This window comes from Pseudomyrmex gracilis, unplaced genomic scaffold (genome assembly GCF_002006095.1).
Source record: "Pseudomyrmex gracilis isolate BER0280 unplaced genomic scaffold, ASM200609v1 scaffold_22, whole genome shotgun sequence".
Classification (NCBI taxonomy): domain Eukaryota; kingdom Metazoa; phylum Arthropoda; class Insecta; order Hymenoptera; family Formicidae; genus Pseudomyrmex; species Pseudomyrmex gracilis.
The window spans coordinates 1140139-1211389 of record NW_018020606.1 but is presented as its reverse complement, the minus strand read 5'-3'; the positions used below and the strand labels follow the sequence as shown (position 1 = coordinate 1211389).

At 32.2% G+C, this 71251-nt stretch overlaps 8 protein-coding genes across 29 annotated transcripts in view; 7 read left to right on the top strand and 1 right to left on the bottom strand.

Annotated features, from left to right (window-relative positions):
* The window catches only part of LOC109851895 (rab-like protein 3), a 2811-nt gene extending 2597 nt beyond the window's left edge, over positions 1-214 (top strand). Inside the window, exon 6 of the mRNA XM_020422460.1 lies at positions 196-214. The gene's annotated coding sequence lies outside the window, so the exon portion shown is untranslated. The remainder of the gene's footprint in view (positions 1-195) is intronic.
* Positions 1-2645, top strand: part of LOC109851892 (putative ATPase N2B) — a 3767-nt gene extending 1122 nt beyond the window's left edge. For 4 of the 6 annotated variants that reach the window (XM_020422450.1, XM_020422449.1, XM_020422448.1 and 1 more), the window contains exons 2-8: positions 196-580; positions 969-1154; positions 1224-1465; positions 1576-1744; positions 1830-1970; positions 2173-2292; positions 2365-2644. In XM_020422450.1, the coding sequence (XP_020278039.1) occupies positions 212-580; positions 969-1154; positions 1224-1465; positions 1576-1744; positions 1830-1970; positions 2173-2292; positions 2365-2487 (1350 nt within the window). In that variant the 5' untranslated portion in view covers positions 196-211 and the 3' untranslated portion in view covers positions 2488-2644. Of the gene's footprint in view, positions 581-968; positions 1155-1223; positions 1466-1575; positions 1745-1829; positions 1971-2172; positions 2293-2364 lie in introns of all 6 variants that reach the window. The other 2 variants (XM_020422446.1, XM_020422451.1) reach the window with 2 other exon arrangements.
* A 527-nt stretch (positions 2646-3172) lies between these two features.
* On the top strand, positions 3173-6199 carry LOC109851893 (deoxyribose-phosphate aldolase). 4 transcript variants are annotated; one of them, XM_020422453.1, is made up of 6 exons: positions 3173-3384; positions 3863-3907; positions 4044-4219; positions 4281-4425; positions 4489-4886; positions 4950-6199. In XM_020422453.1, exons 1-6 carry the CDS (start codon positions 3198-3200, stop codon positions 5151-5153), a joined length of 1155 nt encoding a protein of 384 aa, XP_020278042.1. In that variant the 5' UTR covers positions 3173-3197; the 3' UTR covers positions 5154-6199. The 4 variants fall into 4 exon arrangements, with proteins under 4 accessions (XP_020278042.1, XP_020278041.1, XP_020278043.1 ...); XM_020422452.1 differs by having other exon boundaries at positions 3173-3411; XM_020422455.1 differs by having other exon boundaries at positions 3369-3687; positions 4950-6198.
* Positions 6200-6697: 498 nt separating this feature from the next.
* LOC109851966 lies at positions 6698-18484 on the top strand. Its single transcript, XM_020422617.1, has 12 exons — positions 6698-6934; positions 8058-8168; positions 8634-8785; positions 9590-9656; positions 10249-10511; positions 10718-13043; positions 14677-15130; positions 15615-15953; positions 16770-16828; positions 17249-17421; positions 17574-17736; positions 18035-18484. Exons 2-12 carry the CDS (start codon positions 8070-8072, stop codon positions 18089-18091), a joined length of 4152 nt encoding a protein of 1383 aa, XP_020278206.1. The 5' UTR covers positions 6698-6934; positions 8058-8069; the 3' UTR covers positions 18092-18484.
* Positions 18485-20606: 2122 nt separating this feature from the next.
* On the top strand, positions 20607-51225 carry LOC109851959 (PDZ and LIM domain protein Zasp). 5 transcript variants are annotated; one of them, XM_020422602.1, is made up of 16 exons: positions 20607-20983; positions 34386-34537; positions 34901-35072; positions 35208-35341; positions 35620-35720; positions 36782-37034; positions 38602-38787; positions 39031-39130; positions 39718-39861; positions 41300-41432; positions 41888-41932; positions 47349-47499; positions 48713-48899; positions 48972-49092; positions 49288-49403; positions 49756-51225. In XM_020422602.1, the coding sequence occupies exons 1-16, from the start codon at positions 20879-20881 to the stop codon at positions 49831-49833; spliced, it is 2178 nt and encodes a 725-aa protein (XP_020278191.1). In that variant the 5' UTR covers positions 20607-20878; the 3' UTR covers positions 49834-51225. The 5 variants fall into 5 exon arrangements, with proteins under 5 accessions (XP_020278191.1, XP_020278193.1, XP_020278195.1 ...); XM_020422604.1 differs by lacking the exon at positions 36782-37034 and adding an exon at positions 36184-36343; XM_020422606.1 differs by lacking the exons at positions 39718-39861; positions 41888-41932 and adding exons at positions 36184-36343; positions 43851-46814 and having other exon boundaries at positions 36792-37034; positions 47352-47499.
* Positions 51226-54810: 3585 nt separating this feature from the next.
* LOC109851905 (probable tubulin polyglutamylase TTLL2) lies at positions 54811-61841 on the top strand. Of its 3 annotated transcripts, XM_020422483.1 has the most exons (11): positions 54811-54948; positions 55205-55260; positions 55721-55910; positions 58301-58426; positions 58734-58837; positions 59014-59146; positions 59303-59579; positions 59652-59854; positions 59932-60189; positions 60336-60625; positions 61551-61841. In XM_020422483.1, the coding sequence occupies exons 3-11, from the start codon at positions 55833-55835 to the stop codon at positions 61669-61671; spliced, it is 1590 nt and encodes a 529-aa protein (XP_020278072.1). In that variant the 5' UTR covers positions 54811-54948; positions 55205-55260; positions 55721-55832; the 3' UTR covers positions 61672-61841. The 3 variants fall into 3 exon arrangements, with proteins under 3 accessions (XP_020278072.1, XP_020278073.1, XP_020278074.1); XM_020422484.1 differs by lacking the exons at positions 54811-54948; positions 55205-55260; positions 55721-55910 and having other exon boundaries at positions 58298-58426; positions 58682-58837; XM_020422485.1 differs by lacking the exons at positions 54811-54948; positions 55205-55260; positions 55721-55910; positions 58301-58426 and having other exon boundaries at positions 58782-58837; positions 59022-59146.
* Positions 61842-62002: 161 nt separating this feature from the next.
* On the bottom strand, positions 62003-64746 carry LOC109851880 (40S ribosomal protein S4). The gene is made up of 6 exons (XM_020422410.1): positions 64642-64746; positions 63677-63935; positions 63330-63427; positions 63035-63206; positions 62802-62931; positions 62003-62179 (listed from the first exon to the last, which is right to left on the bottom strand). The coding sequence occupies exons 1-6, from the start codon at positions 64642-64644 to the stop codon at positions 62053-62055; spliced, it is 789 nt and encodes a 262-aa protein (XP_020277999.1). The 5' UTR covers positions 64645-64746; the 3' UTR covers positions 62003-62052.
* A 794-nt stretch (positions 64747-65540) lies between these two features.
* LOC109851913 (2-oxoglutarate dehydrogenase, mitochondrial) overlaps positions 65541-71251 on the top strand; it is a 14728-nt gene continuing 9017 nt past the window's right edge. For 4 of the 8 annotated variants that reach the window (XM_020422511.1, XM_020422507.1, XM_020422508.1 and 1 more), the window contains exons 1-4: positions 65541-65645; positions 66652-66902; positions 67082-67291; positions 71161-71251. The exon at positions 71161-71251 is cut by the window's right edge and continues 12 nt beyond it. In XM_020422511.1, coding sequence (XP_020278100.1) covers positions 66657-66902; positions 67082-67291; positions 71161-71251 — 547 coding nt within the window. In that variant the 5' untranslated portion in view covers positions 65541-65645; positions 66652-66656. Of the gene's footprint in view, positions 65646-66651; positions 66903-67081; positions 67292-68847; positions 68969-71160 lie in introns of those variants that run through there. The other 4 variants (XM_020422509.1, XM_020422506.1, XM_020422505.1 and 1 more) reach the window with 3 other exon arrangements.

Sequence of the window (71251 nt, the reverse complement as noted above, 5' to 3'; positions counted from 1 at the left end):
TATCGTATCTATATCATTAATAGCACTCTGATCACATTAATAATTATCCGTATCTAATTTCTCGTTAATTAATATTAATTATTATATTTTTACTTTAGCTTAAGTTCTTACAATAAAAATGTTCAAGTATAAATTGTAAGATATGTGATGTGACAGATGTATCTCGGCAATTATCAAATGGTTTTTTGTTTGCAGATAATATTTTACAATCATGACGTATTGTTTCATAAAGAAGTACATTAGTATATGTTATTTCCCTCATCTTCTGATGCGTGCTCAACCTATAATTGGCAATCAAAGATGTGGTTATGTACACGATGTAGATATAAATGGACCTGTCAGTATTTTGAAGCAGAAAATAGCCAGGGGTGAATTAATAAATGACATGCATCAAATGAAGGTGACACATACTCTAGAAAGAATTTATCAAGAAGTGCAAAATTACAAGCCGCAACAGTTGAATCTGTTGGAGAAATGGTTTGGTGCCAAGAAGAAGAAAGTACCAAAAGGATTGTACATTTATGGAGCAGTAGGTGGAGGTAAAACAATGTTGATGGACCTATTTTACAATTGCTGCCAGGTACCTCTCAGATTGCTGTCTGCACGAGTATTGTGCATGGAAAAAAACTATTGAATATATCATAAACTCTTGATATATATATATATATATATATACATATGTGTATGTCTTCTATCTGAAAAGCTGAATCTGAAAGATAATAAACTATAAAGATGGAAAAAGATATTTTTTGTGAAGAAATGTTACAAGAAGAATTCGTGATATTAATATGAAAAAAATATAAGTAGTTGATTGAAATAACTAAATAAAATCGAAATAAATATAAAAGAAATAATTAAATTGAAACAAATTCAAATATAAATGATTTTCCATGTACAGTATAGGGTAAAAATTGTAAAAATTTTTTACAAAGTATATTATATCTCCAAGTAAGGATATTTTATTTCAGATTGAAAACAAGAAGAGAGTTCACTTTCACTCCTTCATGTTAGATGTACATAATAGAATACATGAAGTGAAAAAAACCATTGTACGAGATGTTAATAGCACAAAGTTGCAACCTTTTGACCCGATACCTCCAGTTGCAGCTAATATTGCGGAAGAAGCTTGGCTGCTGTGCTTTGATGAATTTCAGGTAACACGATTTTTATTATCTCGAAGACAAGCGGTAGCTGTATCGTACATCAAACTAAACAAATTTTAGGTGACAGACATCGCGGATGCTATGATATTGAAACGATTGTTCACAAAGCTGTTTGATAATGGAGTAATAGTAGTTGCAACTAGTAACAGATCGCCAGACGATTTGTACAAGAATGGATTACAGAGAGGAAACTTCGTGCCGTTTATAAAAGTATTAAAGGATCGTTGCCTGGTTAGCAATTTAGATTCCGGAGTTGATTACAGATTGAAATTGGGATCTGGAAACAAAAAGATATACTTTATGTATGTAGAAACTGAAGCGTCGTTTTAACTTTTTAAACGTTAAACGTTTTTAACGTTTTAAATTTTTTATCTGTGTTGTCACTCTAACAAGTTATTATAAATTACATAAGAAAAGGCAAAGACGCTACAAATGATGTGGATAAAGTTTTCAAATATTTGTGCTCGATGGAGAATGATGTGGTACGATCGCGAACAATTTCTATAAGGGGACGCAACGTTACTTTTCGAAAGACATGTGGACAGGTGCTGGATACCACATTTGAGGAATTGTGCGATAGAGTAAGAGTTATATATAAAGATTATATAAAGGATTTATCTGTCAAGATGCGTATTAAAGCTAAACAAACCAATGATTTTCGAACAGCCTCTCGGAGCAAGCGACTATTTGCAATTGAGTCAAGTATTTCATACAGTTATAATAAGAGATGTGCCACAATTAGATCTGCGTTTTAAATCTCAAGCAAGACGATTTATTACTCTGATTGATACGTTATACGATAACAGGGTAAAATATTCTCCATACATAAACTGTAGCCTTAGAATCTGGATACTAGTGGGGAAAAATCTAAAGAAAGATTGGAGTATAAACATTTCTTATAAAATAATTTAATATAAAATGTGTTTTGGTTTCCGCGAAAAGATAAAATGATGTATTATATAATAAATTATTAATTAATTAATTAAATAATATATAATAAATTTTATAGGTGCGTGTAGTTATGTCGGCAGCTGTACCACACACACAATTATTTCTACCCGAAGGCGAGTCTGAGTACACAGATGAGAAAAGACTATTGATGGATGATTTAAAAATTTCTCATGGCTCGGTAAATATAGATTCTGCAAAGAACAAGTCAAATAATTTTATGAAAAAACGATGATTATTTTATTATTCTCAGGACGATCACAAGGCAAATATCTTTACTGGAGAAGAGGAACTCTTTGCGTTTGATCGAACTGTGTCACGTCTAGCTGAGATGCAGACTTTGCAATATTGGGAACAATGGGAACATCATAGATAATGATTGCGTTAAATAGAGCTGAAGATATATATGGTTCTATAGGAATTTATTTACTTTTAAAAGTACAAGTATTACTAATGCGACTTATCAGTGGATCTCATGAGCAAAGTTACTTAACTAGTTATTTATTTATATTTTTTGTTAATTAATATTTGGTGGTTAATTAATAATTTACAAAATACTTTTTATGATACAAAATTTTAATAACGTATATATTGAAATACATAATATTTTTTACACATATTGTTTGCTCGTTACAACCTACTGTTATATTCAATTTGTGAGCTATATTTATATTCGAAAATATGAGAAGTCTGACAAAAAATCGTATGTATATAATTGATTGCAAATGTAAGGGATTTATTAATTTTTTTTAACATAATTCTTGGTCCACAAAAGCGGAATAAAAACGTGTTATGGAGGAGGAGGCAATCAATTAGAGTAATTTCGTTCTGCAAAATTGTGTAACATGTCGATGTGACTGGAAAAGCGCTAAAAATCAGAACGGAATAGCTTGTTTATTAATGATTGGGTGATTTCCTAATATAAATCTTTTCCGTTTTGATCTTTTGATTTGAATGTGACCGTATTCTAAAAGAGAAACGCCAATAGAATTACGTAACTGTCGCATTGGCCGATTTGCTGGACATAACTAATGCGATTGGACAAATCTAGATGTAGCCTATACTCGCGATCGTCGCGAACGCCAAATGGAACTTACTTCCATAGACTTATATAATAGACGGAGCATTCGTATAAGAGGAGCTGAAGACTTCGTTAAAAGAGATAGAAATAGTCGTGGAGCAGTTCTCTTCTTTTCTAGCAGTGAGTTGATTGGTGGTTGCGGCAGGTCAAGGAAGGTTTGGTGCAGTTGTGGCTCAGTGGACTATACAGGCAGTACAGAAGATATAATTATTTCAAGCAGTTAGGATGAAGATTTATTATTATTTTCATTGATGAAATTTTGTTAACAAGTCGTCAAAGAAAACATTGCATCAAAGATTTGAAGATCTGCAAATTTATGAATTGTTGTTTTGATTGAACTTTTTTAATAAACTTTTTCAATAAAAAAATCGCACTCAGTGCGCACTAGTGCAGGCTATCGAATTCGTAGTTAGAGCGCGTTGGGGCATGCGACGCGAACAAACTTTATAAATGCACCGAACCACTTGTTGAGTTATATCAGCGGATATATATTTTGTGTGTACTACGTGTTGTATATAATATATAAATCTTAGTTTATGTTTGTATCATTCAGTGATTTATTTTTCTTATTTTTGAATAAACTTAATACATAGTTTCACTACTTGGAGCAGATAATTTTTATATAGTTTTTCTACATATTATTTTCACTTCTCTCTCTCTCTCTTTTAAGTTATGCCTATTTCTGCCGAACTGCAGTTGCTCACTGCTATTGGAGGTAAGATTTTAACGTAACAATTATGTTTTATATTTTTGAATGTAACCGATTTTTTTTCTGTTTGTATATTCTTCTATATATAGTCTTATTTATGTACACGTAGTTATACACTTTGTAACTTGTATATAATGTTTAGAAGTACACGTTAATGAGCCAGTGATAAATAAATGTAAGCGACAGATAGAATATCTTGCGACAACAATAACAGGAGAGAACAAAACAGCATGGCTATTGAAGGCAATAAACTTTATTGATTTAACCACTCTAAGTGGTGATGATACAGAGAATAATATAGAAGACCTGTGCAAAAAGGTATATTAAAATTAAAGAACAATTGTTTTTTGAGATAAATAATTATTTGCTTTAATTATAGGCTACAAAACCCATGAATGATATTCCAATCGATTGGGATAAACCACTACATACAGCAGCTGTTTGTGTTTATCCATCTAGAGTGCCAGATGTAATAAATGCGTTAAAAAAATTAGAAAAAACAAATATGATCAAAGTGGCTAGTGGTAAGAAAAAAAGATTGTTTCTTCTCATTTGATATGAATGTCTAATTGCAATGTTTTTGAAAGTGGCTGCTGGATTTCCTTCTGGACAATATCCTTTGGAGACTCGATTACAGGAAGTACGTTATGCCATGCAATATGGAGCACAGGAAATAGATATCGTGATCAACCGATCGTTAGCCTTAAAGCATGATTGGTTAAATCTTTATCGCGAGCTGCAACTTATTCGTAATACTTGTGACGAAGGAATTGAGAGAGAAGGAAAAATATGTTTGAAAGTTATATTATCGACAGGAGAATTGTTTAGCTTAAAAGATGTGTATAAAGCATCTTTGGTAGCTATGTTTGCTGGCGCTGATTTTATCAAAACATCTACAGGAAAAGAGACTGTTAATGCAACTCTTCCTGTGGGTATTGTCATGTGCAGAGCAATTAAAGAATTTCAAAGACTAACTGGTTTAAAGGTACTGTAATTTATTAAAATACTAGTAGTTTTCTCATATCGAGTCAAATTTTACAATTTACAGATTGGCTTTAAACCTGCTGGTGGTATTAAGACCACACGAGATGTTCTACAATGGATGGTCTTAATAAAGGAAGAATTAGGAAACGAATGGCTGTGCGACAATCGTTATTTTAGGATCGGTGCATCTAGTTTGCTCGACAATATTATTTGTGAAATTTGTAATACCAATAAGCTGGGTTCAAATCTCGCCGTTGGAAAAGAGTAACAAACTGCGAGTCGGCAAGAATGACGAGAAATTGTTAAGGAGAATATATTTATTTTAAGGAATCTACTGACAAATTTATTTTAAAGGAAATATATTTTTTAATAATTAGATTGTTATGACATTTTTTCGATTAAAATGCCACCAAAAACACTTTTATATAAAATTAAATTTCTTATAAAAAACGCCTCTAACAGAAAAATAAATTTCGTTTCACCGAGTGATCTGAAATAAAAATAAACTTTTTAATATGTATAAGTTCGTGACAAGAAATGTGCTACTAATGTTATACACCGAATATCGAAAATAGCGGCCTTTCAAATATGAAAATGTGATTTTTGGCGGAGATTTTTCTTGTTCTTTAATAAAAACAATTCTGTTGCAAATATTGCTTCGTAGCTCATGCCATAAAGAGACATGATTTTTACACGCGTGTAAGATTTTAGAACAATATCTTTAATTCTAGTTTCTACGGAATTTGTTCTGTTACTTTGAAAGATGTGATTTCGAGAAAAACGCGTTTAAAATTGATGGATTCCGCTTATGTTACTTGCGTATCGCTTTGCTTTACGGTCTGTAACTTTGTCAATTCTTCTACTTTCGACTTGAAATTGTGCAAATATATTTCTCAAGGCTTTCTGATTTTTGAAATATTGAAACACAAAAACCGACTTGATCGGAATACTCATTCAGACCAATGTACAATAAAAGATATGTTTCCATTTTTACACAAGAGTTGTAATAATTTTTTATAATAGTGTGTGTTGGAAGAAGTGCAATAAATAACGATTAATTTCAAACTAAAAAATTGCAATTTTATACGTTTGTTAAACTTTACAGCGTATTGTAACATAGCAATACGGCCACTTAAAATATATATTTATAAACTTTATTATTTTATAAGAAATTACAAGAACATCATGTAGAATTCATTAAAGTAGTCGTGATATCTGTGTCTAAATATATCAATCAGTAAATAGATCCTGCGTACACAAACGACATAGTATATAGATGTGTATATAGATATAGTTTGCCATTGCAACATGCAAATATAAAACTTAAGGTCTCAAGTATTTTCCTTAAAATTAATGAAAGTTTATATTGAGTTAAATTTTTTAGTTCTTTTTGTTCTAATATATATATATATATATATATATATATAATAATAATAATAATAATAATAATAAAGATATCATAAAACACGTAAATTGTAAAAAGTTATAATAATCGAAAGTATCATTCTTATTAGTGGAATAAAATTGTTTTCTACGAATTTTTAAGTGCATTTTGGAATCAATGTACATATATTTAACATGTATAATGCGCTTTACTTCTTTTTTCTATGATTATTATTTCTTTTTCTTAATCCTTTTAGCTTATTTAGTTTGCAAATTTGTCACCGGAAATCGAGGCTCAAATCCAATATAGATCGATCAGTAAATAGATTTTGAGCCGGCGACCAACAGCCGGCCGCTGGTAGTATTTGCAGCTTGCAAGCTCGCTGCATCTCTTGCGCCTTCTGGCAAAGCTTATCGTGACACCGTTTCGGGCGCATTGCACCGGGCAACGGCCGGGTCGGACCTGATGTGTGTGTCTATCCTTCCGTCGTCTATTTTATTCCGCTTTAGTCGGCTCGTCGGCCGATTCCAGCGGCTGTCTCTTCACGCAATACAGCAGCGAATGCCATTACGCTTGTTTGCACCCTCTCTGCGTCACGCGCCGTAGCCAATCAGCAACCTTCTGACTTGCTTGGAAACTTATATCTTCGCCAAAAGCGCGACTCGGCAAGTAATACATACGATACCATCAGAAGAGTTACCTACTTCATCAAACACTATATTTGAAAATCGCCGCTTCCGGGTACACATCATATAGATTCATTGCTGGCCGATGATACACGACGGTCGTTGGCCAAAGCCACAAGAAGAAATCGCGAACCGAAAAAATCGCAATGGGAATTTCACAAAACTCTAAAACTCTGAAAACCTTATAAACTTTCAGTAAATGATTTTACATTGATACAATTCGCATATCCATTGAAATTTTGTTACACATATACACAAAAATAATCGAGTTGTTACACATGTATATATAAGTAATTGAAGTTTTACTTACATATATGTATGTAAGTAATTGAAGTTTTTTAAGCCATATTATATAGTCGCACACGTAACATTTTATATAAACTTTTATTAGATGTTCATTAGACGTCACATGGATCGTTGTGCACTTCTATTAGACGTCTAGTGAATGCTATGTTTGTGTGACTAGATATACATTTAAAACATTTTATATACATTTGATAAATATATAATTATTTTTTAAAGCTTATCTAGTAGTTTTGGTTAATTTATCCCATAAAAATAAAAAAATTGATTGAAAAACACATTTTAAAGGAAGAAAATTATAATTGGCTAAAACTCGCGATAGCGTCGTTTTATTATGACGGTCGATACAAATATTGTTGTTTACTTGATAATGATGTTTGCTTCTGTCACATGTTTCTTGTTTACCAAAAAGTTTATTTATTGACTTAAAATCTATGTACTATTTGTGATTATTTATTTATAAATCTACTTTGGCATTGTGAGAAAGAACAGAAATCGTTGACCTCTCTTTCTAAATGACGAATATTTTTATCATCGGGATGATATATTTACTCTTTCCTGCCGCACACTTGCGTAAACACTAAAATAGCGTTAGGAGTTGCAAAAAATCATATCTGATATTTATGTTGACGTCTCACTTTGCCAAAATTTCGGTTTATTCACGAATCTTGTATAATTAGTCACAACCAAACTTGAGATATTTAATTAAATACAACGTCATACAAGCTAAGATTATTTATAATAATTAAAAAATGCTTATGAAGACAATCTTGATTAGTTTGCACATATATAATTTTAGATGTAGACCATCATGGCAATCAACATAAAATTTACCAAGTTTGATAACACACCGTGGGGCTTTCGACTAGCAGGCGGTAGCGATTTTCCACAGCCGCTTACTGTCATCAGAGTGAGTTTGATTTTTTTTATCTTATAAAACATAAATAATCATCAAGAATGTTAAAATAATCATTTATGTATGTATTAAATACTAAACTATAGTTTTTTTTTCATCAAAAAAGGATTAAAAACAATAAAATATTGAGACACTTTGTGAAAAATATAAAAGAAATTATTACAGTAACAACATTCGCGACCGGTAACGTAGTCAAAGTTCTACGTCATTTCAAAATCTGTAACCTGAGGTTTGGCAATGTAGTTCTACGTTATTTTAAAATCTATGTTTATTTAGTTAATAAACATATAGTGTACTATGATGAAGCAATATATTTTTTATATTCACAACCATTTAAATAGCAGAACCTTGCGGTCTTTGCGGTAATGTCTCACTTTAAAATCGCCGGTCGCGAATGTGTTAAAGGTTTTAAAAGAATGTCATATAATGTATGAAATATGTGCGGGAATAATCTAACAGGTCAATGAAGGTAGTCTAGCCGAATGCATGGGTTTAAAAGTAGGCGATATTGTAGTAAGACTAAACGATCAGCCGATTAGCAGTTTGACTCATGGACAAGTGCACGAAGCACTTAAGCACGCTGGTAACAACTTTATTCTAGGTATACAGAGGTAAGACAAAACTATGATATATTGTAGACACACACACACACTCACATATATATATATATATATATATATATATATATAATTAATATTATTTGAAAGATTATTGAAAACAAACAAAAAGAATGTCGAGGCTGGCAGATTCCTTTTCAATTGCCTTTTATCTTAATTTGGATTTAATTTGAGAGCGATAGGATACATTTGCTTTGAGCATCAGCTTATCTTTGTTCTACATTTAATGAACAATAAAAATAGGCGCTTAAGGTGCACAAGCGCCCAAAGCGAACGCACCTATAGTTGAAGAAAGCTGTAATTGAGTTTAATGAGTCCTCAAGGATCTCACTAATTGTAACGAAATGCAACAAGCTGCGCGGCGTATTATTCATCGCCTGTATGTACATATATATGTACATATACTTATAGTCCCGATAATAACTCGGCAACGGCAAGAATATGTCCTAGCATATGAGAGCTATATAAGTGGCAATGTATTGCGACACCTATAAATAGGTGACCCAGAATGAGAGATCTGTTTATCATTGGTCGGCGTTTTTATTGCGCTGGTCTCTCGGTTGCGTCCTATTTCTTGTCGCATTCGCGGGACCTGCCGCATCGGAGGTAGAGAGCAAAAGGGAGAAAGAGAGAAATAGCAAGCGAAATCCGCGCGGGGATACAACATTTGGTGCATATTCGCGTCCGCGATTGCATTAATCCGCGAGCACACGACATATGAGTCGGCGATACATATTCACCGCGAACAAGTTGAAGAGAGTATATTTTCTTGATTTGGTGCGTTTGTTGTCTGAGCAGAGAGGAGGAGACACGAAAGGCTGCTGAAGTGATATCGGAAGATAACATCGTTTCGTATAAGATCGCCGTGAGTATATTGTGCGAGATGAAAGGCTGAACAACATCTCTGCGCGTTTCTTACTTGCAATGTAAGAGGGGATAACGCAAACATTTCCCGAAGCATTCGAAGTTCTTATCTGCAAGACTTTCTCACGTTCATGTTTCTCGAAACTCAACAAGTTTTTATATGTTGAAAGAAAAAAAAATACTATTCATAAATGTAACAAATTTCAAAAACCAGCTGCGCAACATTAGCAGAAAAGTTATTGAAATAATATACTTTAGTAAATTCCAAGAATTGCCTTCTTAGATGACGTGTGTCACTATTGGCCACATTCTTCTTGTCAAAGTTGCTAAATCGCTAAATTTTGCGCTTTGTAAAATGCATAAATCATTATAACGAATCAAAACAGAAAGAGATGTGCAATATATAATAAGATTGTAATTCCTATTTCTCTAATAAGAACTTCGATTGAAACAATGTTTTCTCTCTACTGGAAATTAAGTATTCTCAATGAAGAAAATCTTTGAAAATCTTGAATTGATCTGACATTTAGAAAAAGATACGATATAGCGGAGAAAGCAACGGCAATATAATGACGTCGAGTTTGCTTTATTAGCTTGCGGACTTACCGCCAGTCTTCCCAGAGGAGATCTTGAAAGAGGAAACAGTAATCGAGCGGTACGAAGAAGAGAAGAACGTCGAGCGCACAGAGCAGTTGTCCGTCGAAGAAGAGGTCAAACGAGAAGAAGTAAAACTTGCGGAAGAGAAACCGGTGGACGCCAACAGCGAAATCGTGTCTAACAAAAATCTTACAGATGACGAGATCGCGCAGCTGATTCTTGAGGAGGAGGAGCTCTTGTCCGATCAAGGATTATTAGGGTAGATATATTTTTACGATTGTCGTTAAAATTATATAGAGTGGCACATATACAATAACTCATCTATCAAATGTGTATTAATTTATGTCATTCTTTAAATGATAAGAAAAACTGCACTTAATTTTTTTCTACTGTCAATTCTCTTTGTTATAGTTTGCTAATACAATTGAACATGTTCCGATTTACGTTTTTATATATGATCGCTAGAGTTAACTTCAAGAAGCTGCGACCGCGAGTCTCGATTCTAAAAGGTTCGAAAGTTTTGGAAGAGCTGCAGAACATCGCGACAGCCGAACCTAAACAGGTACGAGAATTGAAACGCACTTCCACTTTCCTGCAGAAGCCACAGCGACCGGTTCCAAAGCCGAAGTGCGAGGTGGAAAAGGTGGAAGAAGACGACGGTGAGATATACAAGGTCGTAATTAAAAAACAGGACAAGAAGACGGTAATCGCGCGTCTCGTGGAGAAGGGCCTGCTGCCGCCGGGGTCGGAGGTGACTTTCGCCAGGACACCGGAACCGTCGGAACTTTCCGAGGTAAAGATGCATGAAACGGAGAACAGTCCGGGAGATCGTCTCCCCCTCGTTTCGGATTCGAATTCCTCGTGTTCAATTTCCCCTTTCGATAGCATTGATGATGCAATGTCATTCTCCTATTGTTCGAAATTTGAATCAAGCGAGAAAACTCTATCGGAAAATCAGCCAGCGCATTGCGCGTCGTACAAGTGCAAGTCGAAGCTGTTTTACGCTAAGCCAAGCCATTATCGAAGATATAGTTGTACTGGCGAGTACAACGACATCAAAATAAAGTCGTCTGTTAAAGGTTATTATTTGGAGAACATACTTCGCGGTTGCGTTCGCTCCTACGCACCTCGTTATCAGCAGATCGATAATCAACTTGACGAGATTGCTAAAACTAAGGAAGATGTTTGTCTCAAGAAGTATGATTGGCTAAAGAGTATTGGCCTTGATGGTCTTTTATCAAACGAGAAGAAAACGACAATGCGCAGATGCGCGCGAGCTCATTACGCGAAGAGGATCCTTTTGCAGAATGTCAATACCGTCGCTCGACATCTTCGCTCGATGTCGAAGACGACTTGCATCTCGAGAACAAACCGTTGTAGAACGAAGGGAAGATATATCACGACGTACTTGGAACGTGAGAGCGTCCGGCTTATGTCTTTCATAACGATGTTGTTCCAGTTTCTGTTGCAAAAACCAGATGTTTCCAAATCGATGAACATGTTGAAAGTTCGCAAGCAACATATGAGTTACAAGGGTCGGTATTTCGAGCAAGTTTTTCAGAAGAATGTTATTCTTGTTATCCAAACTGTCAAAGAGATAACCTCGGTTGACAAGCAAAAAGTTGGACTAAAATCCAACAGGACAAAGGGACGTTACATGGAGAAGTATTTGTATCGACAGAATCTTCGTTTCAGATTTGCATTGACAAACTTTTTCCATTACATTAAGCCCAGTTTCGATATCTTCAGCATTGACACTTTATCGAAAGTAAGACGCAGGAGATTGAGAGGTCGGTACTTTGAACGGTTCGTTCGCAGAAATATCAAGATCTTCGAGTTGTTCGCGGATTACGTTCGCTCTAGGATCTCTGAATGGTTCGAGAAAGCTCCATCATGCACGTCGCGAAAAGAATTTCCTCTCATTACTCTTGGTGCTTCCAACTATATTGTTGATGATTCGGTTCTGAACAAAGTTAATGAAGACGCTCGCGATAAAAAGATTTTCGAGTGCGACAAAGATGGTCCTTCGTGCTCGTCGCAGAAAGAATCTTTTGCTGTCGTTAGTATTGATAATTCAATTTCAAACGAGGAAAATATCGATAAAAATGATCACAATATTTCCGAAGAAGTCGAGTTGACCAAACCTACAAATGCGCTTGTTGAGAATGACTCTGTTTCAAAGTTTCTGCAGTCAGCCGAAGATTATATTTCCTCCGAATTATTTCATCGTGGTAATAGAAGACTCTCGAGATCTCGCAAATCCATTGATATCGTTCCCAAGGAAGATAACAACGCTTTCTCGAGATTTCTGCAATCGACCGAGGATTATATTTCCACTGAAATTTTTCATCGTGGATGTAAAAAACTCTCAAAGTCGCGCAAGTCCATAGATGTTTTTTCCAAGGAAGACGACAAAGCTCTGTCGAAATTTCTGCACTCCGCTGAGAATTACATTTCTACTGAAGTTTTCCATCGCGGTAGCAGAAGATTGTCAAAATCGTCCGGAAAGGAATCAATCTCTCTCGCCGCGCTCGCTTTATGGGATGGTTTAAAAAGCGTACATCTCAATTTGCCTTGGTTCTCGCTCAGAATCATTGATAAGAGCGCAATAAAATACGACAAAATCTGCGATAAGAAAATTGATGCAGATATCGAGTTTGATAATCGAAGATTGTCGTTCGTACCGACGATCCTTTATAAGGGTATCACGAATCGCATCGGCGTCGATTTTACGAGACTGATAGCCTATGCCTTCGTGCCTTGTACCTCGCTCATACTTTTATACATGTATAGATAAGTGTTCTATTATCTATTACTTGTTTTTATGTAATTTATTTATTTATTATTAAATTTAATCGGTAAATTGCAGATAATTGTAATCAGCCTTGAAATATTTAATGAAATTACTTAGAAGTTTGATATCAAGAACGAAAAGCGTCGGTGTGTTAATTTAAATTATTATAAAATACGTGCGTCCCTATCCTATGATTTTGTATTTAGATTATTTAAAAATAGATGTTCTACATCTTAACTGACTTAGTAGATCCCTTATATGCTTGTATTTGTGTTCTAGAAACTCTTACAAAAAATAGATCGTTGTAGATTACTCGTCGATACAAGTGTCTTGTAATTAATAATATGTGCTCGTCTTTACTTCAGTGTGTAGTAATATATCATGTTTTGTTGTTTTTATTAGAATATGTCTATAAGTGTCAAGAATGATTTTAGTGATAAGTGTCGGAATGAATAATCAGAATAAAATGCTGCGTCATGCAGTGAAAGACAATCTGATATATGAGAGAAAATTAATCTGTAATTATTTTGTATAATACATAAATATATGTACACATATATATTTTAGTTGATTTTTTGATTCTTTGATTGTCTAGATTTACCCTTACGGAAAAAGCGTTCAACTATTGACCGTAACGTACGAAATCACGTTCAACTTGATCGTAAACTTTCAATATTCAGCGTTATATGTTCAATTTTGAGCGTTAACGGTCAAATTGAACGTGATTTCGTACGTTACGGTCAATAGTTGAACGTTTTTTCCGTAAGGGTAGTGATTAAAAATTATTAAAACCGTTGTTATCAAAATGTTTTTTTCGTTATACTTCTATTACGAACTCTTTCCTTACATGTATGTACATGTATCAATATCTACTTGTCATCTTTTATAAAACTAATACGAACGATAAGAACTAAAAAATATAAATGTATTTATAAATGTATTATGAATATTTATCTATTATACTAACAATAAATATATATTGTATATTGTTATAAGTTATTATTATTATTCATAAGTTTTTTATTATTTAATTTATTTAACATCTAAAATCTATTAAAGAAAAAATTTGATATTTAAATATTGAATCTAAATTGAAATTTGATATCTAAAAATTGAATCTAAATTGAAAGATAAATGATTTTTTGTGACAACTACAATATTTTAATTTAATGTGTAATTTTTAATACAAAATATTTTGAATTTGTTTTTATTAAAAAGGTAGGTGCAGAGTTTACGATCTTTAATTTTTTTATTGATTGTGTTTTCTTTAAAATTACGTACATAACATTTCCTAAATATAAATAAACACTCTAATATATTAACAGCATAATGCACTAATTAAGTTTTGCATCTTCAAAAGTACAACATCTAATAACATTACTCGCAAAGTTTATATTCTTTGAACGAAAGAAAATTATGAATTTTCTGTGTCGTTCGCGCGCACGCAATCTTTAGAATCTAAAATTCTCTATTACATATTATAAATTTTATTCTTTAAAAGCTTAACGGGATTATACAGTCAAATACATTTCAAGCATATTTCTAGCATATATTTTTTTTATGCTTCGCTTAAAGTCACATATCTGTTTGATACTTTTTTACAACTTTCACTTGTTTCCTGATTATTTAGGGAATAACTGCAATTGCGACATCAGAATCTACAGACAGAGCGGAACAACAAGAACAGTCTGATTTACGACCTGCATCGAAGGCAGAAGAAAAAGAAATAAGAAACGAGATCGAAGAGAACGAAGAAAACTCCAAGTCCAAGGAAAATTCTTGTACGGCAAACTTTGCGCAGGAAGAGATAACAGCGTATGAAGAGGAGTCGAGTGTTTCGACAACGGATACGACAACAATCAAAGTCACTAATGAAAAGATCAAAAAGCTAGTTTCTACGGAGATCAGCAGTCTTGAACAGCAGTTGGAGAACGTGCAACGGCAATTGCTCGCCCTGAAGCAGCTACCAAGCGAGATCGAGAATCACTTAAGAACCGTATCAGATCAGCTGCACAAGATCATGGAACTGAGCGACATGCAGCGATATCTTAACAACAGAAATGGCGGCGGCTGCGGATCGTCAGGTGACCAAAATTCACGTAGTCGAAATAGCTGGACCTTGACGATTAATCCCTAAGACATATTTTTTAAGTTCCGTTAAGCTACGTGATTTGGACGCTGAATAAGTGCCAGTTTATACGCGTTAAATTCGTTAGCTATAATCGATGAATGAAATTTATCACGCAAAAGAAATTTTTTTCTGTCAGAAAATGTGATCGGACTCAAGGAGTTTAGCCAAAGAGAATTGAAGGACATACAACTGTCTGCGTGTTTTGTAATACTAAAAGAAATTCATTAAATTAATTTTGTTTTTTTAGTATTGTGTATAATTTTTGTACATTTGTTCTTAGAACGTTTTTTTTTTGTAAATTTATGATAAGTAAGATCTAAGCTAGTTAAATCACAGTATTTTAAACTGAGACATATATTTAAATATTCTTGTAAGAATTGATTGAATTAACACACTAACAGTAAATTTGATTGGTTATTTTGATATTGATTATTTAGAAGAAAATGTTGCGGTGCGACAACAGAATGAACAAGAAGTGAAAAATCAGGAAGAAGATACCGATGAAGAAGACGAGGAATTTACGGAGACTTATGATTACATCGAAGAGATTGCATGCTTGGAACAAAAGACGTCATCGAGGTCAACACCGCAAGTGCTCGAGTCCAGTGACGATGAGGAAAAAATAGAAGAAGAGGAAGCAGAACCGAAGGAAATGATGGAACTGGACGGTATGATTTCTGTAAAAAGTACGGATGAAGAAGGAAATAGAGTGAAGAAGTTCATCGTTTCTTACGAGACTAAGGTGTTAAAATCGCCCAGTCCTGCACTATCGCACGGTAAATTTATATCTTTTTAAATTTATCTCTTTCGAACTCAACTTTTAATTTGACAAAAATAATCATAATCTATAGCTATGTGAAGTTACCAAATTAATTAAATTATTAATTTGCAAATTTTTATATCATTATTACGTAATGACGTAATGATTTCTTGTAAATTCAATTCAAAACAATGAATTCACATATAATATTAAGAGTACAGTATATTTGTGTACGTGCTTTACACACGCACAATGTAAGTAATATTTGTGGAGTAAACTAAAAAATTTAAGGATAAACAAATCTAGGTAAATCATAGATTTGCCGCAAGAATTTTATAAGCATTCACAAGTGAAAATGCTGATGCATCTTCACTGTCGATTCAAAATAATATTCTTTTTTTTATTACAACTCAGATTTGACAGATGATCAAAAAATGTGTAGGTAGACAAATGTGATAAATTAACGGCAAATGACGTATAAAGTTTATCACAATTTGCAAAGTATACCATTTCACATAGCTGTAATCTCACACAGAAAAAATATATCTCTATTAAACATTTATTAGATATCGCATGGAGTTGACGTTTAATAGATATTTAATGGAGTTTTTCTTCTGTATTGAACTTGTATAAACTCAAAATACTTTTTATATATATATATATATATATATATATATAATAGAAAGTATAATTCTACGAAGTACTGATATAATAATATCGCGCACATAAAATACCGTGATGATATTATGTGCATTGTTCTTATTATTTTTGTGCGTTACACATGAATTATATATAAAATATAATGTTATGTAAAATACAATACTAATTATAGGAAGTTTCGAACCAGATTCTAAACTGTCTCCAAAAGATCAAGTTATACAGGAATTGCAGGTATCACAATAAATGAAACGGGAAAGAGATTCGTCTTACGTTGCATCTTTATGAAATTTGTGTTTCCTTTTTGTCTGTGTTTAATAATTACAAACATTATGCAGGTTTTGCATTTTGTTAATTAACATTATTCTTTAAAATAAGAAAATTCTCTTCTCTTAATATTATTAAAGTATGAATGTAGTTTCAAGATTTCCTTTTAAATAAATCCACCAGATAAATCGAATTATAAAATCTGTTATTTAAACTTTTGTCTTGCAAATTTGTTGTTTTCTACATTACTTTGTTATTTTTCAAATCTGTCGCCCTTATTTAATATCAAAAGCGTTTTGTAAATTTGTATACGTTTTTATGCAACTGATGCATGGTGAACACGTGAGCTTGAATAAAATTGTTAATTTGTTGCGTTTTATATTTCAGCAAAAATTACGCATGAAAGATAAGAGACACTCGCAAGATCTCTGGCCACAAGCTAAACAACTCGAACTTACGCAAGGTCGTAGATGGAGATGCCCGAATGATTTTTTCAACGACGAAATGATTGCAGAAGTGTTGTCCTCCCAGGCAGAAGTTATTCGTGGGAGAGCATTGGGGTGACAATGACTATATAATTTTACTATATATATTGTTCGCACACAAAGAGTATACAAAATATGATCTATCTTCAATATCTTACAAAGATATATTTATGATAATATTGTTTAATCGTAATGTAAAGTGTTAAATTTCTAATTGATCGATACAGAGTAAACTTTAAGAAATACGAGAAGACGAACCTACCAAACTACGACCACTTGATGAACTCGAGTGTTTATAAGATGATTCATAAAATGGAGAAGGAACCGAAAAAAGGGATCCCCGCCAGACCTGCTAAAGTTAATGCAGCGGAAGACATAATCGAGAGAGTTGTAAGCTTTTTTTTTGTAACCTTTTACAAGTGTCAAATCATCACTTGTCAGAGAAAAATTGGAGATGACAAATTATAATAAAAAAATATAAAAATCTCGAAATATAATTTTTTATGAAAGTCTTTTAATTGTGTAAATATATTGTTTTAAAATAAACTTGATAAAATAAACATTTATTAATTACTTATTAAAAATGTTAAACTAATAAGATTAACTGTTTTAACTAAAAAGATTAGACTGTCTTAACAAAATTAGAAAGAAATAAAGGATTAAGTTTTTGTTATTAATATTTTTTTAGAAATCACCAGCATTGAGCGTTGTAGACGACCGAAGTACTCGCAGCGTCAGTCACTAATTCAACAGCAATCACAGACGATTGGAATATAATGTTATATTTTACACGTCAGAAATTTGTCTTTTGAAAGATATGTCATAATTTTAGAAGAATCAGAAAAATTGCTAAATATTATTAAGAATATAATTATCTGATCTGAAATATATTATCGCGTATTAAGATCTTTGACACGTGGCTGCAACAATTCTGAACACGTGTATATGAGTTGTACAAGAGTATTGTACGTTTGCATCGAAGTCATGAAATATCTTCCCTGGTAGCAAATATTGTATGCATTAATAAAGAAATTATAATCTTTTTCTTAAGTTATATTTGGAACAATTGATTTACAAAATATAGTATTGCACAAAATTGTACACACATCTGTGTTTAAATGTACGTAATAAGATACTTTGTCTTTACAGAACTCTTTGTAATATTCTAAAGTGTAAAATTAAAAAACTATTTTGTGTCGTATTACGCGTCAGAATAATTAAAACTTATATTTTCACAAAATATATATGACTTCTTTATTCTATTTTTGTACTAGATTTACTTATTGTACTTAATTTTTTGTCATATTAATATACAAAGTATCTACCGTGAATCATTACAATCACAATAATCGCGTCTTTAGAACACCCTATGTACATCGTTTTACAAGTGTCATTACAATTAATCTACGTTCGCTCGACGTAGATTAATTGCGCGGAAGATTACCGGATATAAGAATACGCGAAATCATCGAAGTTAGAAAGATAAGTTTCTCAAGCAAAAAAATGCGATTATCTGCTCACTCGGAAGTTCACTCGCACGGTTACGTTTTCGTAGATGAGTCTCGCGACAGTAGTTTCTTCTTTCTAGGATTCTCGGAGGTTCCTATTATCCGCGTCTTGACATATATACATACGATCGGCTGAGTCACGTCTGCCTCTTCTGTCGGTGAACCTCTTTTTCGTTTTCCCTTTCTCTTTCTCTCTCTTTCTCTCTCTTTCTCTCTCTCTTTCTCTCCATCGTCCTCTCTGCTCCTTACTTACTTAGAGTCCCCGGATCGTGACGTCGGCCTCGAGCAATTTATGTAAAGCATTCTAGGCATGATTCACGAACTAGTTCGCGCCCTCGTGACCGCCACTGGCGCAAAATGTATTTGCTGCGTTCGGTTATAGCGCATTGAAACTCGGGTGCATCCTTTCGTCCATATTCGAATGTTTCTGTCGCGATTTTGTTCTTTTTTTTACTTGATAATACTTTATTATTTTAGTTTTATAGTCATGTAAATTCTCTCTCTCTCTCTCTCTTTCCCCTCGACATTTTAATATAATAGAACAAAGCCAGATAGAGAGATATACGTAATTATAAACGAAGAAAAACACAAGAGACATAAATGTATGTGCGTTCTTCTGTTATGTTATCTCTCATCGAGATGACAACTCCACATTCCCGATCTCGTTTTGTACTTTTTTCTCAATCATCACATAATAACGAAAATGGAGTGCTCTACCAGGTGCATCGATGTTTATGAACACATTCTATCATGCGGTAGTTTTTCTTTTTTTAATGAAAAATATCATTTAGAAATTTACTTAGGGGAGACTGGGGCTGGTTGTGACACGGGTAAAAAGTTACAAGCTTTGATTAGCGATGAAAAATAATTGCAACAACGATGATGTTACTGACGCGTGTGACGCGTGACAGTTGTCTCTTTTTAGCTTTAATGTAGCACTTATTTTTCATCACTAATCAAAGCTTGTAACTTTTTACCCGTGTCACAATCAGCCCCAGTCTCCCCTACTTAAAAGAAATAAAAAATTTTTTACCGCTATTTTCTTCAATTTATATATATAGCGCGACATTGTTTACATTTTGGTAAAATATATTTTTATTGTTTAATTTTTCTTCCAACAGTTTACAGTTTAAGTTTGATGACAAAAGCAGTTTAGACATATAGAGAAATTTCAGCAAAAATACTACGAGTGACAAACAGAAAAAATCAGTTTTTGTTTGTCTCTTTTTCACAAGTCATTGCTTTTACTTTGTTATCATGAGACTTGTTATCCCGAGAACTCAGATTTCATAACTTATCTTTATAAACCCGAAACTTCCAAAAACAATTCAAAGTTCGGATGTAAAGTTTAAAGATCATACTATTACAGAGAACGTCGAGAAATTGTTATTAATATCTATTTTAAATTCCTAAAATTACAATAGCAGTACAGTTTGTGTTTTGGCATATAATATATATCTATTTCTAAATGTAAAATATTTTGTGACATTTATATTTTGATAAGTACGTTCCAGATAATTCCTGGCAGAACACAATAAATTTGTTTCTCTCTTCCTCCTTATCCCCGCATTTGCTTTTTGCCGTACGTTGTGTCGTTTCTCTCTCTCTCTCTCTCTCTCTCTCTCTCTCTCTCTCTCTCTCTCTCTCTCTCTCTCTCTCTCTTGCTATTTCTTCCCTTTCCGTTCGCACTCTTTATTCTCCTCCTCCTAGTTGAAATCGTATGGAAGCCCCGCTGCCCGACTGACCGTCCTCGGCGCCTCTTATACCTTTACTCCGGTCTGCGCGTTCTTCAGGAACGTACGTGCCCGTTTCACTAGAGAGAGCGCGATACACATATTCCTCTTTTAATACAGTACGTACATACGAACAAGTAGAAGTTGTCGACGCGATCTCGTCGGTGTGATATCTCGCAGTAGCTAAGCTGAGTTAAAGGCTTGTTTATCAACAATTGTCGTCGCTGATTTTCAAGTTGTTTTCGGTAGATTTGTTTGCTACAAAAACAGATCGACAGTTCGAACAGTGATATGGCACAACTGATCAGCGTCAAACTGTCAAGGTTCGACGGGTCCCCTTGGGGCTTTCGTCTGCAAGGCGGCAAGGATTTTGGTACGCCGCTCATCGTTCAAAAGGTGAGTCAAAATTCGAAATATTCTTTTTTCTTTCCCACAATTTCTAGATTTTTTAACAATTTGATTGATATTTCTTTACAAGAAATTTTCTTTATCAATCGTGATATAGAAGGTAATATGATATAGAAGATATTATAGTAGATGACATTTTACAATGGTAGACAAGTCTTAAACGTTTCTTCTTTTATTAATTTATGACAATATTTGTGTGAAATATTTTGTATTTTATAGAATAATTTTGTATTTTTATATATTATATTTAGAAAAAAAGAGAAAAAAAGAAAGAGTATGAAATACGTATATAAATTTGTTCTACATTATGTGTAAATCTTGTAATATGTATACATTTTGTTAAAAAATAAATAATTTGTATAATATAATACTTCATGATGAAATAAAAATGTACAGACTAAAAAGAGCCCAATTATATATACATTCATTAAAGCTCTGATGAATATATCTATACTATTCATAACATAGTTTTAGATAGACAACGTCTCTTTTATCTTAATCGTCTTTTATTCTAATACACAATGTTTCTCGAATTAAAGCAAAAAACACAGAGAGACGAATTTTTAGACTCCGAAAGAAAACGTCGTTTTCAAAGAGCTGCTCGAGTTGGACTTCAAGTTAACTGAGGCAGAAGCGGTAGTAAAAATATTTCTTGCAGCCGTTTATATATAGCGATGTATTATATGACTATTTTGATCTGCGGTTCCTCGTCGTTCGCTTTCACGACGTTTCTTGATAGTCGATTTAATAGAAAAAAATCAGCCTTGATATATCTCGCACGCTTTCCAAATCGTCGAACATAATGTCAAAATCATTTATTCAACACTTTTTTGTACAATGTTCATTTTGTTTGCATTTTCTATTCACATGCTGTTCACAAGATATCAATTAGTACAATTCGCGCAAATCGCGCAGAATAGAATTTTTATTGATCATAAACAGATCAATTTATTTTCCTGCAATTGGATCATCGATTCAAATGTTCCGCGTTCTCAAACAGTAGTGGCTTTTATACATGTAAAACTTGATTTTCCCGATAAAGTTTCTTTCGAGACTCTCGCAATTTCATCATTGCTTTAACTTTTATTATAAATAAAATATGTTTTGCTATGTGTTTATTACATTACTTTATTAAGTTTACTCACTTTATTGTACATATTACTTCTCACACACATGTACAATTTTCTACTATTTTTTATATAATTTTGAAAAGTTCCTGTTATATTAATTTTGTAAACTATATAGTACTTGCACAGCGCTAAAGTATTTTTTTTTTTTATTTATTGAATATGACAATTTGAAATTTTTGAATCTCCGATACATGGACGAAAATAATGATAACAAGCTAAACAAAAGCAAAATGCAATCAAAACCTCTCACGATTCTTGTCCTCGGAAATGGAATCTGTATCAAAGACTGAAATCGACACCTGACAGTCAGCGAGCACGTGTTAATGCTCCGTACGCAACGCGAATCTCTCGGTTACAATATAAAATTTGAAAAATATTGAAATTGATAAAGTTTCAGAAATTATCATGTAAAAAATAAGATAAATTATTACATAATTTTATAGCACACTAAACCACGAATAAGTTATGCTACTTACAATTTATTCTTACATCAAAATTCAACAATGTTAACATTATAAAAGTGTGAAATTGAAAGATATAACGCATTCTTCTTTATTTATGAATATAATTCAACATATACAGATTTTTTCAATATAATAAAAATCAAAATATGTATTAATCTCTAAATATAGAAAAAACTGATTTGGTACAAAAGTAGGGAGAAAAGAAAGGGAGTGTGAATTTTCTCTCGCACAATTTCGCGATTGAGTGTGTTTTGACATTACAATTTAGTATAAAGATGCGTATGCGTTACATAACGCAGTAGTAAACGCCAAATTATTTCACACGTATCGGCAGAAATCGTTGCCAAGTACGTGCGAAACGTCGGACTCGCCGCCACTGCCATCGCCACACTTCCGTCGTGTTTTGGCGATGCTCGGCGCTGTAACACGAGAAGCTTTGGCGAACGTGCGGAGACGCGATATACATTTTTTCTCGCATTTTTTTCGAGCGATTAAATACTATTCCGCAACCATAACCACTATTATTAAAACGCACCATCAATGAGTGCCAATGTCAAGGTGCGTTAACCATAGTCGGTTTTCGCAGTTTGAGTGAACTGTCAGAAATTTGCATTGTTGGACTTTTAATGTTGTCGAGTTTAGTTACTAATTCGCGCAAATGTTTGTTGACTGAAATGTTTGATGATTGAAGAGAGTTTGTATTATTTTGTCTTCTTGTTGTTTTCGAAAGATTAATTCGTGCACGTGTGTGTGTGTGTTTCATTTCGCTAGAGAAGTCATTTTAGTAACATTCTTATACAAAATACAAGCATATTTAAAATACAAGATTATATTTTTTTTTGTTTCTAAAATAAAAACAAGTTTTGCGAAATTCAACACAAATTATTAGTTTATAAGGCAAATTATTAGGCTTTTACCTACAATTGAAATCGCGAAATAGTAGATTACGATAGAAGTTTAAGTATTTTGAAGATAGCAATCAAATCATATTATGGCAAGAACTCGCGTCTTTGACACCATTGGATTCATATTTCTCTCCTTTCTGAGAAAACCAAGAGCAAGAGAACATCTGCTGTATTCGCGGCCTCATAAAATAAACGGACCACGTGGTGTACTACGAAGAAGGCCAAGTTCGAAACGTCGATTACAGATAAAACCGTTCAGGACAATTGCGATAAAAAAAGTTTCTGTTTTTTACCTTTACGAATGTTATACTGGAAATACAGAAAAACACACGAGAAAGTAGTGATAAGAAATTTTCTTTCGATCTTTCTTATCGAGTAAACTAAACTAAATAATTTCCTAAGTGCTTCGAAGATAAATAAAAAGATAAATAAAAAGATAAATAAAAAGATAAATAAAAAACAATATTTATCTCTCGATGTTATTGTCTTGTATGTAATAGATATATACACGAAGTAAAAAAAAATACATTATTTTATTGTTTTGAAAATTACATAAAATGGTTTTTTAATTTCTGGAAAACTTGCGCTTGCTAAATCTTAATTTGAAAAAAATTGAGAAAAATTTTACAAGGATTAGTCACATCCGAATTGACAAGAGAAGAAGAAAGCAGCGTCGTGCGTCGCTGGTAATCCGAGGCAAATTATTTGGGCGTTCTATTTCTAGACGGTGCTTTTGCGAAAGCCGCACGCGAGCCGGGTTGGACCTCGCTCGCGACGATGACAGCGGCAGGCGCCGATTTTCGACAACGCCTGACGTCGTCTCCGCGGGATGTTGTCTTCCTGACACGGATAAATAATTTGATTGCGCGAATATCCGGTCGTGGATAAAATCAAACATTTTTTCTGTCGGTCAACAAAATAGAAAAATATTTAATATGTGTGATGTTAAAAACTATAGACAGAACACACTTTTTAACAAGATTTCAAGAACTACGTATGTATAGGTCTCGTTGATCATCAGAGTAATAAATATTTTTATCAGCAAAACTACGAAAAAGTCATATCAAATCAAATGGAAATACGTTTCCTAATTATGAGAAAACAATGACAAACCAATTTGAAGTGCTTTGAAGTAATTGAGATGTTGATAGTTTTAGAATATTTTCGACACAATTGTTCACTTTTTTGAATGCTCGTAAGAAAAAAATAATAAAAAATATAAGAAAATATTAAAAAATATAAGAAAAAAATAACAAAAAATATAAGAAAATATTAAAACATATAAGAAAAAAATAATAAAAAAACTTATTCGAAATTTGTGAAAAGATTCTATCTGCACTTTTCGTGATTTCACAGCGAGTGTACCAGAATATAAGTGTTCGAATTAGTGCAATATGTCGCTGGAATACGGCGTGTTCGCGCACACGTGTCGCGTTATCGCGTTGTAGAAGGACTCGGTACGAATTGCGAATGCCTTTAGCCAGTTACGACGTCACGGTAACGAAGAATTTTTCTGGGTGCAAAAGAATCATTGCAAATAATAGAAACGATTAAAATAACTAGTTTGCAGTTATTTTTTGACGTTACATTAATATCACGCACGTGACGTTGTTCTAATAATGGTATGTTGTTCTGCCAATTAAGCTACACTTCCTCGGGCGTTACATATACGCACAACGGAATTTTAATGAGACCGTGCGAGAAAGTATTTTGTCTCGCAATAGCGTTGCGTTTTGCGTTAACTACGATACGAGCGTCGTAAAACAGCGTCAATATTTTGTTAGAAACGATTATTATAGAACAATAAAAAGGTTTATTCAAGTTAATATAATTGATATTAATTAATTAATTGTAGAGTAAATATAAGAAATATAAGTAAAAAGAAAAAGTTACATTTGTGAAGTTTGTGCGCAACATTTGAGTTAGTTTTGTATATTTTAAAAACTTTAATTCCATTTGAACTATTTCATTGATACTAAATAAATATCATTTAAAATCTTTTATTTTTCTGTGTTTGAATCTTTTAAATAAAATTGACAATCTTGATTGATTTAAGATGACATAAATAAACTTCTTTTCAATAAAGATGAATATATAGATTACATGTTGCAACAGTTGTTAGTCTGCCAAAACCATGACTCAACGCGATTGCATTTCATGAAAAGAAAGTTTGCAACAATATGTCACACTCATTTATAGCGTAACAAAACAGATTACAAAATGCGACAATCTTATGCTATTTGTTACAAAAACGATTGCGTTTTGTAACATTATGTGTGGATATGAATCTATCTAATCTTAAACAAACATAATTTGCAAGTTTTAAAAAATGTACACAATATAATTATTATACAATATAGTTATTTTAATAAGCAATTTTCTAACTCAGCTACTGAAATATATGATATATAATCTCTCACTGCATCATATTTTACATAAGAGGAAATATTTACAAAATACATCAACTTTTATCAGGAGTCTTATCGAAGCATATTCGATTTCAATCGACGCAAATATTTGATGTTTTACATCCGTTATCTAAAATTATCCCTTCGGGCGATCTCATCGGCAATTGCGTGTGTTCCGTTTACACGTGTGCAGCTGCATCTGTGCCATTGCACACGATGTAACCGGAAATCTGTAAAGCGATTTGTTTGGGAATAGCGAAGCGCGAGAATGAATCTCGTGCGCGCGAAATGTTTACAACTGTTGATGATGTATCTGGATAGATTGTGTGTTGTATAACCGAGTTTCCCGCATAATTCAAGTCCGCGATATGTATGTAGTCAAGTAACTGACATAATTCAAAGACAGGAATTTGCTCTTGTCAAGTTCGTCTCTCGTATTGCCACTTCGCTACCGCACATACGCGAACATAACACCTTTGTATACATGTCAAGTAAAATATTAACTATTCAGATACATACAATGTCGCGGAAAACTTTTGTCTAAGAGTGAAAAAAATAGAAATTGAGAAAAAACTGAAATTATGAGAGGTAATTGGCCTCGATAATTTGAATTATATACGGAATTCTGTTGTAATTTGGTTAAATAATTATGTATGTAGAAAAATGAGAGACAAGTGTCTAATCTGGTTTTTCGCATGAGATTTAGCGCATTTACATGAGGACAAAAACCGGGAAAATTCTTTGTAGATAGTCGGTTACCGATCTAGGAGTGACGTATGATTTGCGAATCGATTTGTTTTCTTCTGTTTCTGTCACAAAAAGCTACATCACTTCGTAACTTGATACGTATAACGTCGGATTAACTACATTAAAATAATATAAAAACAATATAAAATAATAAAAATTGCTATGTGTGAAACAAAATTGTTCTAACTTAAAATTGATCTATAATTATCGTTAAAAGCAAATTACTTGTGTATTTTAGTAACTCTATTCATGTATTTGGAAAAGTGAATAAAGAACAAAAAAAGCAATCGCAGCAAAGAAAACAGGTGTTACGTGTTTTGGTTTAACTCTTCTTCGTCGTGTATTGTGAGAGAATATTGCACATAGTGCAACAATGCTCTTTAAAAAGTAAAAATTTTTATTTATAAACAATTATATTATTTAATCAAGAATAGGTACTTACTAATTTTATATATATATATATATATATTATATTATAATATAATATATTATATATTTATATACATATTATTTTAATAAATATAATAAATAAATAAATATATATATATATTATATATATAAAGATATTTTAAAAAATGATATGTGTAAATCTCAGAAATTTTGGCAGGTGCCGCAATATTCATGGAATGAGTATAACAATACTGTGAAAGATCAAAGCGGATGGTAAAAGAACAAAGAAAAAATCAAGTCGGCAACTTGACGAAATGCCGATGAGAAATAAAAGCGATATTTTTATATATACGGGAGAGTAAGAGCTCGATGCGCGCGTTTGCTACCAGGCCTCAGCCTCTATTAATATCTACACACACACACACACACACACACACACAGAGAGAGAGAGAGAGAGAGAGAGAGAGAGAGAGCCGAACTTCTTCTCTCAGACATCGTAGCAAGCTCTCTTCGTACGAACAGACTTCAGATGTGGCAGCAAGAAAAACGAGATTTCTTTGAAAAAAAGGCAATAGCAATTCGAAAAAAATGCTGACATGAATATTTCAGATATAAATCTATAAAAGTCGTAAAACCATAATGTGCGGTATAATTAATAAGAAACACCAATATATCGAGTATCACCAGTATAGCAAGTATTTTCACGCTCTGTATTCTCACAGACGGTAGTAATTCCTTCACCTATTCCTATTATAGGCTGTTATCTCACTACCGACGGTTAGAGACATTCACACATTAGAGACATTCAGCTAATTGCTCATTTTACTTTTGCATTTGACTGCAGAAAATATTGGAACGCACCTTTTATGTGCATAGTATAGTTTTGCGCAATTCTTGTCAAAGAGTAAAAGAATATAAGAGAAGCATGAGAATAAAGAGTTCATACGTTCCGACATCGTGAGAATATAGGAACTGTACAGTATAGCGTAGACTTTCTTTTAGAACTCACAGCTACTAAAAAAGTAGAACCATAGTTATGAGAGATAAATTAGCTGCAATTAGCGCAAAATTCACACATGAAACTTCAGTTATAGTTTGATTTTTTAAATATTACTTGAATAATGTTTAAAAACAATTTGATGAATAATATACTAAAGACCAAATAAAATAATTAGTAAAATAATTATACATTGAATCAAAATTGAATTAAATAATTAACTGTCTGGAAAAGAAAATATTCGTAAATCAAGCAAAAAACATGCAAGTGTGTGAAATTGTATCTCGGTGACACAGATGAAGAGCCAGAAGTTTCGGTACACTAACGTCCTAAATGTCGATTCAATTTCAAGAATGAGGAGAAGATAGTGGGAGGCGGTCGTAGGAAACTTGCCAAAAGTCAAGACAGAAATCAGTCTTCTCCCATTTGTTTGCTGCGTAGCCATACTACCTTGTGAATTCATCGGTAACGCGACACTCTAATCGCGGTGGTCGTGTCACGTTTATAATGGCGTAAACAGAAGAATCGAACTGCGCGTGATACACTACACACACACACACACACACTTTTGCAAAAAGCGCGTCATAAAAAAGCAAAATGCAGGGATCACGAACTAGAATATCGAGCGCGATAGGTATATTTTCGTCGCACGTGTAAATATTTAAATCCACAGTGTACTTATAAGAAAACTAAATAATAATACGAATTTTACTAATTGTAATACTAATTGTAATTACTAATTAAAATTATTGTAAAAATGAAATATATAAAATACAAGTAATATATAAAAAGTATAAATATACAAAATATATAAAATAATTTAAATTTAAAAAGATATTAGAAGATCAAATAAGATTACTAAACAAAAAAAAAGAATCCTAAAAACTTAAGCTAAATTTCGTAACACAATTTTGTTTTGTTAATAACTTTATTAAATGTATGATACAAATTTATATATCTAAATATATTTGGTTAATTCTAGAGTAAAATCATCGTTGAAATTATATTATATAAGTTTATATTCGAATTTATGCTTGTAAGCAACGATAATAAACGTCATCAGTCTTCAATCATTTTTTTGTAGTTACTTTTTGACATGAGATCATCATCAGTGTGACAATGTTCCAAACGGATTCATTTATCAGGAATGACTCATTCGGGACCGGAATGTGCCGTTGTCTACATATGTATTCTTCCTTTCGTCGCGGTCGGTAACGCACATACAAAAATATACATATATGTATAAATGTATGCGTGTATATGTGTGTAATATTAGCTGAAATATCCAAAGAATCTTGGCGGTCGGATAAAAAAATAGCATGACTAAATAGTGTGTTCAGTTTTTTCCGTAACGTCATTGAATATCCGTTAATTTACTCATGCTTGCACACAAATAAACATTCGCGCCGTGTTGCAAAAACCAATCGTGAAATAACGCAAAATTCAACCCGTTCAATTTGTAGCAAAAGACTTTCTCAGCTAGAATAGAACAATTGCGCATTTATTTATTATAATTTTCAAGCAGCAATACTATATAATACATAAAAATGAAAAGTCTAGACATCCACAACTACTAAGTTGATAAACATAAATTTTTTAATTATATTAAAGAAAATAAATCAAATAAATTAATAATAATAATTTAATTAAAAAATTGTTTTTTGTATTGATTTTTCTAGAAATTGTTTAAATTTTCTTAAATGTGTGTGTTTATTTGGAGATGCATTTTTACGATACATACACATAATCATTAGCACTTTGGTTCCATTAGCGTGCATGCGTGTCATCGTCTCGATTCATGCGCATCTCTGAGAACTGATTCCACTTTCACGCACTCGTTGACCTCCGTTTTCTTCGATTTCGTTTCTTGGCATTTCGTTTCAGTATACTATATATAATCAGAATCATGATAACATTTTCAATAATTTCAAATAAACGCGACATAAATATCTACATATTTGTTCACATATCTGCATATTGTTACTTTGAAATAATGCAATAGCAAAATAGTGTTTATTTGACATGATAAAAACTATCGACTAAGCACTGCTAATTTTGATTTGCTGTTATTGTCTATTTCTTTTGTCACGCAAAAGAAACATTCCATTTCGTTTTAATTTTTATTTTGCCATTGCCGACACACATGTCAATGTGTCCAAAGTTAAATATGTTTATTTTTCAATAACATTATTTCTCCCTTTTTTAGTATAATTTTGGATTTTATATATATATATATATATATATATATANTATATATACATATCTTTCTCTTTATGTCTACGTACATAACATAAATATTACAAGAATTTTAATATGTCTCAATGTTTTGAACATTACTCCTAACACATTGAGACAAAGCTAAAAGAAAAACCTTCATATGTAGAAAAATATGAAACTTGTCTCGTGTTTCTGCATGATATAAAATGCAACTGGTTCGTATGAATGTGTTTCTCGCGAGTGCGGCAATTTTAACGTTATTGCATATATGAACAAGCCTTAAGAATCTTCCTCCTAAGCTCAAGTGAGAAAAAGAGAAAGAGAAAAGAATAGAGAAAAAAAGAACAGATGCATTCCAACATGGAAGGTGGGATGGATCCGTCTCTGATAACCCGCCCATTGGAATGCGTACCTCGTACACCTTGGTATATTCTCTCCCTCTCGGTTTCACTGCACTCGGATGCATTTACCTGCACACATATATATGTACACATGCACATATATATATATATATATATATATATGTATATATATATATATGTATACATGTAGACATATATACATGTACATATTCGACAGTTATTTTTAAAACAATTCTGACAGGACATGTGGCAGCACTTTAGATGCAATAGCTGTCATCCAAAACCTTATTTGTTGTATAAATCGCGAAATCGGATTTGTAGTTTATGATACTATCATAAATTTAGATCTAGATTATATTGTAAAAAAATTTAACGCTGCATTATAAGAAATAATTATTTCTCAAATAAAGCTCATTGCGCTTAATTATTCATTTACTTTTAAATACTATATAAAGAAGCGGATTGTGTATTTTTTAACTAACTTATATGTCTTATATTTTTTAATATACCACATGACGTAATGAAATAGACTCTGATTGTTCAAATTTGTTAAAAAACAATTCATAATCTGCATTTATATCTGCAACTTGTGTCTATATTGTGTGAGAAAAATTAAAATTTCTTTCTTTGTTTAAGAAATAAAAATAAAGAATAATTACTAAATAAAATCAAATTCTTTTGAGATTTGTGTTAATTAATTTATAATGTAAAAAAATTTATGTTATATTCACGTTTATTTGTCGGCTTTTGCATTGACACTGTAATTATTATTATTGCCTGAATGGGAACAATTGTAATTTGTAGATGACGTGTCGCGTACATCGAAACAAGTCTGGTGCATCTTGATGAATTCTACCTCTTTCGGCTGCAAATCAGTTCCCAATGTATATAACGACTGTACCGTGTTCGGAAATCTTATTTTTAGATCGGTCCAAAACTATTTTTAGTAGCGACCTGCCCACCAGTCAACTTAACCCTGACTTACGTATGTATCCCTATGTTTTCGTCAACATCGTAGGAACACCATAAAAATCAGGCCATTAATTACATCCGTCGAAAGACACATGGTCACTCAGAAATGTGAAACGCGCGAAGCGCGTGAAATATTTTCTGGTTGCTATTAAAATGTTATGTACTTTTGTTATTACAATATTAAAAACCAAAAACTTATTTTAATAATATATTTGAATTTTACAAACTCTTGAGAAACGTAAAAATAATTCGAGTTATCGATTACTTATTGAATGTTTTGAGTTATAGAAGTACAGAAACAAATTTGATTTATAGTGATTCAAACAAAATTTAATTTTTAACACTACACACATGCACATTAGAATAGATAGAGAACGAAGGAAGAAAAAAATAGAAGCGCTGATACAGAATCTTTTTCGCGTCTACTTTGAGTTACAAAGACTTCTTTCAAGAAGCTAATTTTGAACATACTTTGAGTTGTAAAGATAAACTAAAATAATAGTACGCTCAAAACATACCTACTTTGAGTTAATTTTTGATTGTTTTCGACTTAGAGAGGATTAAACCTCTCCAAGTCGAAAACGAGAATTAATAAAAAAATGCAAGATGTAGATGTTTTCAAGTTAGAACTTTTACAAGATTCAAGTTTTTGAGCAAAATTTTAACTGTATAAAACATTAATAATACATTCAAGCAATATATTTTGATATAAAAAAAAGAAATGTATCAGTACATAGTATTTCCACGTTCCTAGGCGGTTAGTATCTAAGGACTAACTGTTGCTTGAGAGACTTTGTTGATCGAACGAGAACTTTTAGATATGAATTGGCCGTTGATAAAAATAACATTCTCTCTCTTGCTTGATATGAAATATTTTTAGAAAAACAGTCATTTTATTAAAATAAATAAGAAAATAAAAAGAAAAATAAAAAAAAAATAAAGGACTTGTGTGCAGAAAAATAATACAATAATACAATATAAATAATATGATAAAAAACATACAAAATTATATTATGTACTTACGTTTCAAAGGGAAACATTTTACGATCATTTCGAAATCGTATGCTCTATAGTAGATTGTCGAAAGTTTCGGAAGACGAAGCAGAACGATAAAACGAGGTATTACGCTCACGACGATGACGCAAGTTTGCGAGCTTCTATTTGCGGTAACCACACGTTCAGATCAAACTGTTCTCAAGCTCACGTTCCGATTTCGCAGCTGTTGTGACGTTTTGCGGACGTGTAGAAAGAAAATGTAAAATCTCTAAAAAGAAAAGACTTTAAATCTTTTAAAGAAAATTGAAAAAATATATTGTTAATATATAATAGTTTTTTATTTGTAGACTTATATAACGTGTAATTATGTGTAGTGATTACGTAGTGTAGTATTTACGGAGTGATTAATAAATATCCGAAATGATGCATAGCAGATAGCGACAGTAGTACCATAGCTGTTGTCGTTGACAAGTTGCATCTTTCAGAAGAGCTGTCACACAAATACTATGTGCGATAATGAGCCAGCGTTTGACATTTGTTCTTCTGAAGAATAAATCTTGTTAACAATACTCAATGTGATACTGTTGCTGCTTATGCGTCGTTTTTTACTTATCAATTGCCGCCTGTAGTTACTGCCTGCAAAACGATTCACTTTCTGGAAAGAAGAAACATATAATCTATTCTGTTTTAATTTACAGGCAAATTATGTTCATCTAAAGAGAGACTAAAGTGTTATATTGCTTAAAAAATATCTTATAAAAAAATCTAATTTTATACTTAATAAAACTTAAAAATTAAATAATAAAAAATAATTGTATAATATTGTCTGTTTAAGTATATATCTTTTTAAATCAATAATCTCTCTTATATTTTACGTTCAAGTTAAATATTGATTTTATTTTATTTCTGATTAAATTAAACATACACAAAGATCTTTATTACTTATGCTTTTATCATCAACATCGCAGAAGAGCTCGTAATCAACGCCATCCAGCAAAAACGCCAACAACAAATTGCAAGAAAGAAGTCTTGATATTTTTTAAAATATAGTTTCTGTTCTCTCTTAACGTTCTTTTATTATCTTCTTTTCGTTAATCGTCTTTTTTCGCCATCGACAATGAAGTCTTTCTAACGTGAATGGATGCACAGTGTTCAATATTCGAGGCGTAATGACGTGTGTACTTAAATATAAGTGTGGCTCCTCTGGAGTCTAGATTCTGGAGAGAAGAGAAAAAGAGAACTCTGATTCGTCGTCTCGTAAAAATAGACCTGACATTTGAGACGAGTCTTAAATACCGTTGCCGATTAACATGGCCATCAAAAGTACTTAAATACAATAAACCAAAACAGTAGTTTTGGTTCATTGTATTTAAAAGTATTTTTTTTTTTTATATAACTGATTTAATGAATTAAAAATAAAAATAACTGCAGATGCATAAAAAACTTATAAACTTTTATAATTAACTTATAAACTTTTATTAATTAATAAACAATTTCAATATCGCCATTTTACACTTAAATTTTGACAATAATAATAAATTTAAATTAAATGATAATTATTATATACAGTTAACCAAAGAAAAATCAAAGTTAACTCTTACTGACTTTTTTTTATACATATATTTTATGTATACATATACATATCTTTTATACATTTTTATATATTACTTTATATATTTGTATATATTATATTATATTATAATTTTTATATTATATAATCGTATAACTTTAAATTGCATTTATTAGTTTATTGATTTAGATTTTTGTCCACGTAAATTTGAATCAGTCTGTTTTTATTGCAGGTCAATAACGGTTCGCCAGCGGAAGCTGCCGGTCTTAAAGCTGGCGATGCGGTTATCAAAGTCAATAACACCGAAATGTATAATTTGAGGCACAAGGACGCGCAGGATGTTATAGTCAAAGCCGGAAATAATTTTGAACTGACTGTTCAAAGGTGAGATGCTAGCATAATAAAACTCGACAAACAAATTACATATGTCGCCGTATTTACTACACAGCTACGGAATCGCTGAATTTGGCGAACCACGAACTCAAAAATTGCAAAATATTAGAGTTTTATTTGTATCCTTAATTTTTTAAGTCCTAAGCGCCACTGTTAATGCTTCTCGCTAGACGATCTTTTAGACGAACAGCCACTATAGTGGATCTATCTTTTATCTCACATTAAAAGTTATAGTATACAACGTTGTTACAATAGAAGAATGTTTTTATATTTATTACATGTTTTTATATTTTTATTAATATCAATTAATTAACATTCCGCAGCATTTTAACGGACGATAAATTATCATTACAGGGGTGGTAGTACCTGGAAACCGCATGTGACGTCCGCAACCGCAAACTTGCCGCCTCCAGTACACACAGCTTCCGCAGGAAACATTGCGCCAGTTACAAAGACTTCTTTGGCAGCAAAGAAACAGGATGGATCTCTTGTCGGCAGCGGACACAACTTCAGTCCCAAGCCATTCGTTAGTATCGATTGTTGTGTAATTTGTGTCTCTCAATCGCGCTACGCAGATTCTGCATAATAAAGATATAAGAGACGATTAGTGATGTTTTATAGATATATCTATTTATGTTGACACGTGTGTAATAATTTTTAGCTCAATGGTACCGACGGTTCCATTAAATCTATCGTGAACAAACAGTACAATAGCCCCGTAGGAATCTACAGTGAGGAGACTATTGCGGAGACATTATCTGCTCAAGCGGAAGTCCTTGCCGGAGGAGTTCTTGGGTAAAATCACAAAACCGAAAGAGAGAGGAATAATTGTTGGCGAAATTAAACTCATAATTTTTTTTTTTTTTTTTATTTATTTATTTATTTTTTTTAATTAAAGTCACACGATTGAATATATTGGATATTTTAACAGAAACTTATAAAAAAAAAAGTCACTTGTATAAGTACTTATAGCTGAGTATTAATGCCACAGCAAAATAGAAAAAACTAATCAATTTAGTTAATAAATTGTTTGATAAGCGCAAAGCAATTTGCTTATAATACAAATATTGCAGTGTGAATTTTAAAAAAAACGAGAAAAACTACAATGCCGAGAACAGTGAAGTTTTCAAAATGGTCCAAGAAGCGGATAAAGAACCAAAAACTCCAGAACCTGGTTAGTAACAATTTGTTCTTTCAATATAAAAATTATATATTTAATATATAGAAATAATATAATTGTTTCTACTATATACTTAAACATTAATATAAGTCATGTACGAAAGCATCACTGAAGAGCGTATTGCATAAAATGCTTTATATGTATTTTCAATTCCAATAAAAATTTAATTGTTTTTGGTAACTGCAATTGATATATGAAACACTCAATTATTGAAAAACTTACTGAACAAATCATAAGATTTTGATTTATTAAAATATTCAATCATTATAAGTATTTGTGTGATTAGAATTTGGGAATATTTTTTTTTGATACTTCAAATGTTTAATTAAAAAACTTTAGCAAGGTATTTCTAAGTCTGTTATTTGAATTGATGCGTTCTTTGGTGATCGGGTCATCGACTGGACCAGAATCGGCTTCAGTCGGCTTGTTGCATGTCGATAACTTATTTACGAAATAGCGGAACCAAGCACCGGCAGCGGCGTGATAACGCCATCCTCGCCCGCCCTGGCAGGATTGCGGCCGGTTCAGGCACCGGAAACGAAGCCGCAGCCCTCGACGCCACAAACGAGCCTACCACCAGGACAGAACATTTGTGTCGAGTGCGAGAGGCTCATCGTGTAAGTTTATGTAAACCAAACGTGCTATTTTTATTTTCAGCTAGACACCGGCGAAATAGCAGATAGTGCTGGTGATTCACAAATGAGTTCTACGATTACAACCACTTCTGACTTGCGTACCGGATGTACCGAATATAACGCAGGTTTGCAGTTCTCAGATTACAATCATATATTTGCAAAATTTATATTAATTTTTTTTATTCAATTTATATTAATTTTTATATAAAAAAAAGTTTCTAATTCTAAATCAACTAATATTTGAAAAGTTCTTAATAATAGAGTTTTTTAATTAATCTGAGAATTCGGAAATTTGCGCGCGAGAGATTGACGAACGCCGAAGAGTTTTATCAAGTGATCAACATTGGTCACATCCAATCCGACACTTTTCCGGTTTAATCCGGTTGTCATGGCGCTTTTTCTCTACTTTCCATGTCGTAGTTCCTTCAAGAACAGAATATTACTCTTCGGTGAGCCACGCGGTTGGCGGAAGAGCCACTTCACCGAGGTCACCCACGCCTCTGTTTCATGCTATGGGCGGTAGTGGTAGTGCACCTGCTGGTAGCAGGTCCTTCGTGTGGACGGACGAATCGAGGAATCAGACATCGCAACAACAAAAGCAAGAGTCTTCCGCCGGCTCGGGGTCGTCGACGCCGAGCGGAATCGTTTGTAGCAACTGCGACCGAGTGATCGTGTAACTATTTACGTGCAAGACTTCTTTGTGCACGAGACGGCCATGGGATTTGTTTTGGCGTCTTCGAGATATTCTCTTACGCATACCGAAAGAACGACACGATTTCACAAAATAATCGATTATATTTGCTGATATATATTTTCTGTTTAGAATGAGAATATCATTATTTAATAAACTCGTCGATAATACTCGTGTCGTTCTCACTCGGCTCGTACGATTGCCAAAAATTGGTCCCGAAAACAACGCCGTCCTGAATTGCTCGATTGTCGTACGCTGGTATCATCTTGAAGTCTCCGATTTAAAAAAAAAAAAGTGCATTTCTTGAATATAAATATATATATTTTTAATTAGCATCTAAATATTTTATAAATAAAAAAACTTGTAACAAAATAAAATTTATACAAATATATAAAAATAAATTATAAAAATACACAAAATTCCTTACAGAAAGATGTAAAGAATTGGATTATAGTGTGATGACAATAACAGATCTCACACAAAACGAAGTGCACATTTTTATCTTTGATTAATTCGGAGCATGCCTTTCTTTATCATCTCTTTTTGTCAACATCGCTTCTTCAGGAAGAGCGAGCACTTCGATCGTTATGCATTTTTATCGCTGTTGTCTTTGAACGAGTTTCGATCATTTGCGATCATTCGAGCTTACGACCTACTGGATGTCGTATCTGAACGAGACGATAGTTTCTCATTTGCTCACAGCTTGGAACGCAATCCTATATCTCTTTGCGCTCTGTCTTAATAGCACCTTTTTCAACGCACATTATTTACAGCACACTGTGAGTACAATAACGTAAACGCTTTTGATGTTGTGCAAACACATTTTGTAAATTTTTATTTTTTTCTTATTTGTAAATAAAGCCTTTTTTACTTCTGATTCTTTTATATTAGTATTTTTTCATTTTCGACTTTTTTAATACTAAAACAAATGATTTTTGCGCGACAAATTACAGACAATATTTTTTTATCGACAACGACATAAAGTTATGTGTGTATTATTTTTTTACGGGTATTATGTACAGAGTAGTAAAATATATTACTTTTGTTTTAATCAACAAAAAGAAAAGATTTTGTTTTGTAATTTCCGTAATTATTGTATACGTGAACATAATATTAAAGTATTTAATTACAAATATGTTGTTATCTAGTTTTAGTCCCTGGTATTTTGACATGATTGTTATTTGTGAAACTTAGTTATACAGAAATCAATCCGAGAAGCACATTTCTCGTAGCTTTATTTGTCTCATCGCTTTCATATATCTATTGTCGGATATAATTCTTATAGAGATCATATTTTGAATAATATAGTGACGACCGGCCTCCTTCGTCGAGGTATCGAGTTTCCTCTTTCTCTCTCTCTCTCTCTCTCTCTCTCTTTCTCTCTCTCTCGTCTTGAGACTCAAGTAAACAAATAATAAAGTTAAAACTCGTGGCACATCCGATGCGACGTCATCTCGTCTTATTGTGGTTGTTAAATTAAAGAAAACTCAAATTATTGCATTAAAACAAAAAACGATTGTATTGCTAACTTAGTCTTTCTTCTTTCTAGAGGTGTTTTCGTCAGGATCAAAGAGAAGAACCTTCATGTGGAATGCTTCAAATGCTCGACCTGTGGCACATCTCTAAAAAACGTCGGTTATTACAATATCAATAATAAATTATATTGTGACATTCACGCCAAACTTGTCGCCAGACAAAACGCACCAGCTGATCTTGTGCCTATTACTGTACCACCGTAAGTGTGTTCAATAAGATTGTCAAAATGTACTTTCATAAAAATATACACAAATATACATATATACATATTTTAGACAGTATTAAGATGGAAACTTTCAAATAAACATCTTATATAAATTTAAAAAAAAGAAACAAAAATATTTATAATTAAGAAAGCAAGAAAACTATATCTATTAAATATATAGAATAAATGAAATTGTTGAAATAAAAGTAAATGTGACGATTTTTGACAATTCGACAGAGGTGGCAAAGCACCAGCTAGCACTATTAGCGCGGCATTGGCAAACGCACCTTTGTCGCCGCCTCTCAGCAATCACGGATCGTCGCCTCAGCCATTCTCCGTAAGTTGCTTTATCATAATTTGCACACGGATTAAATTTTTTCGCGCACGTGTATTTTCTTGTCTGTTTTGATGTTTATATGGCTTATGAAGCGAATATTTTGCATTGAGTGTGCGTGTGGCTTGGCTGCACTCGCGCGCAATTTCACAGCATTTTTTACAATTGCGAGAGGAGCGAAGGTTGTGACGGAATTTCGCGCATAACGATTTTTTTCTCACACCATCGTGAAAACAACAACCGTATAATGCAATAATGTTATCTTACTGAAAGACAATTTCATTAGAATATAATTGATAATTTGTCGTAATTATTAATCACTTATAGATTTGATTTTTTGGAAAAAATTATTTGATGAGAAAAAAAGTTTTTAATTAACATAATTTTAATGTTAATAAAATGATAAAATTAATAAAAATAATAACACTGATAAAAATAATGAACAATGACAACTTGAAAGTCTGTTTTTAATAAATCATAAATTTCTCAAGAGTGTCATACATATAAACTTACGCTAATCAATCTTTTTGCGCGCTTATTTTGACAATTTAACAAGTGTGGTATTTGCTTGGCACTAATCGCTTTTCCAGGCGTGCAATCGTACGAGTCCCGATTCCGGATCCAAACATACACGGCGATCGACCTCGAATACGAACGGATGCATCAACGGCGAGTGCGACAGTGAATCGAAAACATTTACGAGCATGATTACTATCCAAACAGGTGGCACAGAGGTTGGCAACGTGCTTTTGAAAAGCATCTTGATCTCTTTGTATCCACTAAAAGTGCAAAAAAATAATGCTAATCTTTTACCTTTGGCATAATTTCCTTGAGTAAAGCATCAATGATCTCTAAGACACAAATAAAATTAATACAAAACACAGCATAAATTTCTTATATTTAAATATTTTTCATATTAAATATATTCGTATTTAATACATATATTTAATATATGTATGTAATTTATAGCATAACAATAATTGGAAATAATGGTTGAAATGGCTGGAAATAATAATTTTTTTGCTCACTAATACGCACAACAGAAAAACTAATTATTATATCGAAGTCATACAAAAAGTCAGCTAAGATCAGATATTAATCATAAAACTGATTGAGATCAGAGTCATCGGTTCATCATTTTATTGAAGTATTCTTGTGATCATCAGCTTTTTTGTCTACTTATGTTAATCTCTTCATCTTTATATGACTATTGACTATTTCAGACTCATGACTAATTACCTGTCGCAATCGAAAACATTTCTACCGATTTTTCTTTCCTCTCTCTCGCTCCTTTATTCTTGTTTTTTTAATCATTTGTCCCACGTGACATCGTTGCGTTGTTTTATGCATTATAGCCCACCACCTGTCTTGGCATCTCGCCCGTTGATCCCAGCTAACGATCAGTCCAGATAAAGTCTTAGCACGATTCATAACACCAACGTTAATCTTCTTTGATTCAATTAACATCGTCAGTATCTTTAGTGATTATTCAAATAATTTTGTAATAAACGTTTATGCTGACGCTTGATTGACGTTTATGCTTTTGTTGTACATAAAATAAAATAAAAATAACATAAATGTAGTTACAATGCTCAAAATTCTTCAAGGAAAACGAAGTAAAGTCAGGCCTGCGTGATCATAAACACGGTTGAAAGTGTATGTAATTCTGGTATTAATGTGTAATTAATAGATCTTACTTATTATTATTAATAGATTTTACTATTAACAGACCTTATTTCATTTTTCTTGAAAAATAACAAGTGTAATAACAAAAACACTTCTTTTGAAAAATTGTGTGCAATTGCGTGAACTCTCTAGTGAAGATAACACTTTTAAGCGTAGACAATATATTCTTTGTCTTTGCACAATATAGGCCATTATACTAATTTAATCATGCTTTTAAATTAGTAGGCGATATCAAAACAGCAAAATCTCGTACGTTTAGCTGAAAATTTTCTACAATCTAATGATTCCGCATGCAAATGTTATTTTACAAATTATTTTAGTTCGTTTGGTTGCATCAAAACTTTTGTTGGCATTTAAAATATAAAAAAATAATAAATAATTTTTTAACGATGTACTAAAATGCTATAAAAAATTACTTTAAACATATAAAAATTAGACACTATTAATACTACAATAGTAAAAAAGAAATATTAATTTAATCTGCAGACATCAACAAGCAACAGTCTTATTGGTCCTAAGCCTTTCGGTGGATCAAGTGGCTTTTCATCGAACGTGCCTTCGACTCCAACAATAAATTCTAGCGGTATCTTATCACGTCCTCAAAGTCAGACTGTGACGGGTGAGTCAATTCTATCTCATAAATATAAATACAATTGGTGATAAACTCGAAAAATTAATGCAAAAACGCGAAAATAAAAAAAATATATTTTGCAAGATTAATGCGATTATCTTCGATACCATGCATATTTATGTAAGATGTTACATAAGTATATATTATACGAACACAAAATAGACACAGTAAAAAATGTCCGATAATGTTGATCTATTTAAAAATGTATTTCTATTTGTCTTAGAACTGTTTAAATTGCAGTCAGCAATGAATAGAAAAAGGACAATTTTATCGTTTTCCTTATCTATCTATCTTATTATTTACTTTTTTTTAAAAAAGAAACTTGCGTTGTTTTTATGTTGTTATTTAGAAAGCTCGAGGAAGCGGTCTCGTAATCGACTTATGTTAATCGCAATTTTTTGGCCTCACTCTACTTTCGATATTTATATTATTTTTACAAATAGGTCGGTATTCTATCCTGCCAAAGCCAAAAAGTTCGCCTTTCAGAGGTACGACGAATAGATTACAGCCGTCGATTGACCGAGTTTCGAGCTTTAACTGATACGCCTCTCTTGGCTTACGTCCTCACATTTTATGTCGCTCTTTCTTGCACGCATATCGATCAATCGTTTAGTTCTTATTGATTCGATCGTATCTTTACGTAGACATCTTTAGACATCGTTAAAAAATCTTCCGTTTTTGGCTCGTTATCTCGTTCGTCGTTATCTCGACGACGACGGCGAACTCTGAGAGCTATGACAGTTTGTAGTGATCTCCCGATACGTGCCGATATCCTGTCTTATTTTTTTCTAATTTAGAAACTTATTTAATATATTTGAAAACGTGACGTTACATGATCATGTATACATATCGAAATATATTTTGGTTTGTAATATTACTTCTCTGAAAAAACAAGTATTTTTTATTACTATCAAATAACTTTGTAGTTCTGTGGCGTATATTTATATTGGAATAATTGGCAATTTTTTCGGACAATTATAGTTCAATCATCATATATTCGCTCGTAAAGTTTTGCATTTGGCGTGTCTTTTTTCGCGCATAATTTTTCTTTTATCTTTTTCAGCCGGTCCGTCTTTCAACCCGAAACCTAGACCTTTCTCCCTCACATTTGCATGAATCAATAGCTCTCGATGCCGCCGTCGTCGTCGTCTTCATGCTGACAACTGAAACACGATCCTGATGATTTTTCTTTCAAGCCTTAAAGTTCGTAGTTATTAGGAAAGGAAAAAGAAACTATTTTCTCTAGTTATTTTAATGTGTTTAAAAATTCACAGAGATTTGTTGGATAAATAAATAGAAATTCTTCGTGTTGAACAAGCTACTACACGTCTTTTACTTTGGCACAATTTTATTAAATATCATCAATTTTTTCGATATTTGATTCACGAGTTTATATTTAATGGCGTTCTTCTTCGCTTCGCGTATTGACACTCTTAGATGTTTACAAAATATCGACGCTAATATACATTATTATCGCACAATTTTTTTGCTACTTATAATCAATCTGAAAGCAGTCTTTGATTCTCGCAAACTTGCAGCTTTTATCTTATGGTGCTCTATTTATATTCAAATGACTATCAAGAGAATGCATAGTTGATAGTCTAATGTTTTTACAATAATTAAATTTATATTTATTGAAAGTTTTCGAGGATTCCTGCAAAGACTATATTTTTATAATATCTTTATAATATCCTGTGATTTTGCTTATTTTTCTTAATTTAGCGTACCGAATTGCGCTCGTGGTCTTCTTCTACTAAAAATTGCTCGAATCAATGAAAAAATTATATCTATTGACTCAATATTTTTCCTTTTTTTATGAAATCCTTTTATTAAATAAATTTTATTAAATATATTTTATTAAGTAAAAATTTTATTAAATTAAAAAATGTTGCATTTTATTAAATAAAAAATATTATATATATATATATTATAGTTATAGGATATGTGATTATAAACTCGTAAGAAACAACAATATATATTTTATTTAAGAAATACTTACAAACATATGCATTAGAAGATGAAAAAGTATTATACTTACTTTTTCATGCATTTAAATTTGTTATGATGATTAATTAGAAAAAATAAATCAATAATATTTAAAATTTATACATTATTTAGCGTGTTTGTAAAAGAATTTGAAATGATATTGCGGTTTATTATTCTAAAAATTCGATAAAAAATCGAAGAAACCACGAGCGCATATCGTTTATCGTGCTTCTTACTCACCGCAGATTTCTGTTTTTCTTTTTTTGTGTTTGTTCTGTCTAACGCACTATCCTGACGAATCTAATCTTTCAATTATCCTTCTAAACATTTTTCGTATGATGTGATCGGTTTTCTATCCGCTTTGCAAATCGATCCGCGATTCCTATCGTCTGTCGCAATTCCCTTAATTTGTAACCTCAGAAACCTGTAGCAACGAGACCTACGAAAGATCCTGCTATTACGAAATTGTAGAGGGTTCAAAAGACCAGCTCTCCCATTCCAGCTCTGTAAAATCCAGCCAAAGCTTCGTTTGGCCACCTCCTATCGAAGATATCACATACCCCACTGCTAGTCCTCTGTACATCAATCCAAACCCTGTTCTTGACAAAAGCAATCAAGCGATCAGAGAGAAACGCGCCAGCATCAAAATTTGCGAGCAAGCCTTAGCGAATCGTATTGAAGAACAAGGTGAAAGCATAGATCGAGAAGTCAAAAAAGCATCAAAAAAGTACAATCGTCGCGAAGTAGACATGGATCGGGTGAGTTGTCCCGAACAGCCAGCATATCGACGTATAGAGCTGATGGATATCAGCAGAAGCTCTAGATCGGACGTAACGACCTCGAGAGCGAGCTCGACCGATAGCGCGCGAAGATCTCTGACTCCCACTAGAATCATCCAACCAATTCCTAAACCATGGACCGCGACTGTCAGCAGCTCGCGTACTAATCTCTACGAGCAGAGTTACGCGAGGCAACAGGAACAACCTTCGGCACAGGTTTGCAAAAAATTTGTGCAACGAGAGGTTTGCCATCGAGAACATATATCGGGCGTCAAGGATCATCGGGAAGAACAGCGAGCTTATAAAGCAGAGATTTGTCAAAAGGAAACGATCTGTCCGAAACCGCCCTTGCCTATGTCTAACCAGGAACCTACAGATGTGGTCAAAGAAGTCGATATTGAAGTTACCGATCTGAGAGATAACAAAATGGAAGAAATGGAAGTCTCGCAAGAAATTCGAGGCAAATGTGATTTCATCACCGATATAGCCGAAGAAACGGTTGACGGAATGCATGTAAAACAATCGGCGATCTTTGAAAAGACGATAGAGAAAATGGCATCTCAGGAGAGATCTAGAACGCCGATGATCGAAGAGGAAGAAGATCAGACAGAATCTGAGAGATTAACGAAGAGAATTGAAACGCATATTAATAGAGAAGTACAAGATACAAAAAAGAAAAGAAAAATTGAAGAACAAACTGTAGAAAAATCTTCCGAGACGATTATGTCAGCTATCGACGTCCAGCAGATATTAGAGAAGACTAAACAGGAAGAAGAAGAAGAAAGAGAGAGAGAAGAGAAAGAAGAACAAAAAAAGAAAGAAAAAGAAGAAAAAAAGAAGTGTGAAGAAGAAGAAAGGAGACGAGAAGAGGAAGAAAAAGGCAAGAAACATGTGACTTTCGAAGACAATGAAGAAGTCGAAGAGGTGCTAGAACAACCACTGGGTAGAACTGTTGTGCGAGAGGAACGTATTACGGAGTCGGACGGATCTGTTCCAGGTCGCACCAAGATCACAAAAGAAACGTATGAGGAGATCACAGAAGAGGTATTGGTCCAAGAACGTATAAGAAGAAAAAATGCTATCGATGAAGAGCGTAAGAAAAGCTTACGAGAGCAAGTAAAAGTCCATCAGAGTCTTCGAGACCAACAAGCAATAGACAAACATGGTGTTATAATAAAATATAATCAACAACCTCAAGAAACTATGGAAACATGTAAAAAGAGAGTTCAATTTTTGAAGGAAACCGAAACTGGACCGAAACCTCTGTCTGACATATCTGTAAAGAATTCGACACCTAAAGAATGGAAGTCTGAAATGGTGAACGCACTGACGACCGTGCCTGATCAACCCTACGCGACGCTCAATGCCACTTCTAGCGTGAAGGAACTTTACACTGAAGAAACTATTTATTTAGATCACAAGTGTCGACCTAAACCACCACCGGCTAAAGAAGAGATCCGATCGATTTCGCCTTTCCAGCAAGCACTGACGATAGCGCCCGAACGCTCTTACACTCTTTTGAATCGCGAAATCAGACCAGAAGATCAGCAAATTGCCAGTAGATCGCAGACTCCAAGTCTTCAAGTTCAAAATGAAAGTTATTGTCCGCCGTTGGATATTTTATACGGTAAGAAAGGTACAACAAGGGAATCTTATTCACAAAAACAATTATACGTCAAAAAGGAAATTAAAGAATCTGGACCGCGACCTTTGTCTACTGCATCGTCCTACGACTATCGCTTAAGAGACTCTGCAGCGTCACCAGCTCGATCGCGACTTGAAACATCTAAATTGTCCAAATCATTGACAACAAGTCTAAAAAAACCAGATACTATACCGTCTTATCAAAAGAACTTAGTGACGATGAAAAAAGAACCAGTAGAGAGTCAGCCTTTTATTCCTAGTAGAACACCCACTCCGACTACTGGCAGATTCAAGTCACCTGTTCAAGAATTACCCAAACTACGTTCATCAAAACGTGATTCAGTGCACTTCCCTTCTAACAAAATTATCTCTTATCATGTAGAAGAAGATACTGATACCGGTCACAGAACGCAAGAATATTCTGCTTCGAGAACCGTCAATTATGATGAAAAGGAGATTAGCAGCCTTGATAAAAGTCCATCGAACTCGCTTTATGCCCAGTTTCAAGAAACACGGTGCATGACTAGTGAAGAATCCAACGAGCAGCAAAATGCTACGTCTCACGTGAAGAAAGCGCTTCAGGTTGTCGAAAATTATGAAAAATGCGAGCAAAGAGAAAAAATGTCATCAACGCCGCAGAGTCTGAATCCAATCACTTGCGATATCAGCAATGCAATTCGCTCAAAATCTGCATTGACAAATCCTATGAACTCACAAGCCAGTCCTGCACCGTCCAGACAGTCAATCTACAGCAGTTCCATGGATGTGCGTCATATGCGATATGAAACTCCTTCACCAAAAATTTGTCCGGAAACAGGAGTGACTATTTTACCATGCAAAGCGCATTTCAATCAGGGTGCTAAGACCGGTGTTGTTGTAGTGCCTTGCGAGGGTTCTCAGACAACTTGTTCTAGATCTGGGGTTTGCGTGACACCTACGCAAGATCGATCAGGTGTGTGCGTTTCACCTTATTTTGATATATCATCTGGCACGTGTGGTCAATCATCAGGTACTTGTGGTCGCGAATTAAACTGCGATTTTAACTCGAACTGTTCAGATTCCAACATCTGTCTAGCTCCTTGTTCCGACGGTTCCGTATGCGTGACATCTTGCAAGAAACCCAGTCCGAATCAGTCAAAAATAAATCTTCCCTTCCCTCAGATTCCGCTTCCCTATGAGAAAATCCCTGCATCGGCTTCTCAATGTTCCATTCCGAGTTTTAAGCTTCGCACTAATCTAACCGGCCAGCAAAACGTACCTGTAGTGCAGCTTTACAAGCCGATCCAATCTCAACTCCGAGTTGAACCCCCACAGACTCAGAATTACGCTGAGAGCACTCATTACCACGCCCAAAGCTATCGCGAGACCAATTGCAAGTCCGGCAACCGCTGTCAGAAGCAGTACCGTTGCCAAGACCAGATCCACTATGATCCCTCTAGTAAGATTCCTCAAAGTTTAGTAGACCCATCAAATTTGTCATCCCACCCGGATCTAGATACTGGAGTTGGTGGTCTCAGTAGTGCGGGTTCCAAAAGCGGATCGTTCGCTGGCAGTAGCGCGCCTAAACGCGGACGAGGCATCTTGAATCAGGCTGTCAGAGCAGGATCGCGCATACCGCTGTGCGCTCATTGCAACTCATACGTCAGGTACTTGAGAGTACGATTGTCCAGATTGCTGATTGCTGACGCTTGCATTTTTGTGTGTCGTTGTTCTTCGATAGACGTATCCGGTTTTTGCTTTTGTGTTTTTATCATTGTTTTGTTTTCTTTCTATCGTATTTATTTCTACATTGATATGTATTTGTGTGAGTATGTGCTATTTAGTTCTATTTAGTGTTATTTTTAATTTTTCCAAAGAATTTTTGTGATATATATATATATATGTATATATATTGAGTTTTATTTATTTTTTTTAGAGAAACCTTTTACTTGAAGAAATAAAATAAACTTGTATATGTAAATATATTACTTATGTATGTACACACACATGTATATATGTGTACACACACGCATATATACACTCACGTATATACATTTTTCGGCACAGTATTTATATTTGCCACTTTTTTAAAATTATATAATTTTTTAATTTTAACCTTAATTTATATATGTAAAATTATTATTATTGAAAAAAGAAATATATGTACGCACATTTAAACAATAATTTAAATATTGAATAATTTGAATAATTTAAAAACTCTTATTCATTTCTATGCTACTATATCAAAATAATTTATCTCTCCTTTTTTTTATATGGTGTTATTTAATTTGATAACAATTAGAATATCGATATAAAATTTGAAAAGTTTTAATGTTTCGAAATTTTTAGTTGCACTGCGATTCGAATTTATAGTAACGAAATTTTTTTCTATCTTTTCCGTTAATTAAAAGATAACATACAATTTTATTGCATTTGTTTGTGCCAACAATAATTATCTACTTACCATCTATTTAACATTTAATTTGCACGTTTTTGACAGCTAATGAAGAAAAAACTAATCACAAATCAAATAAAAAATCAAATGGTTTCACCTTAAAGCCAGTGTGCTGTAAAGACGGCAAAGAGTGCATAAGGTTTGTATAAAATATCGCTTTGCACGCAAAAAAATTTATTAATATATACTGATACTTCAGAAAAATATATCTGTATTTAGAGAGAGTTTTAATCTTCATATCGTAAAATATTAGTTGATTGTGCTTTGCTTGTAAAAAAATGTTTTTACTTACGTATGAGAAAAGAGCTCTACATAGTCAATCTGGACAATTGAAATCTGTACATATAATAGAGCTCTCCTATGTATAAATGAGATAATATCTAATAATATAATAATTACGAAAATTATAATTATATGCAACGCAGAGGACCTTTTATTACTGCTTTGGGCCAAATTTGGTGTCCTGATCACTTTGTCTGCGTCAATGCTCAATGCCGTCGTCCTCTTCAGGACATCGGCTTTGTCGAAGAAAAAGGACAACTTTACTGTGAATATTGTTTCGAAAAATATATTGCGCCTACATGTAATAAATGCAACAACAAGATCAAAGGTGTAAGTATATAACTTATCGTAACTGATCCTAAAGATTTTCTATTATTCAATTATCTCTGTTTTCAATATTAGGATTGCTTGAACGCGATTGGAAAGCATTTCCACCCTGAATGTTTCAATTGTGCTTATTGCGGCAAATTGTTTGGTAACACTCCATTTTTCTTGGAAGAAGGATTGCCCTACTGTGAAGCTGGTTAGTAATTTTATAGTATAAAAAATTTTTGAAGTTTTGAAGTACACAAAAAGAAGTTTTATCAGATAGATAATCAACAGATTTTCACAAATCGCGCGTACTTTCTAACATATTTGTATCTGTTTAATATTTGTCTAAAAATTATATATACAATAATAAATTATATATTAAATAACAATTTCTTATTTTGCATAGATTGGAATGAACTATTCACCACAAAATGCTTTGCGTGTGGATTTCCAGTCGAGGCTGGCGATCGTTGGGTGGAAGCTCTAAACAACAACTACCACAGCCAGTGTTTTAACTGCACGGTAATATTTATACAAATTACTATTCATTAAAACCGCAAAGTTTTATTCTTATATAATATTAAAATTTTCAATTCTTATTTTATATATCTCAAAATCTCCCACGCAGACATAACATCTATTTAATGTCTACGTCCGTCTGACATCTAATAAATATCTAATGGAGATTTATATAGAATGTTGGTCCGTGTTAACTACAATTTCATAAATTGATGTAAAAAAGTGGTTTTTAAATAATATATATTTATTTATAAATATATATAAATATATATAATTTATTTAATAACTATTAAATTTACGTATTAATTATCTGTTTTGTCTTTTATCGTTACTTATCTTTTTTTTAATATATTAGATGTGCAAGAAGAATCTTGAGGGCCAAAGTTTCTATGCAAAAGGTGGTCGCCCGTTCTGCAAAAATCACGCGCGTTAAGATCATCTGTTCTCAACTATCGTAGATAATTGATGGGAAAAGAAGAAGAATAGAAAAAAAATCTAATGAAGATGAGAATCGTATAGAAATCGTAATGTTACCGCACGAATTAATTTATTGTGATTACTTTCTTTTTTTGTGTCTTTGATCAAGATCACTTCACTAACTCGTTTACATCGATCCATCAACAATTCTTTGTGTAATTGAATACGAAAATACAGGATAAATTAAGATGATTCTGACGAAAATATATCTTTGTTCTTGTAGTTGAGCCTGATAATAAATTATAAGTTTGTTCTGTTAAAAGTATTGTTAAAAATGATAGTTATACTTATAAAATCTTTTAAAAAACATGATAGACAAAATAAATATTAATTTTAAAAAGTTAACTAAATTGTGACAATTGCGGTAATAATATTACATGTCATTGCCATCTTTTGTTAAAGTCACCAATCATCTTAATAATCCTATAATGCACGTTTTCACGAGATTTTACTACAAAGTGTATAATGTTGTTCGATATCTACGAGAAAAGTTGTTATTTAATATAATGTATTTATTATTTAGCTTAATTAAAAAAATATATAAGGCACAGAAGGCCATCGGTCATCTCAACTCAAAAGAACAGGACACACAATCTTTCCGTGCGTTTCAAATTTACAGAGTTATGAATGTATTTTAATTTATTAATGATGTTTTTTTTTTACTCATACTAACAATATACTAACACGAGAGTTAAAGAAAACGATGTTTTTTTACTCAAAATTTTTTCAGATAAAAACAACATCTTATTGTAACTATTCTAAACAAATTGCGTGTTTTCTAGATGATTTTCGTCTTGATGATCGTGGTTATTGAGGCGCATCTTGTTCTCGATATTTTGAGCACTTTATGCCCGAGAATTCATTGTTGTATGTATCATTGCGACGTTGACATCGACCGCGAACGACCGATGCAATTAATTATGTCGGAGACGTTTAACGACCTATCTTCGCACTTTGCAATTCTCGTTTAATAACGGGAGAGGTCTAGTAATCGCGATTCTCGCGGAATTAGCAAAATACCTCATAAAATTATTTGCGATAGAAAACATTGGAACGATAAAATATGTAAGTACAGAATAAACTCACCGTCGACAGAGCTGCCCGAATTATAGATCACGCAAAGGTCATCCGAGCAATTAGTATTACGTTGGCTATCGCATAATTTTGTACTTTCGAGGTGCATTATGATGCAAATGCCGCAGATGGCATTGGCGTTCTTTTTCGTAGGCGTGATCGACGACGGTGGTGTGTTATAATAAAAGCAAAAACAAAAAAAAAAAAAAAGAAAACCAGTATGATTGAAAGAATATATGAGAGATGAATGATTAAAAATAAATGTGTGAGAATCGAACTAAAAGAAAAATAGGAATGATGAATCCTGAATGTATGAAAAGAGAAAATGATTGCGATATTTCTAGACAGTCATTTAGTGATCACAGACATACTTATTAGACTTTTCTGCAAGATAAATCTGATGTGAGATTAATGATAATAATTAAAATGTTCTAAACGATATATTTTAATTTAATGCTCGTTTGTTTGTTATTTCTTTAACATGATTTAATTCTTCTATTATTAATATTTAATTTTTTTATTATCTTTTATGCTCGGAAATATATATGCTAGTCAAATACTTTTCTTGTAAAAACTCACGTTATGAATATTATTCACATTTCAATAGTGATAAATTGTTCTTAATTTATATACAGGCGAAAAAGAAAAAATGCGCGCGAAAGGAATAAACAAAAAATATTATTAACTTATGAAAGCTCGGTATTTTGTGCATGTAAATTGTTAAAGAATGTTCGCCGAAACGATACCTAAATAGCTTTACCAAATCGACGACAAGCAGCCATATATTCTTAGTGCATGCAAACTTCACCGTAAGTCATCCGCGAGTCTGTCATACCTTGCAATCGGCCGATTAAAGCCGAGACTGATAACGGGTTCAACATGCATCTAGACTTTCCATTTAATCAACCGATCAATTTGCCAGTTTGAAAAACGAAAGGCTGAAATTCTCACGTTAGAAACGACCTGTCGTGATCTTGCACTGACAGTTTCTAACTCTTTAACTCCCTAACTACCTCAAGAATATTAATACTTTTTTTCAAAAAACATTAGCACTTGAAATTATTAAAAATAACTAATATCGTTGTATCTGAAGTCAGAAGAAAGATATTTTAATTCTTACTTTAATGAGTTCTTTTTTAGAGCGCAAAAAAGCACGAGAAATATTGTCAAATCCGTTTTACAAGTTTTAAAGTTTATCATATTATTTCTAGATACATGAGGTTACCGATTTTCTGTGCCATCTGCATTCTGAGTTTCTGTTCTTATAATCTTTTCTTTTTTGCGAATGTGCGAGAGAGCAAGCAAAAGAGAAATAAAGAGTATACGCGAGAGATTCCGACAGAACTCGTTTGTTCTTGTGAAAGATAATAGGATACATAATATAATCTTGTAATTATATGATATATTATCCTGTAATTATATAATATAATAATAATACGTAAGTGTCCTGAGTTGCTTTTGTGACAATTTCGCAAAAAAAAAAAAAAAATACGAGAGACCTAATTTTATCTGTACAATTGCGAATATATACTCAACGAAACTTTGACAATGAACGATCGATCGCGATCTTCGCCATTCGATTATTAACAATCATACAACGGCGCGGATCACGAAATTTCAATAGCACTTCAATCGACTATCGGCCAAGCATCGCACAAGCCTCTGTATGCGTGTTGCTTATTAAATAAAATTGATTATTCAAAGAATTATTAAAGTATTGCGATATTTTTTTTAATACCTACTCTCCTTATTCCGCAGATAATAAATTTATACAGATAAAAAATACTTGAAACCACTTAAACTATTAAAAGTATTTAAAATACTTTTATTATTATTAAATAAAATCACAAAAACCAATTCTATTAATACAAATTTTAATTAAGATTAAAATGTAAATAACTTACCCTTGTTTTAAAAACCTGTCTTGATTTTTAAATTGTTCTACAGTCTATCTAAGGCTTTTATTAAAACAACAGCAAAAAAAGAACAAAAACAACTTTTCAAGATTTTGCACGATTATTTACAAGTTATATACTGCAACTGGATATGTATATATACGTGTATATTTTCCATCAATGAATGGAAATATCGATTATATCGTAGATTTTATTTCGAGAAGAACAAATGAGTGAGGTTGCGAGGTATCACATGTATGGAAATATATACAATATTATATTATATTAATTATTATTTTTATTTATTAGTGATTTTAAAATAGATATAAAAACATCGAAATTCAGATAGAAATTTAAGTAAAATAACACTTTTAATAAAAAAAAACAAAAAAAATGATCTTTAGTAAGAGAAGTAGCCACTTTTTGTATAGACTCATCGATTTACCATTAGCGTGACCTTGCGGTACCTGGCTGCCTCCAGCAAGATAGATGAGAAAGGTAGTCTTTTCTACTTCTGCCAAATTCTACGGTGCTTTATAAATAAGATTAGCATATGACATTTGCACAAATCGAATTAAAAAAACAATTTCATTAAAGAAAGACATTTGTAATTGACTATTATTGATAGTGATATACTATTAAAAGAACTGTTAAGAGAAGTGTGTGTATATATCGAAGAGCTTTTAAATAGTTTTCTTTAATAAAATAAAACTTTTTTTCAAAAAGTTCAAGAAAGAACAGTTAAAACATATAAAAGTAAAAATATTTAAATAAAATTAATAGCCTTTGACATTAAAGAAAATGTTAAATTGAAGTTTTAAAATCAGTCACATAACACCACCTATGTCTTATATCTAAATATTTTAGAATTTCACTTTTTTGCACAAATATTCATGGCAAAGAATGTAAAGAAAGAATTTAATTTAACGTGAGACATTTGACATTTGACGTCAAGTCGTAGCAACGTTAGTTATAGTTAACTACAGTTAACAGAAGCTTTTTTGTCGATTTTTTCCACAAGAAATATATCTTCATTTTTTTATAATTATCTAATTCGTAATAGTATCCTTCACATTAGACTTTGTCAGTAACTTCTGATTAATTGTTAAACATGTATGTGTATATGTATACATATGTATATGTGTGTCACGCGCGTTGTTTCGCATTGATAAACGTATTCATGGATTCCAAGCAGACATTCTAATTAAATATAATTGTTTAAATTATTATTACAGATATTAATTATTTTATTGTCGCGTGACCAATCAAAAGATTGGTTTTTTCTCTTTCTCCAAAAAGTTTTGTAAATATCAATTTTAATTATCCCTCATTAAATATGCGTTATATCTCTTCAAAAGCACGCTTGTTGATAGAATGTTTGTAGTCTTGTATCCGGTTTGTCTCTCGCCAGAACTTTTGTGCAGTGAGGGCGCGCGTAGTAAGTCAAAACGATATTAAATAAATAATTTTTCTGGATATTTTAAATTAATTAAAAGAAAATCTTCTAATTATAAAATATTTTACATATATTTACTTGTGTAAAATTAAATTAAATTTTTAATTAATAATCTTTTTTATTACGTAACATTTTATAATATCATTATACGGTATTTTATATATATTACATATCTCAATTTGAAGTCTAAAAAGCTTCATTAAAACCACTTTCTGCTAGTAGAGAAGTAACGACAGTGCGCTCACGTTGCGTGTCTCTAATAATCTCTTCTATAAATTCTTATTATCTAAAATTCTCTCAGATTCTACCACAATAAATTTCTCTGACTGCCTACTATCCGGCACTTTCTTCCAGCGTCCTTGCCGAAGCTTGTGATATTCACGACGGAAAGTGCATAAAAGCTGCAAGCAGCTCACAAGAAAACCTGCGCACCTGTGAACCAGCCGAAAGCGATTGCGTAGACCGGAACGTGGCCGCGCACCAGTGAGAATCGAGATCCCGCCTTGTCTACACCTGCTACTTCAACATTTTGTGAAGAAAAGATTTTGATAATATTGTCACGCACGACTCTTGATTCATCAAGTCAAAATGGCAACGAAATTTGCAACAATATTATTTCTGTCAATTCCAATTGCATAAGTGTTTCGTAAGTTTAATATGAAGCATATATAATAGCGATGTTAATTATTATTGATTAAATAATTCTTATTATCATAAAACATAAATGTCATTTTTTATACTTAAATTATAATTTTAATATGTATATATATGTATATTTTTTTTAATCTTAAAATATAAGAAAACAATATTTCTGTACAATATTTTTCAGAAATAATGTTTTAATAAAAAAAAATTAATATGTTTACATTTATATAAGTAATGTAATTTAACATTCTTTTCAGATAATTTTCTAAGGCTTCAGATATTTATTAATAAAAATATCACATTATTTATAAAGGTAAACTCTTATATTATTTTTCTCTTAATTTGCTTCTCTGACCATAAGACGTAATACACGTGGCATCGTCCGTGATTTACGCGCGCTTAACATTTCAAAACATTCCTGACATTGAGCTACCTGATATATATACTTACATGGAGCAAGTTGATATGCAGATATAATATTGATAGATTGTGCGCATTTGTGTGGATTGTTTTACTATCATTCGATTATATTTAATAATTCTAATTGAATTGATGTTGTCATCTTTAATAAACATTTTAATCAATTAATTTAAAAGATAAATATCGTGTGTCACAAAATGTTACCTTTGTTAAAAACTTTGCAACAAAAGTTTCATTCTAAAACAGTTTATTATAAACATAAAATCATATTTGTTAAAGACTTTTATTACTTTAATATGTTCTTTTATATATATATATATATGTATATATATATAATGTAAATACAATTTCAGAATATATATATACACACGTCATCACTTTACTTCTATTATATTGTAACACCAATATAATTTCGAAAACTGGAGATTTAATGTATTATATATCAAGAAAGTATGATGCATCAGCATGGCAATAAAATGCATGGAAGGCCCTTTTGTATTCAGATTAAATGAAAACGGTTCCGGACCACATCTACTTGTACAGGTATGATTAGAAGTCAAATAAAACTACACTTTTGTCACAATTTTATAGATAAGCTATCATATATTTATAATAAAGAGAGTTTAGAATCATTAAATATAGGAATGACAATCTGTAGAGTTATCTCCGCGTGCGAATGCAAACACACGAAACGCACGCACGACCTTCACATGATCTTCAAATGACTATCCAAAGTCAAAGCAATGATATCATCTTATGTCTTCCTCAAAGTTATATCACTTTTTTGTAGAAAATTAGACATTTCATATACACGCGCGCGCACGTGTAGGTGTGTGTATAAAATAATCTATATATAAAATACTCGTGTTAGTTGCTGCGTGCAATGCATTGCGAATAATCGATTCGATTCTGAAACGTGAAAGGTCATCGGCTTCGAAGAAAGTAATATGTATGTAGACAAGAGTAGGAATCCGCTTTAGCTTTTATGTCCCTTGGAATTTGTTCGCGGCACGGTTACAAACTTAGACTTAATGTCCTTGATCCAAATACTTTTCAAAGTACGCAATACATACATGCATACCTGCAACGCGCCTCTGCGTGCACTCGCTGTTTTTAGTCGCGATGATTAAGTAAGTACAACATGCAACGATAAAAAAAAAGAGCAAAACCTCGACTAGAATTCATAAAAATCTTTGACACACATGATATTTTTACGCTATTCAGTTGTAATCGCGATATCAAATTTTTAGTTACAAAAATTTTAATCGTGATTAAGGATTAAGGAGTTTATAAAATATAAAGTACAGAGTGTTGTATATAATTCCTAAATTTATATAAGAAATTATTTTAATATACAAATAGTGTTCTCTTTGATTAAATCTAATCTTTCTATCTCGTGTGTCCGCGCGAGCTTATTATGCTTGGATATTAAGCGTCATACGAGAACATAGTTTTATTTACATAAAATTGCGTCGCTCAAAAGTTTTTATTTCTTAAACTAATTGTTTGTGTCTACCTCTGGTTGTTACATGCAGCAATCAAGCGTAATAGAGCAAAAAATAAGATATTCATAAAAGGACGACACTTAAAAAATGGAAGCTTATTAGTGACGGTATATAATTCGCGAGTCATTTGGAGATTTTGCATAAATGTGTCTAAAATAAACTTTTACAAAAACAGTTCAGTCGTCTTGTATACAACATAAAATTAATCAAAGAAAATTTCAACTTTTTCTTGCATATCGTAAGAAAATCTGCAGGAATATATTGATCTATGATTCGAATTTCAAGATTATTATGTATATTTGACACAAATTCGTGTAAATTTTGTATTGTTCAAAATAAACGAATGTATGCGATATTCCTTAAATTACTAAATTTTTTCACAATCGAGTAAATCTTTGTATAATTGAAAAGTTTATATATTTTCAAACTATCTCAACACATCTTAGACTAATGTTTACAATAAGTGGAAATTGTGTTACAAAGTAAGTAATTCATAAAACTGGTTTATGAGATATATGTATATCATCATCTAGAGTGTTTCATGTCCACGGAAAATTAGATGGTTATAGAATTCTCTAACTCTCAGATGACAATATATATATATATACACAATCTCTATTGTTATCAAAAGATGAATTTTAAGATTTGAAATAAAGCTTCTCAATTAAAGCGGTGTATCGTGCACGCTGATTTAATTGTAATCAAAGACCTTGGTTCTTTTGATACCACGAGCGATCATTCCTAATGTTCTAATAACACGACAATAAATCAAGGACAGCTCGTCGCTATTTTCGTACTTCACCCTCGAAACTTTAGCAAAAGTTCAAAATGCGTGATGCAATATTTAGAACTAATGGGTCTACTTTTTTGGCTATCGAACTAAGAGATGTTTACATCTATTAATTTGATCACTCCAAGATTTACCGCATACTATGCATATATGTATATGTGTACACACAGCGATAAATTGACTCGATAAAAACTATGCGTATACTTTTTCGGTGTTTGTAAAACGCGCTTTAATTTCACATATGAGGTATGACGCGTTAAAAATCGGATACTTTAAATTATATAAGCATATTTATATTCCAGAATAGATTAAATTAATAAAACTGCTTTTTTTTTATCCGTCGTACTAAGTACGAGCAGTTTACTTTAAAAATAGTTCTTAAATTTAATTTAGGTTTAGAATATATTAAAAGAATATGCATTGGTGACATAAGTAGCACAGTTATTACTAGCTTTTTGTCAAATTGCACTCACGTCTTTCGAAAAAATAATGGTTGTGCATTTAAACCGGATTTATTTCGATATTGTTCTATGTCGCAAATAATGCAGTAAAGATTCGCTTTTGTTGCCATCTGACAATTAATAATTTCTCGTTGATGCTAGTCATCTTTTCGTTATTGTAAATATCTTCTTTTACAGGTTTGCACGGAACGAGGATGGCGGGAATATGCCGGCGAAAATAATGTATTCAAAGATCGATGGAATTTATGGTGGCGGTCCGGTGGTTTCACAACGTCGCATTATAGGCCATTACTTCCTTGGCAGGTAATATATATTGCAATATCTCTACTTGTGTTTTAAAATCTAGAGCTTTTCGAAATATAAACAAGCATGCAAAATAGTTTCTTCAAATGCTCTGTAATTATCACAACAACAAATCTTGATAACAACAAACAAATTTTTTGTATTTTATTTGTTGTTTTATTTCAACTTTGTTACTCTTTTATACGTTTTGTAAAGAAATCATATGATGCACTTATTTACCTCAATTATATATTTTCTAATTAATTAAAACTTCAGAAATTATCAGTTAAACTAATTCGAATAATATGTCGAATTACTTCTCGGACAGTTCGTTAATCGGATACCAAAGGGAAATTCTATCTGCCGAAAGGACAAGCTGATTCGTCATCTAAAGTGCATGAAAAAAATCCACGGTTCGATTTATGACTTTAGGTATCATGTACAATAATTAGATTTTTAATGATGCTTATAATTGTTAACAAAAAAAAGAATTTCTTTCAAATACAATTACTATTTATTAAGTTGTTTACATGTATATATATATATATATAAATGTATTCTTTCTTTTTTCTTAATAATATTAATTAATGATATTAATTTGTTATTAGTCCTGTAGGATATACTTTACCTTCTGAATACACAAGATTAGCTGAAGAGTGTAGTCGTTGTGAAAAAGACGAGAAAGTTTGGATTTGCAAGCCAGTTGGTCAAAGTCAAGGAAAAGGAATTTTTCTGTTTCGCGTAAGGCTAAGAATATGCATGCAAACTTTCCTCTTTAATAAAACTTCTTATTACCGCGTAAATTAAAAAAAACATATATATATAAAATTAATTTATATAATTTTAAATTCAATCACATGTATAAGACAAATTCTTGTTGATCTAATAAATTTCTAGAAATTAAGCGATCTGTCTTATGATAATGCTGCAATTGTACAAAGATATATCGAAAATCCTCTTCTGATCGGTGGATATAAATTCGATCTTCGTTTGTATGTATGTGTTCCGTCGTATCGCCCGTTAACGATTTATTTATACAAGGAAGGCTTGACTCGTTTCGCTACAGAAAAATTTTCCTTGGAACGACTGGACGATCCATTTCAGCATCTCACAAATTTCTCCCTGAATAAACTGGGACCCGGCTATTCAGAAAAGAAGGAACGTATTGGCGCAGGTATGTTTTTTTGTTTTTATTTTAATTGATTGTTTTATATAATTCCACGTAAAAATAAAGTATATTTCTAAGGTTGCAAATGGACATTTAGACAACTAAGAAGATATTTGGAGCGATCAGGATATTTTGATTGGATTCTTTGGCAAAGAATCTCGTGTTTAGTGACTCTAACGATTTTAAGTCAAGCAGCAGCCATTCCTAGATCCTCAAATTGTTTTGAATTTTTTGGTTTTGATGTACTAATTGATGAGAATTTAAAACCGTGGCTTTTAGAGGTACATAAAATATGATCCGAAATAATTAAAATAACTAATTCAATCGTTGTAATGAGATACAACGCAATGGATTACAGGTGAATTTAAGTCCGGCTTTAAGTAACGACTGCGAGATCGATTCAGAAGTGAAGAAGCCCTTGTTACACGATCTTTTTGATTTGTTAGGTCTTCCAGTATGTAATACTGGGCTTTCTTTGTTCAAAATTTGGTCCTCCTCTGATCGTATCGAAGAAGATGAAAACGAAATATCTTCCAAATACAACCGCTTTGCAAAAAGAAACTTAAAAAGAGAAGCCAATGCGGTTTTAAATCTTTCTGCGGAAACTCAAGCCACGGTACTTGCCAAGAGATTTTTCTTTTTCCAAAATTAAATTTATGTAACAAAACTAATATTTCCAGTTACGCATACGCGTATATACGTTTATATATGTACTGCCTTTTTCCAATTATATATGTACATTTTCTTCCAATTTTATTTCAGGTGAGACAATCAACGGAACTTTGTCCGACACACACTGTATGGTCTCGTTATAATTCACTTTTAGTAGACAAATGCATACATCGAGAATATAAAAGAAATGTGATAGAAAATTTTACATCACCGATTTGGGATAACGGCAGAGATTGGAGAACTTCTTGTGCAAAAGAAGGCGGTTGGATTCGTATTTGTCCATTTACTCGGAAAAAAAATATAAAACATACAGAATATGCGGAACCATCGTTCAAAATCGTTGAAAACGAGATCAAGGATATGGTTCTTTCTATACAAAAGTAATTTTGGGTTATCGAAGTTTTATATTTTGTATAAACTGCTCTAAAGATTCGTCAATATGTCAAGTTAAAATTTTAAAAACTGTTAATTTTTCTTACAATCAGTAAAATTTATCATATAAAATATTGTATAGTTAAGCAGTAAATAAAGCTTCTCTATGTTCGCGGAAATTTTGTATAACTTTGTGTGAAAAAAGTATAAAGGCTTGTTGAATTAATAGAGCACACTTTAAAATATACCGCATACTCTAATTTCGGTTCAACAACAAAATCCAAACTACACAATATAATCGAAACATATGCTTGTCACAGGCCAACAGTATCAATTTGATAATTGCCGATTCATGACTTGATTTTGCGTTTCTTACATTAAATCATTCTCGAACGAAATATCCGGTATGTTTTACAGATGTTTTGTTGAATAAATCTTTTGATTTGTCGCATAAACATTTTTATTTTTACAAATCATTTTTTTGCACGAAACTTTTGACAAATTTTCTTCAAGCCATTTCAGGCCGTTTCGTGTAAGTCTGTACGTGTCACTTACACTTTCATGGATTTAATTTAGTTTTTCCTTTCTTATCTATCTTATTTTAATTGCAAACATTGCAAAAATGTAAAACCCGTATCAAACTACGAATTAAGATTCAGATTGAATTTTACTTTAATTTAGAATCAATCAGAATAAAGGAATGCAATCTCAAGTTTCGTAAACTTTGATCTGATTGGTTAAATTTCAATCCCATGTGGATTGGTTAAATCTCAATCCGTAATGTGGCCTTAAACAAACAGACCTCATGCTTTTTATGTTCATTTTGTTCTCGGGACGATCAACGTTTTCACCGTCAAATCGAACCTCATGTTTAGATATCTCAAAAAGTCTTAAACACTATATGATATTGTTGTAATTTACATTTTTTTGTAGATATTTAAAAGCTGCAAAAGAAGTACACCAGAGAAACGAAAAACTCAAAGATGAGCAATATAACGCTCTCCTGCAAAGTACGCTTAAAATGAATACGGAAGTTTGGCTGCCGGAGAAGTAAAAATCTAGAAATGTACACTTTTTGCTCATGCGCAATATATTCACATATTATTTATTATCTACTTATCTGTGCTTGTTAGTTTTATCATTGTAAGAAATACCAAGTATAACTTTACTGTTATATTATTATAAGTACGCATTTTTATTTCAGCAAAATATCAACTTAGTAACTAAAAACTTTTACATTCAACTAGAATAAATTATATATTAGAAAATATTTGTATAAGTACATACAGATATAAAAATAATAAAGAGAGAGAGAGAGAGAGAGAGAGAGAGAGAGAGAGAGAGAGAGAGAGAGAGACAAGGGAAGAAAGAGCAAACATTATTAATAATTACCAAGTAATCTCAGTTTATTGAACGTTTTCTTGAAGATACATTATTAATTTACACCTTTCGCCGCTAATCTTTTGTCACGTTCTTCGGCAATAGTCAATTTCACTCCTTTATCTCTTGGTAAACTGACATATGCCTTCGTACCTTTGCCAATGATAAAAACGTTGTTTAATCTAGAATGAATAATTTATATAATGTAAAAACCTATAGTATTATATATGAATCAACTGCTGAAACAATAACAAGTAGTATATTGTTTCCTCCTTGGGTAATACGGAAAATCTAATATATCGATGATCAGTGACCATTATGAAGGACTTTAATTTTGGCCAGTTTTTGACTATAATACGTAATAATTACATATCATAGCTTCGATATGGCCCAGAATTAAACGATTTGGTACATAAAAAAAAAATAAAATTTTTTAATGTAAAACCATTAAAATAATAAATCAACTTTCTTAAAAGAAAAAACAAAAATAAATATTTTTATTTTTCGTACTTTATAATCAAATTAAATTATTAAAATAATATTTAATGTTTTCAAAATTGTAAAAAATTAATGTAAAATAATATATATACAGGGTGTCCCATAATTGCCGTCTAACCGCTCGTAGGTAGATAAAAGGGGTTATTCTAAGACAAAAAGTTCTATACCACTTTGCAAGATTCGCAATAATTAACGAAATAGTAATNAATAAAGATCTGCTAATCAACGTGAGACGGCAATTACGGGACACCCTGTATATATTGTATATGTATATATATGTATACTTATATATTTATTATCGCATACCTTGTGGCAAAGGTATGACCTTGAGCATCTTTTATGTGACAAATGTCAAAAGAGCCAGGATGACGTTCACGGCTGACAACAGTCCCAACACGACCCAAATTCCTTCCGCCAGTAATCATGCACAGATTACCTAATAGGCAAAAAAAGAATTACGCTTGAAAAGTTTATTTCTAACTTCTTCCGATATTTAATTTTTATTTTTAGTATCCAAGCAATTATTAGAAGCAACATACCAGAATCAAATCTGATAGAATCTAAAATCTTGCCAGTGGCAATGTCTAGATGAATAGTGTCATTGACTTTTATTACAGGATCCGGATATCTGATTGTTCTACCATCATGTGTAACTAAAAACGGTATACCTTTAGGACCGGTTTGAACACGCTTCACTTTACACAGTTTGTACTGCAACACACAGTGTTATAAATACATGTATGCGTACATTTATATATATACATATAAAAAAATGTACGTTATATATATATGTATCAAAATAATGATCAAAAAGTTGCACATTAAGACAATTACTTTAGCTTCCTCAGCAGTTATACGATGAGTAGTGAAACGTCCCTTGACATCATAGATCAACCGGAAGAATTCACCAGTCTTCTCAATTGTAATAACATCTAAAATGATTTATTCACAATTATTTTAATCAATCTGTACTTTCTTTATGTGCATGTATCAATTATGTATAATTGTGTTCTTTCTGGATATTATAGAAAAAATAGTTTTTTATCACAAAACTCTTGTGACCTAAGTAAAGAACTCATTTTGTTGTTGGCCATATTTTTGTAACACTTTTTATACAATCCAAAGTGTTAGGTTTATATGGTCTATTTCAGTCCTAGGAAAAATAAGAAAAAAGTTCTTACCCATAAAACCAGCCGGATAATTGGGATCTGTACGAACTTTTCCATCAACTTTAATCAAACGTTGCATAACTATCTTTGTAACTTCACAATTAGTCAAAGCATATTTCAGCCTATTGCGAAGAAAAATAACTAAAGGTAGCGACTCCCTGAGCCTGTGAGGCCCAGTAGAGGGACGAGGAGCATATACACCTCCAAGTTTGTCTAACATCCATGCTTTTGGCGCATTAAGACGCTTAAGATGTTTCTTTGGACCACGTGCCTAAAACAGAAACAACTTACAACTACAATAGAATTTTAACAAAATAAGAAACAAGTTATTAAAAAAAGCTAAAGCTTTGTTCTATTCTTGTGTAACATATTCATATAATATAGAATTATACTTTCAGTAGCGGAAAAGATCTGATACATCTATATAAGTTTACAGGTTTTCATTGATACTAGTTATATTGAGTCTTAGCTATATAAAATCACATTTTTATATAATTTATCATTATTTTAAAGTAATATGCCACGTAAGAACTGAAATCTAAAACTTATACAACTGCTCATGTATCCTAAATTCACTCAATATTTCACGCATAATATAAAGTGTTTTTAATTATTCACACAAATGGAAAATAATATGCAGCATCTATCGCAAATCTTAGGTTATGTCACAATACAGATTACGAAATTATTTAATTTTTCTTTTTAAAGAAAGTAAAGCATTTTTAATTCAAACAGAATCGCAAGATTTACATATTATAAGAAAATAATATAGAAGGAACATAAAAAACTTGATTAAAAAGTGAAACAGATAAGTACGATAGTAAAATAACTTGTTTTCAAGTGATAAAATGCAGATTTCAGACTTCATAAACACATCATCGATTACATAAAACTATGCACACCGAATATTTTGTTTGTATTAAAACAATTCATAATATCTACACGCGATGTAAACAGATATTACCTATAAAACTTACCATCTTCAACTCTATACAGAAGAGGATGTAGTAAAAGAAATAAAACTCCACGTGAAAGAAGAGAACTGTTCTTTTTCTTTGCACTTAGGGCAAGCACTATTAGGGCTCACACACAAAAGGTGCATCCAGGGCTTATCAGCGTTTTTCACTGGGCCGCACTGAGTGCGCACCAAAACCTCGCCTAGTGGCAGCAGCACTGGTCCTAGCTGCGTTCTGAGTTACACATATGCGCACATTTATCTATACTATACGTGACGTGCACTATAGATGAATGCGCGCATTTGCGTGAAACGGAACACAGCTTAGAAGCACGTGGAAGCACGACCGCTCAAAGTAGCAATCGACTGTGATTGGCTCTTATTTTAATCTAAACTAATCACAGTCGATTGCTACTTAAGCTGTGTTCCAGAATAACTGCCAGTACGCTGCCAGTGCTAAAATTGTATAATATATGTGACGTAAACTATGGATCTTTAGCGCTGGCAGTAAATTTTGGAACACAGTCATAGGGTGCGTTCAGACAACTCAACAGTTGCACAACGGTTGAGAGATAATCACTTCTGATTGGATCATACTTTTGGAACCGTTGCAGATTTTGAAGAATAGTCCTATCATAAGTAATGATCTCTCAACCGTTGAGTTGTCTGAACGCACCCATAGTGTCGCCTGTACGTAGTTGGAAAGCACTCTTAAGCTGCGTTCCGTTTCACGCATATGCGCGCATTTGTCTATACTATACGTGACGTGTACTATAGATAAATGCGCGCATATGCGCGAAACGGAACGAACTTTAGCAAGTCTGGGAATTGGGAACACACTAGTGTATATTGTAGCTGCATTCGTTTTTTACTGGCAGTACTGAAAATCTATAGATTCATGTCACGTATACTATAGATTTTTCAGTACTGCAGTAATAACCGAACAGGGCCTGTCTGGGCACAACAGCGGTAGCGGTAACAGTGAGTTGCAAATGGTGGATGGTGTGTGATCTTTGTCAACATCAGGTAGGCAAAGTTCCCGGCGAACAATGTCGAAGCGACGTTGTCAGGACGCAAAACATATTACATGCGATTTGTTAACCTCTTGTTGATAAACTGACGTGTCAAAAACTATTTGCGCGATCGTTGCTGATCGACGGCATGTGTCGTCGCAATTTCGCCAGATTACGTAAATGCTGCGATCGACGAAAATAGTCACCTGACTACGCAAAAATCCTCTGTGATGCTTTTATCGAAACAAAAACATTCGCGATATAGTTCAATTGACATTAATTTTGCTATACATCTGATTGCATCCATCGTAACGACATGATAATCATTAAAGTCGTTATTTTTGATAAAAATTCGTAAGTTAGTACACGCACACACATACACGCGCGCGTGCGCACGCACGCTATGCATAGTGGTTTTTCCTGTAAAAATATCGACTTTTATTTTGCGTTTAAAAATCGAAATTCATTTTGATTGCATTTATGTCTCATAAAATCTTATTAGCAGTTTATTAGTTTATGTTAGCAATCTTTTGCCGGTTCGATCGCGAACCTCGTGCGCATAAATCATCGCGTTGTAGATAAGTAGCATGTATAAGTTTATACAGTCAAATTTCTTATAACTCAACTTCTCATTTCTTAAAAATTGCTTTTCCATAATACTAACTGTTTTTTATGCTTCTGTGTACAAACCACTGTACAGATTAATAAGTACGCGACTTCAGTTATATTGAATACTACTTAATATATCTGCACTCCGTTTTATCAATTTTCGTACTGTCATTAATATCTTATAAACAAAACTAGTTACTCTAAAAAGATAGATGTGATAGTTTTTGTTAATAGAAAACACTTTAATGTACAGTTTAAACTTTTAATGGCATAAAATAATTATATCAAAATATTAATTATATCTTTTATCTTTATATTTTATGTCAAATGTACTCCTAATTCATTGAATTTTACATTGATTTTAATAATAAATAATAAATAATAGTTTCTATCTTATTTTATATTTTAAGTAAGAATGTATAAGGCAAGAACAGTCATTAGAACGCTGGCGCCATTGCCGCGTATGTGTGGACCTGAAAGATATGCCTCCTGGATGACTCGTAATCCAATAATCAGAACTACCCAAATAATCTTCCGGACCGAGTCCGTGCGCAAGTACAACAGCCGTGTAGCAACCGAACCCTTCTTAAATGGCAGTACTAGCTCTTATGTGGAGGAAATGTACAATGCATGGCTGCAAGATCCAACCAGTGTGCATGTAGTGAGTAAAACTGTACACATTAAATTGCAATTACTTTCTTACAAAAAACATTAATTTAAATTATAATTTATTAGAGTTTGTCAATTTGTTCTGTCAAAAATGTTTATATTATTGTACAGCTGAAAAGATCTTAAATTTGTTTTATTTTTGTTTTTTTTTTTTTTTGTTTTTTTTTACAGTCATGGGATTCTTTTTTTCGAAATAGCACCGCAGGAGCTGCACCAGGACTTGCGTATCAGGCGCCGCCATCTCTCGCTCCAAGTTACAATCAGGTGCCTCTTGGAGCATTGTTACCCCTGGGTGGTGGAACTCAAATCGGCCAGGCACCTATCAACGAAAAAATTATTGACGATCATCTAGCGGTGCAAGCGATTATTCGGTCATACCAGGTATGTGATACTGGAATCATTTATATTTTTGCTTTCTCTCCTAGATAACAACAAAGTTCAATGCTGCTTTTGTAAACAAGTATCTTGTTTACAAAAGAGTTTATCTTGTGTTTATTTTATGATAAAAAAAATATAACAGTAATAATTTTTATACAAATTTATCTTGTTTGCAAAAGACAAATGAGTCATTGTGCTAGTTACTTAATATTATATAAGTAATTAAATGCATCTCTTTCACTTGCAATAATTCTAACAGAAAAATTGCAACATTACTCTCTCGAATATTACTACACTTCTGCTCCTATCTCTATTAAGAACAAATAATTGTAACATTTATTTTCTTTTTGACATGTTTATTAACAAGATGGAATCCAGAAGTGATACGAATTTAAAAAAGTATGATATGTAGTGTTTAATGTGGTAAGAATATATAAGAAGAATATATAAAAGATTTAAGTGCTAATTGTATCACTTTTAGATCTCCCTTTAAAATCTTAATAATATATTATACTACATATAATTATACTACATTCTAAATCTAAAGTATTTGAATATAAAATGATACATATACATCTTATATTTTAATAGAGATTTAAATGATTAGATTGTCAATTACGTTAATAATAGTAGATATTTTTTGAAGAGAAACATTTTTTGAACATGTAGTATAAAAAAAAATTAATAACTTCTCAGTTCTCTGTCGTTGCTTTTATCAAAACAAAGATTATGATATAATATTAGTATATCAATTTGCATAATTTATTCATATAAGCATGCACATCGTTATTGTATATTGTATATTATGCATGTCAAATTCTCTGAACAAAACTTTTGTGTCCCAGTTTTTCATTAAATTTATATCAAATAGATAAAACTTTAGTAGATAAAGATAATACATTGTGTGTATATTTTTTTTTTTTTTTTTTTGCTTATATACGTACGTGCGTGTGTTATAAATTTGCGCATAGTTCATGTAAAATATGTGTTAATGAAGCTGGAACAGAAAATGTATCATATGTTATACTTTATGCTTTCCGTTAGGGGCTATCATATGTACCCCCAAATTCTTACGTCATTCGTATTTATTTCATGTGTCATCACATGATTACGCAAGAGAATTCTGCTGTACACAGTAGCAAACATGATTTTAAGCAGTGATTGCATAATAGTCTCATTGTTTGTTCAATTATTACACTGATTAGTCACTGTCACTTTCAGCATGTAGTTCTATGGCATTTTAACAAGAATGATAATACAAGTTTTCAAAATATAATTTTTATGTATATTTTACGTTGTTATTCGTTTTAAGTAGTATGAAAAAGAATTAGCTTCAAATCTCTCTAAAATCTCTTTTTTACAATAAATACAAAATTTTTTTTTGTATACATTCCAAGTGTCAATAAAACAATTTCTCGCTTTTTTCTTTGATTTTGTCATTGAGTATTATTTATGAGTTATATAACTAGGTCTACTTTTGCAAAAGCTGTGTGTGTGCAAAAGTAAACACAGTTATGTAAATGGGAGATCTTCTTTTGGGATTATTCGTTGGCGTATAGGCTCGAGGTCACTTAGTTGCCGATCTGGACCCACTGGGTATCATGCAAACAGATCTGATACACACACATTACGCAGCCCGCAAGGGATCGCCAGAACAAGTGCTGCGACAATACATGTTTGGTAAGGCTTTACTACATAAGCATTATCTGTAGATTTTTATTTTGTTGCAGTTTTGCACATAAGTATTATTTCTTTTCTTTTCATACGTGCCATACGTGCAGAGTATTGTATAAGTATAGCATTCCACTAATATGTGTGTGGTATAGAAATATATAACACATTACAAATTTCTCTATTCATATTTTCTACAGTTACGCTTGTCGAGAGACATTTTTTTCCCGACACATACCTATTCGGTCTTATCATTTTACATGATCATTTTTGTATATTTTTTCTTGTACTGAAGAATATATTTGTCTACTTATGTACAAAAACTGAAATACATTTTGATAATACATGTAAAAGTAGCTAAATTGAAATTTATATAGATTTACAAAATATAATAGTATTATAAAAAAGTAGAGTATTGAAGTAGTAAAAACATAAAGTATAAAAAAGACAAAACGTATGGAACGTATTTTTAAAGTTAAAAAATTGTAAAAAAATCAAATAGAAAAATATTTGTTTTATTTGCCTTATATTTTTGAAAGTTGTATTTCTTATATCTCTGCGTGCTTTTTTTACTACTAACTTAATTATCTTTAATAATAACAAAGAAAAACGAAATGTGTACAAAATATGAAGTACATATTGCAAAAAGAATGGTTTAGTGAATTTTATATTATGATAAATAGAAAATATATATACTTTTAAAACATTTATGCTGATACTGAAAATGTTTAACTAAATATTTTACAAGGACGATTGATAAGTATCTTAAACAATAAACTATTTATTGTGTTGAGATATATTTATTTTTCAATATAGTTGCTTTTTATTTTAATACAGCTTTGATCAGCGTTTCTCGAAAGCACTTATGTAAGACAAGTACCATTTGGTAAAACGATTTCTCGAGTTTTTTAAAATAATTATCTACGTTATCGATGGCTTCATTGGTACTCGAAAATTTCTTTCCACTGAGTAATTTTTTCAGACTTGAAAATAAATGAAAATCGCCATGTTTGGCGAATAAGGCGGAATGAAGCACCAATTTGAAGTCCAACTCGTAAATTTTGACTATTGCAACAAGTATAAGCTGATGCATTGACAAAAATCGCTGAAAACGTTTAAGGGGCAAACTGTCATACAAACGTGCAAATTTGTTCTGAAGAATGAAATTTGTCAACGACAACAGTGATACTATTGTCACTATCTATGCATCGTTTTGGATATTGTATTAATCGTCCTTTGTATATTTATTGTAATCATATGAAAAAAACTGATACACTTTATTTATTCGTAATCAATAATTATAATCGGCTTTAAAAGTTTTGATTGTGGTTGTATACATGGTTTTATAAAACTGGTAAAAGAGGGTTACATTTAATTCAAACTTAATTATACATTTATTTGCACATGTGCAAAAGAGGTTAAATATCGATAAATATGTGTGTGCACGTGCGCGACGTGTGCACACACACACACACACACACACACACAGAGAGAGAGAGAGAGAGAGAGAGAGAGAGAGAGAAAGAGACGTGTATATATATACACACATACTTTGATCTAGCATGCAGATAAAATATTGAAGGTAAGAATAATAAACTTTGTGTTGGCTTTGCATGTACAATTTATATGTATTGCTACATGGTTTGTGCTCTTAAACATGTGCATTTTGTCTGTGTCATGCCTGTTTTTTTTTCTTCAAAATTTATACTTTAAATATACGTGTAAATTTTTTTCCGTTAGGAATAAGTATGTTTAAACAAACTTTGTTTTATTATTGATTTCTTTTTATGATTTATGACTGCACAAAAGAGATACATAAAGAGTTACATAAACCTTTAATAATAGAGAAACTAAAAGGAGCAGATAACACAAGATATTAAGACATCATAGCTTGATATTAAAATGTATATTTATTGTGATACAATATTAATTACTGTGATATGAGTTTTATCACAGCGTTCGGCACTAAGCGTTACAGAGTAGAATAGAACAACAACGTGCAGTTTTAATAAGTGCACATATTGGTGTGAATTTGTGCACTTTTTTTTTATATCTCTGCTGTGATATACTTATTTCTCGAAAAAATTAATCATCAAATACAGTTTAATTTGTCTTAATTAAACGAAACTTAAATCAACAAAACTTTGCAAGCTATTCAGTTGCAAATCATGTTTTGCATGAATGTGGCATTAAATTGACAGATTCGTGGCCATCATATCGCTAAATTGGATCCGCTGGGCATCAACAGTGCTGATCTTGACGATAAGCATCCGCAAGAATTACTCTATAGCC

Bases quoted from the DNA above. Each gene is read 5' to 3' on its own strand.
- LOC109851959 (XM_020422606.1), top strand. From the start codon at position 20,879: ATGGCACAACTGATCAGCGTCAAACTGTCAAGGTTCGACGGGTCCCCT. The intron at 35,342-35,619 runs GTAAAATCACAA...CAAATATTGCAG, and splicing joins CTTGCCGGAGGAGTTCTTGG to TGTGAATTTTAAAAAAAACG. The intron at 49,404-49,755 runs GTAATATTTATA...TTAATATATTAG, and splicing joins GCCAGTGTTTTAACTGCACG to ATGTGCAAGAAGAATCTTGA.
- LOC109851966 (XM_020422617.1), top strand. From the start codon at position 8,070: ATGGCAATCAACATAAAATTTACCAAGTTTGATAACACACCGTGGGGC. The intron at 9,657-10,248 runs GTGAGTATATTG...TTGCTTTATTAG, and splicing joins TCGTTTCGTATAAGATCGCC to CTTGCGGACTTACCGCCAGT. The intron at 16,829-17,248 runs GTATCACAATAA...TTTATATTTCAG, and splicing joins AAGTTATACAGGAATTGCAG to CAAAAATTACGCATGAAAGA.
- LOC109851905 (XM_020422483.1), top strand. From the start codon at position 55,833: ATGGCAATAAAATGCATGGAAGGCCCTTTTGTATTCAGATTAAATGAA. The intron at 55,911-58,300 runs GTATGATTAGAA...CTTCTTTTACAG, and splicing joins GACCACATCTACTTGTACAG to GTTTGCACGGAACGAGGATG. The intron at 59,580-59,651 runs GTATGTTTTTTT...TATATTTCTAAG, and splicing joins GAAGGAACGTATTGGCGCAG to GTTGCAAATGGACATTTAGA.
- LOC109851893 (XM_020422452.1), top strand. From the start codon at position 3,198: ATGGAACTTACTTCCATAGACTTATATAATAGACGGAGCATTCGTATA. The intron at 3,908-4,043 runs GTAAGATTTTAA...TATAATGTTTAG, and splicing joins GTTGCTCACTGCTATTGGAG to AAGTACACGTTAATGAGCCA. The intron at 4,220-4,280 runs GTATATTAAAAT...CTTTAATTATAG, and splicing joins TAGAAGACCTGTGCAAAAAG to GCTACAAAACCCATGAATGA.
- LOC109851880 (XM_020422410.1), bottom strand. The intron at 63,428-63,676 runs GTAAGAACTTTT...AAATCATTTTAG, and splicing joins TTATCCGGCTGGTTTTATGG to ATGTTATTACAATTGAGAAG. The intron at 63,207-63,329 runs GTAATTGTCTTA...TGTGTGTTGCAG, and splicing joins TAACTGCTGAGGAAGCTAAA to TACAAACTGTGTAAAGTGAA.